At 35.1% G+C, this 72089-nt stretch overlaps 5 protein-coding genes across 22 annotated transcripts; 2 read left to right on the top strand and 3 right to left on the bottom strand.

The window, feature by feature from the left end:
- Nucleotides 1-33324: 33324 nt before the first annotated feature.
- On the top strand, nt 33325-39524 carry LOC111395604 (transcription factor GTE4-like). Of its 7 annotated transcripts, XM_023021678.1 has the most exons (6): nt 33326-34515; nt 34582-36048; nt 36324-36369; nt 36467-36580; nt 37615-37685; nt 38967-39524. In XM_023021678.1, exons 1-5 carry the CDS (start codon nt 33784-33786, stop codon nt 37662-37664), a joined length of 2409 nt encoding a protein of 802 aa, XP_022877446.1. In that variant the 5' UTR covers nt 33326-33783; the 3' UTR covers nt 37665-37685; nt 38967-39524. The 7 variants fall into 7 exon arrangements, with proteins under 7 accessions (XP_022877444.1, XP_022877446.1, XP_022877445.1 ...); XM_023021676.1 differs by having other exon boundaries at nt 33325-36048; nt 36467-36526; XM_023021677.1 differs by having other exon boundaries at nt 33326-36048; nt 36470-36526.
- Nucleotides 39525-43041: 3517 nt separating this feature from the next.
- Nucleotides 43042-47793, bottom strand: LOC111395603. Of its 8 annotated transcripts, none has more exons than XM_023021669.1 (7): nt 47625-47783; nt 46291-46468; nt 44968-46090; nt 44635-44784; nt 44330-44446; nt 43730-43884; nt 43042-43543 (listed from the first exon to the last, which is right to left on the bottom strand). In XM_023021669.1, the coding sequence occupies exons 2-7, from the start codon at nt 46381-46383 to the stop codon at nt 43343-43345; spliced, it is 1839 nt and encodes a 612-aa protein (XP_022877437.1). In that variant the 5' UTR covers nt 46384-46468; nt 47625-47783; the 3' UTR covers nt 43042-43342. The 8 variants fall into 8 exon arrangements, with proteins under 8 accessions (XP_022877437.1, XP_022877432.1, XP_022877438.1 ...); XM_023021664.1 differs by having other exon boundaries at nt 44635-44937; nt 45049-46090; XM_023021670.1 differs by having other exon boundaries at nt 45049-46090; nt 47625-47782.
- A 4318-nt stretch (nt 47794-52111) lies between these two features.
- On the bottom strand, nt 52112-57544 carry LOC111395600 (UBP1-associated protein 2C-like). 3 transcript variants are annotated; one of them, XM_023021656.1, is made up of 2 exons: nt 55940-57544; nt 52112-52500 (listed from the first exon to the last, which is right to left on the bottom strand). In XM_023021656.1, coding segments are annotated over exons 1-2 (1491 nt in total). In that variant the 5' UTR covers nt 57430-57544; the 3' UTR covers nt 52112-52499. The 3 variants fall into 3 exon arrangements, with proteins under 3 accessions (XP_022877424.1, XP_022877423.1, XP_022877426.1); XM_023021655.1 differs by having other exon boundaries at nt 52112-52498; nt 55937-57541; XM_023021658.1 differs by lacking the exon at nt 52112-52500 and adding an exon at nt 54098-54810 and having other exon boundaries at nt 55937-57544.
- A 58-nt stretch (nt 57545-57602) lies between these two features.
- Nucleotides 57603-61944, top strand: LOC111395602. 3 transcript variants are annotated; one of them, XM_023021660.1, is made up of 6 exons: nt 57603-57803; nt 58013-58210; nt 59074-59476; nt 59551-59603; nt 59893-60924; nt 61484-61944. In XM_023021660.1, exons 2-5 carry the CDS (start codon nt 58151-58153, stop codon nt 59986-59988), a joined length of 612 nt encoding a protein of 203 aa, XP_022877428.1. In that variant the 5' UTR covers nt 57603-57803; nt 58013-58150; the 3' UTR covers nt 59989-60924; nt 61484-61944. The 3 variants fall into 3 exon arrangements, with proteins under 3 accessions (XP_022877428.1, XP_022877429.1, XP_022877430.1); XM_023021661.1 differs by having other exon boundaries at nt 57603-57808; XM_023021662.1 differs by having other exon boundaries at nt 57603-58210; nt 59551-59613.
- A 205-nt stretch (nt 61945-62149) lies between these two features.
- On the bottom strand, nt 62150-65325 carry LOC111395601 (multiple organellar RNA editing factor 8, chloroplastic/mitochondrial-like). Its single transcript, XM_023021659.1, has 4 exons — nt 64858-65325; nt 64151-64248; nt 64008-64073; nt 62150-63092 (listed from the first exon to the last, which is right to left on the bottom strand). Exons 1-4 carry the CDS (start codon nt 65259-65261, stop codon nt 62302-62304), a joined length of 1359 nt encoding a protein of 452 aa, XP_022877427.1. The 5' UTR covers nt 65262-65325; the 3' UTR covers nt 62150-62301.
- Nucleotides 65326-72089: the final 6764 nt, after the last annotated feature.

The following is a 72089-nucleotide window of genomic DNA, read 5'->3' as shown; positions in this document are numbered from 1 at the left end:
TCGAAGAATGTTTGCAAAAAACTTGTATATTGAAGCATCTTTGAAAGAAGACCATAATGTGAAGAAGTAGTCCATTATCTCGGCAATAATGAGCCAAGCAGTCCCCTACTCCTTATACCATGGCATGTCCCCTACTCAAACAAGGAAGACGATCCCATGGACCCTATTCTTTGTGTAGTATTCTATCTACAGGTGCCATAGCAAAATTGATTGTAAAAGAGGGGAAATCGGCCGCATTAAAATTACTTTCTGGGGAGATCTTACCTAATTAATCAACAAAATTAAATGAAGGAATATTGAGCTTCAACCAGCACAAGAGCTTTATGACATATATACTTAATAAGTTAGATTGGACATAGTTATCGAATTTATCTAATAGCATATACCAAATATGTTGTAAAGTTGAAGCTCGGTGGTACTGGTGGTGATACAGCCCAATTTACGATTCACTTCTATTGATGCTTTAAAGGTAGTTTTCAATTCACGCTTTATACAATAAATTTTGAGTGTCAATGAGATGAATACATGTGGACAATTATGAGCCCTTGGATCAGGTTTTTGATGTGATATGTGATTTAAAAGAGCTGCTTTCTCTTGTTTAGGGCAAGAGTGAACCCTAGAATGCTCGATGCCATTTCTTTCTCTTTTCTTCATCTTCTTCCTTTTTACTTCATCTTTAAATCTTTTGAACGAATATTGTGTAAAGCGTAAAAGATGAAGGTTTCTACATGTATTGATGAAAAGTAACCTCCTCATAATGAGAGGGATTCGAGTTTTGTAAATTTGAGGGAGATATTTCTTATTTTAGTTCGATGTGTGAAAATTAGATCTGTAAAATAAACTTTTGTCTTCTATTTGAGGTTTTGATAGTGAATTTGAGCATAATCTTTAAAGAATACTTAACAAGGGACTAGGTGTTAGAAGAATCACTATACTCCAACGCTTGGGTAAAAAAAAATTTGTGTCCTTTCATAATTTTGTTTTCAAATCACTTATCTCATGCTAGTAGAAATCCGATCCTTGCACTACACTTTGACTTGTACTTATAAATTATCGTATTTTGACCTTTTAGACTATGATGCATGACTATATACACCACATATCAAAAGATGCATTGGAAGAGTATGATTGTGCAAATTTCTCTTGAGTGAACACGACGAGAAATGCCCAAATGGCTCATTATGAAGAAGATAATGGCTTTGCAATCCAAGTCGGCTATAGAATATATTTGGATCATTCACTTTTGAGGGAATAAAATAGCCTTATGTAGACTCATAATTTTTACTTAGCCAGATTTTACTTTTCTTAGAATTTGATTGCATGACAACACGTGTTCCCACTTGAAAACTAAGTGGAATCCATTTGATTCATACTCTTATTTGCAACCCTCTCAATTAAAAAATTATAAATTTGTGATCATATAGGCCTATATAAATCCATCCCTTCTACTTGTCATTTCTTAATATTTTCAATTTCAAGTTTTTCATACCCTATTAGTAGCTAGACGTATTAGGTCAAGTTACATTAATGGCTACTTTAAATTTCTGGTTCTGCTTAATTTTGTTCGCATTTTCGCTCAACCCTTCTGAAATGCGCACTCTTCCAGTTCGATTAGTTAATCACAAGAGGCATGCATTGATTGAAGCAGCAAGAGAAATGTTCAAGGCGAGCCCAAAAAGATACAATGTTGCTCAAAGTCGAGCATTTGATCGGCTTAGTCCCGGGGGACCTGATCCGAAACATCATTAGAGCCAATAATTTGGAAGAGAGCTTTTCTAGAATAATTTTCCTCTGTTAATGCATTATGCATGCAGTGATGATGATTTGGCTGCTATTAGTATTTAATTAACTCGGTGTTAGTATTTAATATTATAATAATAATTCGGTATGAGGCAAAAGGGAAAAGGAATGACTTTTTAAGTCACAATATTTTATGTTGTATGATGTGGTTTTATTATTTCCTATATTCTCTTCCAACATCATTGTATTGCAATAATATGCCTTGTTTCAACCCCATTTTCTAATTATTTATTTATTTATTTATTTATTTATTTATTTATTTATTATTATTATTATTATTATTATTATTATTATTATTATTATTATTATTATTATTGCTCAAACTCATTTTTAATCATACATTTTATGAAATTTACAAGTTTTTTTAGCTTTTTATAAAGGCTCCTCTTGTTAATTTCATCATGAAAATATTAATTATTTTAGTCTTCATAGATTAATAATAAGATCTATTAATAATACATTTAATTGGACTTTTTATGATGGACAAATTATAACAAACAATTTTGTTATGTTTATACGTTGACATCCCTCACTGGGTTACAAACTATAATCAAAGAGACAAAACTAATATATTGTCTCACTTATAATTGTTTTTACGTTGACAAAAATTATTTGTCAACGATTTCAAAAGAAGTTTTGCAACTCAAAGCATCAATTTCCATGTCATTATTTCTTATGAAATTGGTGATAATTTGACTTTCCATAATAAATTATCCAAAATAATTTGTTCTTATCTTTTATTAAAACTTTAAATCCCTAGTGCATGGTAGTTCGTGGCTTCCATATAAGCATTTTAATTGTTCAAACATTGACAAAGGATCTTTTCTTTTAGAGACATAAATATTGCAATTATCTGATCAAACGCAAGAGGAGTTATAAAATTAAAAAAAATAAAAAATAAACTCTATTTCTTACTTGAATAGAATTACAAAAAGAATTTTACAAACTCTCTCCAACAAATTAAACAAAATGAAATCTAACTGGATTCACCTGGTATATTTTTCCTTGTTCTTTCAATTTTTCTTTCTCAATTCTCTGCACCCTCTCTATATCTTTTCCCTTTCCAGCATCCCTATCATTCATAGGAGATTTTGCTGTCCAATCGACTCAAATCTTCTGCCCACAAACTATGCCTTTGATTGCAAGTATAGAATCTACATGGAAAGAAAATAAATTCTAGGCAATTGAATCTACATGAAAAGAAAATATTTATTTGTATGAAAATTGTCAATTAAATGTATTTGATTGATTTAATTTTCAACCTAAAAAATATTATACTTATCTATTTTTTATTGGTGGTTAGATGAGAGGGAGTGTATAGATAAGAGAGAGAAAGAGAGAGAGAGGAAAATAAAATCATATTCTTTCTAAATAATATTTTTCTTGATTTTGAGGAAAATATGGTCACGTGATCAAAAGTAGGAAAATATTTTTTTTCATGAAGAAAATGGCAATCAAACAGCATAGAAGTAAGAATTTAGATGAAAAAAAACATATTTTTCATGAAAGATATTGACAATCAAACGTACACTTATTTAATTAATTGATGGAAAGTCAAAATAGGTGGCTGCCTTCCTTTTTGGGCTGTTAAGATTTCACTTGGATGTGGAAGACTTGTTCACTAAGAAAGTAGCCAAATTGTGGCCGTAAACAAAGTTTGCTAGGCATTTTACTAAACAAATCACAAAGGCGGCTGAAGGAAAGACAATTTCAATTGGAATTGCGGTTGGGACACATCAATGAAGCGTGTCATCGACCAACATTATTAGAAACCTAAAATTATTTTTACTACTCGTTTAAAATTAAAAATAATTTTAATAACACATTCAAAACTACTACTAATTACCATACACACATTTTGTATTCCCCACCACTATTTTTCTTAAAAAAAATCTTTAAAAAAAAGTTACAAATAATGAATCCTAAAATAGACAAATAACATGTATAGCAGCATAATCCACTATCTATAAAGTTAGTGTGGCAGCAATTAAAGGGAAGTTGGCACAAGTGGTCCCTAAATATGGTCCTCGTGCACAAATGGTCCCTAAACTTCTATTCTTGGCGCTGAGCCCTTCAATCTATTGATTTTGTGTGAAGAGACATATTGAATGGTTTCTATCCATTCTTTCCATTAAACGTATAGTTATTTTAATGAAAAGCACTTATAGCCTTCATTTATACAATTAAAAGACCAGTTATGCAAAATTTCTTAATTCCCATATTTTTTTTTTGCAGTTATAGTCAAAGCCTCCTATTCAAAAGAGATGGAGAGAAAATGTATGTCCACAATGAGAGGGAAAAGAGAAAAAAAACGTAAATGGATGGTTTTCAGCCAGTTTTTGCTGTTATGATTATAATTGTTAGAGTTGGAATATTTTCTCACTTTTATTGTTGGTGTCATTTTAAACCATTTTCAAACGTGACAATTCACTCGCTGTTGTTGTTGCTAGTATCATATCATTATAATTGGACCTGAAGATAGTTAGGACTTATAGCACTACATAACAAGACATCACGATGACTTCCTTTAGACTAACATTATAAAAATGATTTATCCATATTTTGTACTTGTGCACTAGAAAATGGAGAAAATTGTATTCTTTAGAAGAATACTAATTTTAAATTTTTTTGACATTATCAACTTTTTTTTTTTTCAAAATAAAGTAAATTTCACTTTTATCCTTCCAAAGGATGCTTGAACTTAGGTCAATACTCGAGTAAGTCTTCATGTTTACCACCTTAGCAAGGTTTTGGCATCAGAGTTATCTCACTTGTAGTTAGGGATGTCAACGAGTCGAGTCGACTTGCGAGCCGAAATTCTAGGCTCAGGCTTAGGTTCGACGTAGGTAAAATGTCCGAACTTTTTTTCGGGCTCGGACCGACTCGAGTTTTGTTTAGTTTTTTTTTTTATTATTATTAAAAGGGCAGCAAGTTGCTGCCTTAAATGGCAGCAGCACGCTGCCTTTAATTTTTTTTAAATTGTATGCTCGGTTCTCCCGAGTCGGCGAGCCATACAGGCCGGCTCGAGCTTTGCCCAACACCTAAAAATGGGGCTTGGCTCGAGCTTTTTTCGAGCCAAGCAACAGGTGGTGCGAGTCGATTATTCCGATTGTCATCCCAACTTGTAGTTACTCTATTTCATATTTTAAAGATTTTATGTCAATTGAAATTAAAATTTGATTTTACCTTGTGCTTTTACCAATTGGGGCTCTCCCTTCACCATTCCTCTTACTACATGATGCTTACATAGTCAATGCTTAGATCTAGCTCTACCCAAACTTTTCTACTTCGTCCCAACATTCCCCACTTGTCCGATTGTTATTGAGCAGTTTCTAGATATTGTTTGTCCCAAGATACCAAAATTCTTTTATGATTCTCCAATATTAATATAAGTACTACAACAAAACTATATATTTGAGAAAAAGAAACTAAACTAAAGGTGAAAGTTGGTAAATAAATATGTGATCCCAATGATGCAAGATATAACAAATAGAGAAAGGGGGAAACCATATTATTATTAAATGACATTATTTGATTGCGTATGATATTATCTGTCAACATTGAAGAACTATTTGTTAAGAATGTACGTTAATAACCAAAAAGCTAAGAAATGGTATCATTCAAAGAAATATGGGAATTAAAAATTTTGCACAAATCGTTATTTGAGTATATAAATGGATAAATAGTTTTAAGAGTCTTTTCAGTTTGATATATTTTTAACGCAAGAACGGATTAAATAATCCCAATGGACTTTTTGCATACAAAATCAATATGTTGAGGGGTTAGCGTCAAGAATTGCGATATGGACCATTTACGCACAAGTGCCATACATTGTGGACCATTTGCATCAATTTTCTGCCATTATAATAGGGGACGGAAAAAAAGAAGAAAAAAAAATGAATTGATTAATGTGAGGATAAATTGTGCAATAACTTAATGATGATTAAAGTTTACATTTTTATGCATTTTGGACTGACTTGTTTTAGTTAAAAGAAATTGCATACTCACAGTCTTCATTTTTTGACTGATCTCTCTCCTTTATTATTATTATTATTATTATTATTATTATTATTATTATTATTATTATTATTATTAAATACCTTTTCTACTTAGCTTTGCCAGACTCGATTGAATTCTGTAATGGGATTTGTAATCTCGAATTTACAATCTTGAAAAGTTTATTCCTTGATTCTTTAGAAAATTTAGACCTTTCCTTTTGCATTAAATTTTTTTTTTTTTTTTTGATAACTTAGGTGTCCGAGATTCGTCCGATGCAGACACGTGACAAAACAACAACAAAAATAATATCATATACCACTTGTTTGGTTCCATTTTTTAAAATTCATTTCTTTTCTCAAATATATTATCAATTAAATATTTTATGGGAAACACAACATTTCAATCACATATTTCATCAAATTTTATTAGAATATGCTAAAAATTTGATTTTTATCTAGGACATTATTGAGACTGTGACAAAGGAATGGTGTTTTTACACTATTTATTCATGCTCGAATCTTCAACTATAATAATTTAGGGTAAACACACTTCTTTTGATAAAAGGCGTATCTTTATAAGGCTCCTTTCTTTGGCTGAATTGAAGGGGGAGAAAAAATTCTAGTTTGAAAAGCTTATTTCACATTATAGAATTACAAAAGTCATATCTTGAAAGATTGCAGACTCAACTAATACGACCCCATTACTTATCTTGTCGAGTTGTTAGAACTTTATGTATTAGAGCGTTTTGTTGTTATCTATTCTTTATCATATCTTTTGTGTCTATAGGAACTGAAAATCTATTTTTTACCTCAACTTTCTTTCAAATCATCCTTCATAAAGGACTAAAAAGGAATAACAAAGATGAAAAGTTTTCACCTTTTTAAGTCAAAAGCACGTTCACAATATATCAAATGTGAACTAAATAAAGATGTCTTTATATATATATAACTTGGAAAGAATGCACTAAATTTTTCTCTAATCAATATTGCAATAATATTTATTCGTCAAGTAACTATTATTATGTTTATGTATTTGCTGATCAATTTCTCTCGTTGAGTGAAGTTATGCAATGGTACTTAATAAACTATTTTTTTATACTTTTATATGAGTGTTGCGTAATCCATTATTTGCAAATTATTACGGTAATTCCAAATTTACAATCTTGACAAGTTTATTATTCGATCTTTTTTCTATATTTATTGGTCATGATTTCATGTCCTCTCTTTTCATTATATTATAAAAAAAATTTAATTAGCATACAAAGTAAGGATCAACGTCAAACCTTGTATCTAGACATAGATAACTTAAAAGCAACAAAAATGTATCATATAGCTTGGTGAGTCATCTCACAACAAACAAGAAGTTTGTTTTACGTGTATGCATTTGTGCTAAAAAAGATAATGGTGAATTTTTAGAGGGAAAGTTCCTTTAGCAGAAATGAGAATTCTTTTTATTATTTATTTATTTATTTTGTGAAAAGTTCATCTTGTTGAGAATTAGAAATCCTATTTTACAGAGCAATAAAGTTGTAGAAAAAGATAGACACATAAGAACATGCAAGATTTATAGAAGTCTGTTTCAATGTGATACTACGTTCTTTTTTGTCACTACAATAATTCTCCGTAATGAAAAGAAATTTACAAAGAGAAAAATCGCAAACTCTTTAATTTCTCTAGCTAGCTTTTTTTATCCGCACTCGAAATACATACAGCTACAATAACTAGCCTCTACAACTTAACCCATTTAACATCAAAGAAGTACAAAAGTCAATTATACTTGCTAAAAATTGCATACTCAACCACCCCGACCCTTTAATTAAAGAGTTGGATGTTAGGAACTCAACATGTCAACATATTTAATTATCATCTCCCTCTTATAATTTTTTGCGTCTTTTCATACTCTCAATCATACGAAATAGAGATTCGATAATCTATTTCTTAACTTAGACTCTCTATGTCAAATCATCTCAATTTTCAAGTGCAGACAAAAGACGAAAAGTTAACAAATGAAAATTTTTCTTTCAATTCAAAAGTACATTTTCAAGTTAGTAATGCGAACAAATTAAATAACTTGCGACCACACCGACAATGTAAAACGGCGCCTATAATCTGCTCAGATACACATATGAAACAAATGCTTTTTGAGTTTTTGAAGAATATTTCCATTAGGGCGGCCTTAAAAAATGGGCCCCCCATGATTTTTCCACTCATGTTTTGTCCCTAGTTTGTTCTGTTCATGTATAAATATGGGGCTCTACTTCATTTTTAACACAAAGTACTGACGAATATTTGAAATTTCCCCCCTTCTCCTTTCTTCGCTTTTGAATTTTCTATTTAAACCGTGAGCTATGACTACTTCTTTGATGACTATAAGAGTTTTGCTGATGAGTTTGATGATCGCATCGATATTAACAGCAAGTTCAAGCGCTCGACTTTCTCATATACTTTTGGTTGGGAGAGAACCTGTTGCTAAAAGTATGCCTCGTCTTACGCAACGTGAATTTGGGATTGAGGAATTCCAATTAGAGTATTACAGAAGGCGCGAGGCGTTAATGTTGAATGCAGGGACGATGAGAGTGGCACCGGAAGGACCGGATCCTCAACATCATTCTAAATCACCAACATTGTCCTAGGTAGGTAATTAGATACATGAGAACATGTGTGTTCTTATCTAGCTAGGACAATGTTGGCGATTTAAAAAGATGTTGAGGATTGGGTCCTCCACGTACCACTCTCATTGTCCCTGCATTCAATATTAATGCCTCGTCTTACACTACGTGAATTTGGTGGATTGAAAAATTGAAATTAGAGTACTATAGAAGGCGTGGGGCAATAATGTGGAATGTAGGGACAATGAGAGTGGCACCGAGAGGACCGGATCCTCAACATCATTTTAAATCACCAACATTGTCGTAGGTAGATGAATAGATACACAATTGGAACGTGTGTGTTCTTTTGTTGCTGATGTATTATTCATTCGTGCAGCAAATAATGAATTGAACCAAGTTTTTCCTTATTTGAGCTCTGATTTTATACATTAGAATCATTTCTCTTCAGAAGTTTTTAAGCCCTTCTAGGCAACTTCATATTTGAATCACCCCATGCCGATCCTTTGGTATCAACTCATCGAGGAGAGTATAAAGAACATTTGAGATTTTAAGAAAACTAAAACTTTGAACTAACCTACTGAACCTTCTAATACATAATTGAATGAATTCTATGCAACTTGAATTACTTTGTAGAAGCACCATTTCTCATCCGATTTGCATGTGTTTAGCATGTAGTCAACATTTATCAAGAGCTAGGATCGAACTTTTCATGAAATTCACAGTTGCATTACTTGTAGCTTCTTAGCTTATAGATGGATATTTTTCTTCCCTTCAATTATTATCTTAATTGCTCAATATGGTGCTAAACTATTTATTGATATTAGAAAAATCTCCCTGACAAGATTTGCTTCGTGAAGTTCATTGACTTTTGTAGATTGTTCTTACATGGCAAACGGAAAGAGATTTTTACAAACGAAAGTCATGGGTGATCAAGAAATTAGCAATTCGACACTTCAACGTAATGCATGAACACTTAGGTGATCCTACAAAGTGTTAAATGGGTTCCAGCCCATGATGGATGAATAAAAAAAAAAAAAAAAAAAAGGCCCAACTCTCTTTAATTTCTTTTAGGTCAACAATTGTGGACACACATATATATAAATCCTCCCAAGCCGTGGCTGCATGTGGAGAATTGAGAGGGACAAAAACTGTGGCAAACAAATTGTGTGAGAGGAAAAGCAATTTGTTGTCATTGTGAATGGTAAAAAACGGTGGCTTGAAAGTGTGAGAAAACAAAGTGCCGTGGCCGCTAATACATATATTCAAAATAGAAATTTGCTCCGTGAATTGAGAGAGAGACTGCCGGCTGGGATTTTTCTTGGAGAGAAGAAAAGGCTGAAATTGATAAACTAAAAAAACAAAAAAAAAAGTGGTTGCTCAATTTCTTCTTGAGGCGTGGTATCACACAGACTTATTTTTTCTTCTCTACATTATAAAAATTGAGAATTTCTCTAAGATATATTTTTGGATTTGTATTCAAAGTGGGTTCTGACAAGTTTGATCAAAATGTTGATTTGTGGTGAGATAAATTGTTGTCTTAGAGACAAACTATTGTGATATTCCAATTTGTGGAGCATTCAAGTTTTGAGGCATAAACTTGAATATTGTAATCTATATTTTAATTATAGTGGATTTTGGCCGTAGTTGCTCCGTTGATTTTTTTCCCTCTACATTGGAGGGTTTTTTTCACGTAAAAATTTGGTGGTGCATTTTCTTGTTTTTTGTTTGGATTATTTATTTGCATAGTTAATCGTTTTAGTTAATTGCTTGGATTGGAAAATTTATTCTTGCAATAATTGAAATTGTTCAACATAGTGGTATCAAAGCTCAAGTTGTGTGGGTGTGGTTTTATTGCGGAATAAATGAAGAATACTTCGGGCATTATGATTAAATTGTCGGCTTCAAATTATTCTATTTGGAAACCTATGATAGAGGATATCTTGTATTGTAAGGATTTACATGAACCTATTTTGAAGGTGATAGTGCTAAGCCAAGCAGTGTGAGTGACGGTGACTGGAAGAAAATAAACAGAAAAGCCATTGGATATATTAGATAGTGGGTTGACATTAATGTATTCCATCATATATCTCAAGAGACAAATGCACATAGTCTTTGGGAAAAATTGGAGAGTCTCTATGAGAGGAAGACTGCTCAAAATGAAGCTTTTACTGTTAGAAAGCTTGTGAATCTGAAGCTAAAGGAGAGAAAATTAGTTACTGAGCATTTGAGTGAATTCCAAGACTTGATAAATCAGTTGATCACAATGAAAATAGTGCTAGATGATGAGATGCAAGCACTATTACTTCTGAGTTCATTGCCTGATAGTTGGGAGACTTTGCTAGCATCACTTAGTAACTTCGCTCCGAATGGCATGCTAGAACTTACTCTAGTTAAAGATAGTTTGTTTAATGAAGAAATAAGAAGAAAAGACTTGGGTAGGAATGATGTACAGGCTTTTACTACAGAAAACAGAGGTATGAGTAAAATCAGAGGTCCTAAAGGACGTGGTAATTTCAGAAGTCAGTCAAAGACAAGAGGAAATGTCAAATGTTTTTATTGTGATAAAGAGGGTCATATAAAGAAACATTGCATGGTTTGGAAAAATAAATTGAAAGAAGAGAAAAATTCGAAGAAGACTAGTCAAAATACAGCAACTAGTGCTTCAGAAGAAGAAGAAGAAGAAGTAATGGTAGCAGTTTTTTCCGCTAAAAATGAACAGTGTTGTCATGTTGCATATTCATTGGTTGAATGAGTTATTGACTCAGCGGCTTCTTACCATGTTACTCCAAGACGGGAGTTCTTCACTTCATACAAATCAAGTAACTTTGGCAGAGTGAAGATGGGTAATGACAGTTTTGCCAGTATTGCGAGAATTGGTGACATCTGTCTTCAGAAAGATATTGGATGCAGTTTGACATTGAAGAATGTGTGACATATTCCTGACATGCGCATGAGTTTGCTATCTACACATGCATTTGATGAAGTAGGGTATGACAGTTATTTTGAAAGTGGAAGATGAAAACTAACAAAAGGGTCAATGGTATTTGTTAGAGGAAAGATTGTTGTACACTTTACAAGACACAAGTAAAGGTGTGCAGTGAAACGGTAAATGCAACTAAAAGTGATTCTTCACCGGACTTATGGCACAAGCAGTTGGCTCACATGAGGGAGAAAGAATTACAAATTTTGGCAAAGAGGTCTCTCATTCCTTTTACCAAAGGTAAATCATTAAATTCTTGTGATTATTATTTATTTGATAAACAACATAAGAGTATCCTTTCAGAAATCCTCTAGTAGAAAATCTAATATTTTAGATTTGATTTATTTTGATGTTTGTGGTCCCATTGAGGTGAAGTCCTTAGGTAGTAATAAGTATTTTCTTACTTTTATTGATGATGCTTCACGAAAGTTGTGGGTGTTCTTTTTGAGATTAAAAGACCAGGATTTTCAGTACTTCAAAGAGTTTCATGCCATAGTGGAACGGGAAAGTGGAAAGCTTTTGAAGTTTCTCCGAACTGACAACGGAGAGCAATATACATCTAAAGTGTTTAAAAATTACTGCTCAGAACATGGCATTAAACATGAAAAGACAGTTCCTAGTACCCCACAGCACAACGATATTGCAGAGAGAATGAATCATACCATTGTAAAAAAGGTCAGAAGTATGTTAAGGATGGCTGGGTTACCTAAGTCATTCTGGGATAAAGCAGTTCGAACAGCGTGCTACCTAATCAATCGGTCTCCATCAACTCCTTTGGATTTTGAGATTTCAGAAAAATTGTGGACAGGAAAAGATGTTTCTTACTCTCACTTGAAGGTTTTTGGGTACAAAATATTTGCACATGTGGCTAAGGAACGACGGTTGAAGCTAGATAATAAAGCCATACCTTGCATTTTTGTTGGCTATGGAGATGCATAATTTGGCTATAGATTATGGGATTCAGAAAAGAAGAAAATATTTAAAAGCAGAGATGTGATTTTTCATGAAAATCAGAAGTTGACAGTTGTTGAGAAATCTGGGAATCAAAGATGTGTTATTGAGGGTGTCACTAATCTTACACCTATCTCTTTGCCTTCAGACAGTGTTACTCAGGGGGTAGAGACACATGTTGACAATCATGTTGATGAGCTAGTAAGAGTTGATGAGGATGATTTAGCGGATGTTGAGTAGGAGGAGCAAGCTACTACATCAAAACCTCAGATCAAAAGATCTACCAGGGAGCATCGTCCATCAACCAGGTATCAGTATCAGATTATGTGTTGGTAACTAATGAGGGGGAGCCAGAATGTTTTCAGGACGTAAAATCTCATAAGGACAAACAAAGTTGGGTGAAGGCTATGCAGGAAGAGATGAATTCTTTGCAGAAAAATAACACTTATGAGCTAGCAGAGCTTCCTAAAGGTAAAAGGCATTAAAAATAAATGGGTATTCAAGCTAAAGAAAGATGGCGAAAAACTAGGGAAGTATAAAGCTCGATTGGTGGTAAAAGGCTTCGACCAGAAGAAAGGGATTGACTTTGATGAGATATTCTCTCCTGTTGTCAAAATAACTCCTATTCGAGTAATTTTGGGTTTAGTAGCTAGTTTGGATCTTGAGCTTGAGTAGTTAGATGTCAAGACCACCTTTCTCCATGGTGATTTGGAGGAAGAAATCTATATGGTTCAGCCAGAGGATTTGAAGTAAGAGGAAAAGAACATACGGTTTGCAGGTTGAAAAAGAGTTTGTGTGGATTGAAACAAGATCCAACACAGTGGTATAAGAAGTTCAATTCATCAATGGTGGGTCATGGTTATACCAGGACAGATGCAGATCATTGTGTTTATGTCAGAGAATTCTATGGTGGTAACTACATCATCCTTTTGCTATATGTAGATGATATGTTGATAGTGAGACAGGATGTTCAGTTAATACGCAGTTTGAAAGTAGATCTGTTCAAGTCGTTTGACATGAAGGATCTTGGACCAGCAAGACAAATTTTGGGAATGCATATTTGTCGTGATAAGAAAGCTAGAAAGTTATGGTTATCATAAGAAAAATATATAGAGAGAGTGACATGAATAATGCTAAACCTGTTGGGACACCACTTGGTAGTCACTTCAAATTGAGTAAGGTGATTGTCCTTCTAAGGAAGAAGATAAAGAAAGGATGGCAAAAATTCTTTACTCCTCTACGGTTGGGAATTTGATGTATGTCATGGTTTGTACACGGTCAGATATTGCTCATGCAGTTGAGATAGTCAGCAGGTTTCTTGTTAATCTTGGTAAAGATCATTGAGAGGCAGTGAAATGGATCTTTAGATACTTGAGAGGTACTTCTACGATGTGCTTGATATTTGGAGGTTCAAAACCAATTTTGGAGGACTTTACAGATGCAGATATAGCTGGTGATCTTGATGGTAGAAAATCAACTTCAGGATATTTGGTTACTTTTGCAGGGGGAGCTATCTCATGGTAGTCCAAATTACAAAAGTATGTTGCCTTATCTACAACTGAGGCTGAATATATTGTAGCAACTGAAGCAGCGAAAGAGATGCTTTGGATGAAACGGTTTCTCTAAGATTTGGGTTTGAAGCAAGATGTGTATGTACTTAATTGTGACAGTCAGAGTGTACTAGACTTGAGCAAAAATGTTACTTATCATTCTCGGAAGAAGCACATTGATGTGAGATATCATTGGCTACGACAGGTAGTGGCAGAACAATTGATATTGTTAGAAGATATTCATACAGAGAAGAATCAAACTGATATGATGACAAAAGTTGTGACCAGAGAAAAGTTTGAACTTTGTGCCGGACTGGCCGGCATGGACTCTAACTAATCTGTTAGATGATAATTTCTTTTCTCAATGGGTTGGAGGGGGAGATTGTTAAATGGGTTCCAGCCTATGACGAAAAAAAAATAAAAAAATAACCTAACTCTCTTTAATTTCTTTTAGGTCAACAATTGTGGACACACATATATATAAATCCTCCCAAACCATGGCTGCATGTGGAGAATTGAGAGAGACAAAAACTCTGGCAAACAAATTGTGTGAGAGGAAAAACAATTGGTTGTCATTGTGAATGGTCAAAAATGCTGGCTTGAAAGTGTGAGAAAACAAAGTGTCGTGGTTGCCAATATATATATTGAAAACAGAAATTTGCTGCATGAATTGAGAGAGAGACTGCCGATTGGGATTTTTCTTGGAGAGAAGAAAAAGCTGAAATTGATAAATAAATAAATAAAAAAGTGGTTGATCAATTTCTTGTTGACATATGATATCACACATGTTTATTTTTTCTTCTCTACATTATATAAATTGAGAATTTCTCTAAGATATATTTTTGGATTTGTATTCAAAGTGGGCTTTCACAAGATTGATCAAATTATTGATTTGTAGTGAGATAAATTGTTGTCTTAGAGATAAATTATTGTGATATTCCAATTTGTGAAGAATTCAAGTTTTAGGGCATAAATTTGAATATTGTAATCTATATTTTAATTATAGTGAATTTTGGTCAGAATTGCCCTGTGATTTTTTCCCTCTATATTGGAGGGTTTTTTCCACGTAAAAATTTGGTGTTGCATTTTCTGATTTTTTGCTTGGATTATTTATTTGTATAGTTTTAGTTAATTGCTTAGATTAGAAAAATTATTCTTGCAATAATAGAAATTGCCCAACACAAAGATCTCCTTAAACTTAAAACCAAAGAAAACCCATAAAATTTATGGAATTGTGTAAATGGAGGATTGAAATTGAAAGACATCCGAATCTTGCAAAAGGCAAGTAATCTTAATTGGTGGAATCGTTAGCCCGGAAAGAGTAATTGGCATTTTGCTGGGGGTTAATTTCACAAAAAGTCAAAGACGTTTGTGAGAAATTTTAATTTGGTCCTTAAAGTATTTTTTTACCCATTAAGTCGCTAAAGTTAATTTCAATGTTACATCATATGCGATGTGACACCGTTAAACTATGCTCTTGTTTGATAATTATTCTTTCAAAATTCTTTTTTTTTATACTCATTTTCAACTACACGTTCTCGCAATAAAATATTTTTCATGTAAATTCAAAACTGTTTTCTATTTTTTAATTATTATACATTCTTAAAAAATTTATCATTGAAAAACTCACTATTGCCAAAAAATGGTTGTCAAGTAGGGGCTATTATATGCATTAACTGTCGTCAAATATATTGCCAAACAAGCTGAATTTCATTCAATTTCACAAATGCACTAAACTTTGTGTGAAATTTCAATGTGGTCCTTAAAGTATTATTCTGACCCATTTAGTTACTAAAATAGATATTGTTATATTTAATGCCACTAGATGGACAATTCTACTTCGACACCTTTTAAATACACTTTTTTTGGGGGGGGGGGTTGCATTTTTCGTCTTCTACCTTGCCACTTCATGCTAATAAAATCTCAACCTTTTTTTTTTAGTATCAAGCATCTCCAACCTTTCACTTAATTGCGAATTATATTCCTATTGACAAATTTTGTCTAATTCGACTGTTTGTAAAAAAGACAACTTCACCATTCACTTTAAATAAACAAAAAGAAAACAAAAGTAAAAAATGAATTTAAATAATCAAAAGGGCCCGAACTCATTCATTTTCTTCCTTCAACCCCATCCTATCACATATTATGGTATGGAGGAGGAGGCAACAACGATGGAGAAGTCTGATTTCGTTCCACCACAAGCTAAGGGCAAAGAAAGGAGAGGGGAAGACGGAGGAGGAGAAAAAGGTAGTCAAAGCAGCCACGGATGATAAAAAAAAATTTTTAAAAAAATACCACTTTGGAAGAGTTGAAAAAGGATGAAAAACCATCGGAGGCTTCCAAACTAGATACGGCAATGGAAGTAGGAAATTCACCATTGCACTGTTGGAATGCAGAAGCGGAATTAATCAGAAATTAAAATTTATTTTAATTCAATAAGCAAGATCGTCTAGATATTCACGTGTATGTCATAACAACATTAAAGGATTCGAATCTTTTACCTAAGTTCAATGATCAACCTTGAATTAACTCTTATCCACGAACTTCCGTCTTCTTTAATTACAAGAATCTTGGTGCTTCAAACCTTCAAACCTTCTATGGTATTCTCCAACTCAAAGACTACACTGGTGTGTGGGCACCTTCTTTCAATTAATCCAGAAACTAATTCTTGAATTTTGGACTACAAGAAAATAATATATTTTCTCACTCTTTTTCTCTCTACAATTTTGAATCTTATGAAATTATGAATGTTGTAGTATTTTTCTATCCATCTAGTCTCTATTTATAGAGAAAAAGATGCTAGAATTCTAGTACAAATATAATTCCATATTCAAACAAGAGTTCTAATTAAAACTCAAGTACAAGTTCTAATTTAAGTCCAATTCTAATTAGTTTACATATAATTGCATGTGTAGTCCTAGAACTTCAATTACAATTACAATTAAGTTTATAACTTCATAGTAATTACAACCAAGTACAAAACTTTATTGTAATTACAATTAAGCCCACAACTATTATAATTACCGTAATTAAGTTCCAATACTTTATGGAGCTACCACAGGGACCTGATCGGACATATATTTTTCAAGCTCCAATAATTAGATCCTATCTAATCGACCATATACCACCCAATCTAATTATTAGTCTTTGCTTTTTCCACTAAAGGCAAAAGACTGAACTATCGGAATATATAAAATCACAGAAGCCAATAAATCTGTAATACTTTCCTCTGACCTATCATATACGTATTTTATCCACGTTCGAGATCCGATAATTAGGTACGAGCATAAATGACATTTTTGTCCTTCTAATTATTCTCACTAACTTAAGTTTCATTTTTTTCAACGGTCCTGTGAACAAATCACAGAAGTCGAAGTTTAGCTGTCGTTAAACACTGAGCTCAGATTTTAACCGTTCAACAGAAAATACTCAAGTAGTCACTCTACCCATTTTCAGGACGACGGTTCCTGACGCGAATTCATATTCTTTACTCCGCTCATTCTTAAGTTCCCAACTCATTGAGAAATTTGACCAATCAAATTGATCTCACCCATTAATGAATCAAAGAATAATTAAAATCGCGAAAAGATATACATAATTATGTCAAGGGATTTAGATGAAATACACAGTGGTCGAGTAAAATTTAAGTCTCTGCACGATCATGATATAGAATTAAATTCGACACGTGGTCCATTCAATACACTCCAAGTGTACTAGTATCACCTTCAACTATTTCTATGATAACGACAAATCACAAACCTGAATAGTGAATCGGTCAACACTACAACCTTCCAGTACAAGGTGCAACCCTTATACATTGGTTATGAACAAATTATTTATGATCAAAATATAAGTTGTACCTCACTGTACTTCTCAACGCAAGTATCCAACTCATATTATCACAAGTGATCACAGGCACTTTAATTTCGCACGCTCAATAATAAATAAATGCAATAAATAAAGTAAACATAGTTTTATTCAATAAAAAATTATTATTGTTATTTTTACATCAGCAAAAATATACTATATGTGCACACAACCCAATAAATCTCCCACTTGTCCTAGAGTATATATGTCATGTCCTGTAACCCCATGCCTTGCACATGTCCATTAAAAACCTTGGCCGATAGGCTCTTTGTAAATGGATCCACGAGGTTATCCCCAGTAGTAATTTTACTGACAATCACATCTCCTCTATTAACTATCTCTCTCAAGAGATGATATTTTCGTTCAATATGTTTACCCCTTTGATGACTCCTTGGTTCTTCAGCATTTATCACTGCCTCACTATTATCACAGTATAGTGTCAGGGGCGGTGCAAATGCAGGCACCACCTTGATATTCGTTAGGAATTTTTTGAGCCACACCGCTTCCTTAGCGGCTTCACAAGATGCTACATACTCAGCCTCCATGGTGGAATCAGCAATACATGATTGTTTGATACTTCTCCCAATAATGGCCCCATCACCAAGTGTAAACAATGATCCTGATGTAGACTTGCGAGAGTCCTTATTAGCCTGGAAGTCTGAATCTGTATAACCCACTGAAACAAGATTTGATGATGAGTAAACTAGCATGTAATTCCTTATCCTTCGAAAGTACTTCAGGATATGCTTTACAGTCACCCAGTGTTCTAGTCCCGGGTTAGATTGATATCGACTCACCATACCAATAGCATAACAAATGTCAGGTCTAGTGCACAGTATAGCATACATGAGACTACCAACTGTCGATGCATAAGGTATCCTAATCATGCGTTCTACCTCTTCAGGAGTCTCAGGGGACCGATCCTTAGAGAGTTAGATTCCATGTCTGAAAGGTAAATTACCTTTCTTGGAATCTTGCATGGCAAATCTAACAAGTATTTTATCAATGTATGAAGCTTGGGATAGAGCTATCTGTTTGTTCTTTCGATCTCTTAAGATTTGAATGCCTAGAACATAGCTAGTTTCTCCTAAATCCTTCATATGAAACTGTTTGGCCAACCACACTTTTGCAGACAATAATGCTCCAACATCATTTCCAATGAGTAGAATATCATCCACATATAGAACAAGGAAAATTACAATTTTCTCCTGTACCTTTTTATAGACACAGGGTTCGTCAAAGTTATAATCAAAACTATATGTCTTAATCACTTTGTCGAATCTCTTGTTCCAAGATCTTGATGCTTGCTTCAACCCATAAATGGACCGCTGAAGCTTGCAAACTTTATCTTCATGACCAGGTTCTATGAATCCGTCTGGTTGCACCATATAGATACATTCCTCAAGATGGCCATTCAAAAAGGCTGTCTTGACATCCATTTGCCGCACCTCATAATCAAAACGAGCTGCAATGGATAAAAGAATCCGGATAGACTTAAGCATAGCCACAGGTGAAAAGGTCTCCTCGTAATCGATGCCTTCTCTTGGGTGAAACCCTTAGCCACTAGCCTTACTTTGAAAGTTACTACTTTCCCGTATGCTCTTCTCTTTCTCTTATATACCCACTTGCACTAACGGATTTTATCTCTTCTGGTGCATCTACAAGTTTTCAGACCTGATTGGAATGCATAGATTCCATTTCAGTATTCATAGCTTCTTGCCATAAATTTGTATCCACATCATTCATAGCTTCCTTGTATGAAATCTGGTCATCAACTTGTGTTGTGGAAATCGCTTGATTAGACTCTCCAACTAACAAGTGCCTAGAAGGTGGTCTGATAACGCTCTGACTTTGTCTAAGGGATGGGGGATCCTGGACCATGGCATCGTTTGGAATTGTAACGTTTGTATCAATGTTGGTATCAGCAGTAGGTGGTTCCATTACCTCCTCAATACCTTCAACATTTACTTGATCCATGGGATTGGATAACTCATCTCTCTTACTCAAAACACATTGTTTAGGTATATCCGACACCAAGGGTTGTTTGTCATGAGATTGTGTTTCAGGAGTCGATGAGGTGGAATTGCTCCCACTCATTTCTTCCAACACGATATTGCTTTTGGACTGATGTTCATTAATATGCTTGTCCTCTAAGAAAGTGGCATTTGTGCTAACAAAGACTTTCCTATCTAGAGGACTATAAATATAATATCCCTTGGTACCTTTAGAGTATCCCACAAATAGGCATATCTCTGATCTAGATTCCAACTTCTCTGTCTTCCCTTTCAGCACATGAGCCGGACATCCCCAAATTTGAATATGACGTAAGCTAGGATTGCACCCATTCCATAATCCCAGGGGAGTCGTGGGAACCAACTTAGAAGGAACTAAGTTAAGAACATATGCTGTTGTTTCTAGTGCATATCCCCAAAATGAGATAGGTAGAGTTGCAAACCTCATCATTGATCTAACCATGTCTAACAATGTTCTGTTTCTCCTTTCTGAAACGCCATTCTGTTGGGGTATACCCGGTGCACTCAATTGAGAAACAAGACCATTTTCTGTCGAGTAGTCCCTGAGTTTCTCGAGAGAGATATTCGCCACCTCGATCTGATCGAAGTGTCTTAATACTCTTACCCAAATGTTTCTTGACCTCAGCCAAATACTCTTTGAATTTTTCAAAAGCATCTGACTTTCGAGTCATTAGGTAAATGTATCCGAATCTAGAGTAATCATCGGTAAAATGATAAAATACTCATAACCCCCTCTCACAGGTGTATTCATGGGTCCACATACATCAGAATGAACTAGTTCTAATACTTCTTTGGTTCTATGTCCTTTTGCTAGAAAGGATCTCTTGGTCATTTTACGCTCCAAACAAGAATCACAAACTGGCAATGGTTCCATCTTAAGTGTGTTAAGTAGACCATCTCTAGCCAATCTTTGTATCCTGTTAAGGTTAATATGTCCATGTCTAAGATGTCATAAATAAGTATCACTAGTATGGTTAGACATTCGTTCATGGTTTGCAGAAGTAACATTTATTTTGTTTGTGGCACAATTTAAAATATAAAGACCATTCACCAAATATCCAGCACAAATAGGAGCTTTATTCTTTAAAATATAAAGCGCATCATCCGCAGAGTTTACAGAATAACCCTGTCCTATTAAACAAGAAACAGAAATCAAATTCCACTTCATCCGTGGCACATAATAACAGTCTTTAAGAATTAAATGCCTACCACTATTGAAATAAAAGTAAACTACTCCTACTGCTCTTTTTGAAACTATAGCTCCTGTGCCAACAATAATTTTAAACTGGCCTTCACTGAGTCTTCTGCTCTCCTGAAGCACCTGCATAGACATGCATATATGATTAGTGGCTCTAGAGTCTACAACCCAGGGATTTGTAAAATCAACCACCAAACATGACTCAGCAATAAAAAACTCGCCAAGACCCAGCTTTTTAGCTAGTGCATCAGGGCAGTCTTTCCTCTAGTGTCCTTTGTAACCACAGTGGAAACACTTACCTTTCGATGTTCCATCTGATTTGGGCTTTTTATTGCTTCCTGGCTTCTTGTTAGATCTCTTCCTCTTCTTTCCAATTCCACCTTTCAGCTTGGAGCCATAGGAGCTAGCGATTGTCGCATGAGCATGGCCACCCTTACCCTTAAGACCACTTTCCAAATTTTGCAACTCATTTATCAACTCAGTTAATGGTATATTCATCTTGTGCAAGTGATAGTCTACAGTAAACTGTGAAAAACATATCAGATAAAGAATTCAATACCATATCAACTCAAGTTTCCGATCAATAGTTGTACCCAGATTCTCCGCCATGTTGAAGTGTGCAATCATAGTCAACATATGATCCTTCACGGGCGTTCCGGGTTTCATGCAGATGTTATGTAAGGTACGAATGGCCTCATAGCGAGCCCTCCTACTTTGATGTCCAAACATGCTCTTCAGGCTTTCTAGTATGTCATAAGACGTTTCCTGACTTTCAAGCTTTTGCTGTAACACGTTTGACATGGATGCAAAAAATGTAACAGCGAGCCATCTTGTTAGTAGCGATCCACTTATGATACGCAGCCCTCTTGCACTTGCCTATAGTCTTAGTAGGTTCCTCGGAACATTCTTCTTCGAGCACAAAATCAAGTTTTTGGCAATAAGCACAAACATCAAATTACGTTTCCAATCTACAAAATTATCCCCGACAAGTTGGTTTTGTTTTAGAATAAAGGAAAAAGAGCTGAGAGACATTTTACTGAAAAATAACAATTTATTACATATTAAAATTAAGCAGCGAATGACAATTTAACATATGATGCATGAATGCATGTGTAGATCCATTTAACTACAATAATGCTACGATGACTTGATCCCTGTGAACCAACATGTCTCTCTATAGGAAAGGTCAATGTGTCCATTAATCAAGCTGAGACCCTCTCACTTAAACAAAATATATCTGACAACAAATGTCTATATTAAGTCTAGCATCGTTTTATTTGGTCACCAAATTATAGATGAGAGCCTCTATAGGAGGTTCATAGATAATTTCAATTTGAGTGTACAACCTTTGTCTCAATCTCTAAACACTTGAAAATAGTTTCCCCATCTATAGGACGATCATAAATTATACTCTATTTAGACGATTTTATCATAAAGAAATACAATCAAGCAACTTGAACCACGCGGCCCTCCTATAAGGAGTCCGTTGCATTACCGGCACGAGACAAGCACATTACCTTGCTTATGGATTGACCAAAGGAGACCGTGGGTTTTTATTTAAATAAACACCATCTCTCACTCAATATTTTAAAATAATGAATTTTAATTGAAACAATTACCAACTGTTCATATTAATTAAATTAATAAACAATTTAATTATTACGATTTTTCTATTCAGAAAATTTAAATTAAATTAATCAAAGAAAAATTCGAAATAAATGATATGCATCCTATTCATAGTATCACGAGCGGTGTCATAAATAAATCTATATGTCATGATATCAAAAATGACAATATTTCAAACAATAATTTAAAGCTTTCATAAAGCGATAAAAATAAAAATTATTTGTGGCCCTAAAAGACTCAATAAATAAATAAATTGGACCAAAGCTCAAAACTTAATCTAATTCTCTAGTCCAAAATCTCCAAGCATCCAACAATAGCTGCTCCAAAAATAGCAAGGAAGTCTCTGTCATTGCACCTATAATTAATTTTAAAAAAAAATCTTTTTTTTGTTTGAAAAAATCAAATTACAAATGAATCTGTCTGCACGTGTAGACAGAAAACTGTCAGAAAAAAATATTTTTTTTTTAAAATACAAATCTTTGAACTTTTTTGTCTTCCATCTTTAAGCCTTATTCTTCAATTTTCAATCAACTTACAAGATCCAAAATTTACAAGAATTACATAAATTCCTGTCCTGTAGGCTCACAAATTTTGAATCTAATTGTACAGAAAATTAAATCAAGATGATGGAGTCGTAATCCACATATCTTGTTACAGACTCGAAATAACAAATTACATCAAAGACTGACTTCAAATAATTGGTTCACAATTTAAAATAATCCAATCATTCAATCAACATGTAAAATTTTCCTAGACATCGCTCGACTAGGACATGTAATCAAGATTAAAAAATAACAAGCACGCGAACGATATATATTGCTCTGATACCAGTTGTTGGAATGTGGAAGCGGAATTAATCAGAAATTAAATTTTTCTTTAATTCAATAAGTAAAATCGTCTAGATGTTCACGTGTATGTTATAACAAAATTAAAGGATTCGAATCTTTTACCTAAATTCAATGATCAACCTTGAATTAACTCTGATCCATGAACTTCCACCTTCTTTAATTGCAAGAATGTTGGTGCTTCAAACTTTCAAGCCTTCTATGGTATTCTCCAACGCAAAGACTACACCAGTGTATGGGCACCTTCTTTCAATTAATCCAAAAACTAATTCTTGAATTTTGGACTACAAGAAAATAATATATTTTCTCTCTACAATTTTGAATCTTATGGAATTATGAATATTGTAGCATTTTTCTATCAATCTAGTCTTTATTTATAGAGAAAAAGATGATAGAATTCTAGTACAAATATAATTCCATATTCAATCAAGAATTCTAATTAAAACTCAAGTAGGAGTTCTAATTTAAGTCCAATTCTAATTAGTTTACATATAATTGCATGTGTAGTCCTAAAACTTCAATTACAATTACAATTAAGTTTATAACTTTCATAGTAATTACAACCAAGTACAAAATTTTATTGTAATTACAATTAAGCCCACAACTATTATAATTACCGTAATTAAGTTCCAATACTTTATGAAGCTACCACAAGGGCCTGATCGGACATTTATTTTCCAAGCTTCAATAATTAGATCTCGTCTAGTCGACCCTAGACCACCCAATCTAATTATTAGTCTTTATTTTTTCCATTAAAAGTAAAAGACTGAACCCTCGAAATATATAAAATCACAGAAACCAATAAATTTGTAATACTTTCTCTAACCTGTCGTATATGTATTTTATCCCTGTCCGAGATCCGACAATGAAGTACGAGCATAAATGACCATTTTGTCCCTCCAGTTATTCTCACTCACTTAAGTTTCATTTTCTTCAACGGTCCTGTGAACAAATCACAGAGATCTAAGTTTAGTTGTCGCTAAATACTGAGTTCAGATTTTAACCATTCAACAGAAAATACTCAAGTAGTCACTCTACCCATTTTCAGGACGATGGTTCCCGACACGAATTCATGTTCTCTACTTCGCTCATTCTCAAGTTCCCAACTCATCAAGAAATTTGACCAATCAAATTGATCTCACTCATTGATGAATCAAAGAACAATTAAAATCATGAAAAGATATACATAATTCTGTCAAGGGATTCAGATGAAATACATAGCGGTCGAGTGAAATTTAATTCTCCTCACAGTCATTCTATAGAATTAAATTCGACACGTGATCCGTTCAATACATTCCAAGTGTACTAGTGTCACCTTCAACTATTTCTGTGATAATGACAAATCACAAACCTGAATAGTGAATCGGTCAACACTACAATCTTCTAATACAAGATGCCAACCCTTATACATTGGTTGTAAACAAATTATTTATGATCAAAATATAAATTGTGTCTCACTGTACTTCTTAACGCAAGTACCCAACTCATATTATCACAAGTGATCACATGCACTTTAATTTCCCACGCTCAATAATAAATAAATGCAATAAATAAATTAAACATAATTTTATTCAATAAAAAATTATTATTGTTATTTTTACATCAGCAAAATTATACTATATATGCACACAATCCAACAGGCACAACAGAAAGATCTCTTATAAATTATTTGTTTTATGTAGTTCCTTAAAGTTTTTAGATTGTTTTGCATGGCAACACAGTAAAGATTTTTCAGACACTAAATAAGTGGGTGATCAATAATTAGCAATTCGACATTTTAGCATAGAATATAGAATACTTAGTCGACCCCTACGAGATTCCTGGAAAAAAAATTATTGCAATTCGCTAAAATGACAAATTGTTATACGGGGATTAAGACTAAAGACTTGCAATTACAAAACACGAGGGTTGCGCTCATTACCAGACTAAAATTTACTCCTCATGGCATGAGCTCATGGTAATTATGCACTATCTATGCTTGCATTTCTAAAGAAGCTTCCTCTTTTGAAGTGGATTAAGAGATATGTTAAACCCTAGTAAGATTCTTCTTTTGCAAATAATTAAATTGCATGGTTCACTTCTTGTAACGGCACTTGTAATGTTGTATAACCTCCTATCAATTCCTTCATTGATATTCACTGACATTTATGCAAAGTTTGTGCAAAATTTCATTTGGTCCTTAAAATACTTTTTTGACTAGTTGCGAAAATATCTTTCGAATGAAAACCACTGTAAGTGTACAGTTCATTGACGAGTAATAAAGTGAATTTGAATTTAAGTATCGTCCTACAGAGATTGATTTTAGTTCAATTTTAATTATCACGGCCTTAACCGAAACAAGAATAATAAGAGCTGTTTGTTTGTGACAAAATTATAATTAAAATAAGCTACTTACGCAATTATGAGTGAAATTAAGTAACTAAACACAAATTATGCAAAATAAAAATTGATGTGTTCTAATGAATGACAAACACACTAGGATCACAAATTCCCATATAGTTTTACACTTTGACAATACGATTGAATTTTGACAAATCAATGTTTCTATTTTATTCACTAACTCTCTGAAGTAATGTCAAATCTATTCTCATATATAACCAGACTATATTTCTTCGACGGATACAAACATACAAGAATGCATGAATTTTTATGAACACCTAAAAATTCACATAAGGTATAGCAGTATATTTATATCTCTTATCAAACCCTATGATGATTTCTATCATGTCAAGCCTGTTTTCCTTTCTTTCGAATATATAAAATAAGCCACCACATTTACACAACTACCATGCACAATAATTGTGGAGAAAAGAAAATTATATAAATTATTCAATATCCAAAAACATATTTTTGACGTCATATATATAAAACTAAAGATTAAAAACTCATATTACACAGTTCAACATTCTCCTACTACAAAGAAATCTAGCCTAGTACGCTATGAAAAAAGAAAACAAAAGAAATATTGAAGAAATGACATCACCCAATTAAATCTTGAATTGAATCTTCGAGTCTTGGAACCGATTTTCATGTTTTTTGTCTCCTTCTATACTCTAAAATCACTTAGAATGTGTTATAATGCCTGGCAAACTACTTATGAACGGCTCTAGGTTCTTTAAAAGGCCTCTTAAATCTTGTTTTTATAAGAGTTGGAGTCATATAAGGAAACCAAAATTTTTTTATCGAAAATGTACTATGCTAGTTAGCATAGTTCAATAAAATTTAGCCTTAGAATTCTCTAAATCTGACCATGTAGTGTGTAATATGCGACTGCATAGTGTAGATGAAAATTCAAAAGTTGCATTTCAATTACCAAAATCCGTTTTTCTCGTTTCGTGATCTTTTTTTCGCTTCTTCTTCCAACACTTCATTCCTTCACTCAATTGGTTTTTGACTCTTTCACTAACTTCGTTTCTTCCTTCGGGTCATTTTTCGACTATTTGCATTTTGGTTCTTAAACTTTGATTTTCTTTCATTTTAATCCTTTTTCACTTGTTTTTCCTAAATTCCATTATATGCATCAATGTTGTTCTTTAATACATGATTTCTATACAATTAAGCCATATTAAAACATATTTTTAACAATTATTCATATTTTGTGGCCTAAAAAAGAGCTTGTTTGTCTCCTATTATGGGAGAAATTAAAGAGTTTTGAATAAAATTTTTTTTTGGAGAATGTGTGGATAAAATTTAAAGAAACTTTATTGGTTTGTGTGTAGAATATTTTATTATGTGAATGTGGTGTGAGAAATATTACTGTAGCAAATAATTTAATTTGTTAAAGGATGACAAACATGGACTAAGTGTGTAAAAATCACTTATCACTTACCAATTAAGTTACTAAAATTAATTATTATTATGGTGTTGATAACTTTGTTAGTAGCATACACTTCGGATATAACTTGACTCCATCAATAGCAAGACTATTTGTTTTGCAATGAATTAAGCCCTTGTTTGACAATCATACTTTTGGAAAAAATGAGTTTGAATAGTAATTTTTAGAAAAATGTATGGTTAAAAAATAATAAAAATTTTTGGTTCACGTGCAGAATATTTTATTGTGTGAATATATGGCTATTAAAAAAAAAGAATTTGAAAAATATGGTTGTCAAACATAGGCTAAACTACACGCGTCACCACTCGCACTGACACTCTTAAACTTGTGTGACCCCCTATTAATAACTTTGAGTTTCATTCTGGCGTACACGCTCCCTTCGAAATATGCAACATAGGCATTCATTGCTTAAAGATAGGGTTTCCAACCCCATTCATTCCACTAGCTTTTGTATTTTTGTGTTGAATCATATTTGTTGTACAATGATTTTTACAACAAGTTTGACAACATGCTACGTGGCAGATTATCATTGAACAGTTTGAAAAATACTTTATCTTTCCTATCAACACTTTTTTTACATCTACACCATTGTCAAGCATGTTGTACAAATCCATTGTATAAATGGCTTATTCCTTTTGTGTTGGTGTGGGTCCAATAGAGTGATTTTGAAGTTGGTCTTTAAAAAATAATAATAATAATAATAATGGTGCAGTGCACAGGCAACTCCCACCATATTCCAACTTAGTATACATGTTCAAAGTTCCTTGTAGGCACAGTGTACAGACAGCTCTTGTTCTCTGGCCTATTAGGACACATCCTGCAATTTACCTCTCTCACAAAACTCTAGGAGTGGAGTGATAGGGCCTTCAAGATTGAGATTCAACCTTTTTATTTATTCATTTATTTATACATGTTCAAAGTTGGCCTTGAGATATGACATGATTTAGATTCTCCCATTTCTAGGGGTAAAGTCCCTTTATCAGCTGGTCTCCCCCCACCTATGACAGGGGGCTAGCTGCAATTACCAGGGCCTATGTGGCCTTTGGTAATGTAGCAAGGTCCCATTAATAGGGTGATGACATCATTTATCATCTTGAACAATATTTGTTAATCTACCTAATAAATATCAAATCTTTTCGTGAAGGAGAGATTTTATTCCCAAAATAATATAAACACGAGAGAAATAAATAGATCGCAAGTGAATTGAAACAACAAAAAATATCTAAGATGGTGAACCATAAAGAAACACAATAAAATGCCATTCATACACACAACATGTGATAATCATTCACAAAAAGTTAACAACATGACGCTTTAACAAAATGTATGAGACACTTAGGTGATCCCAAGAGAATTTAAACAAAATCATAAAATTTATTGCAGGTTGTTGAAAAGACAAATAGTTAAATGGGAGAGTAAAATTGAAAGGCGTACATGCCAACTAAGCAAAAGGAGAACAATATTAATTCATGGAATCTTTAGCAACACTCAATTTGTGGAAGATGTAAGATTTTTTTATGTCCGTGCGAAGTTCTTGCTAAATTTCACTTGTTCTTAAATATTACGTCACTAAAATCAATTAACATTATAACATTGGTTACTAGTTTAGTAGCGTACACTCACAGATGACGTGAACTATCTATCTTTAAACACATTGTGCAACAAGCTAAATTGCCAGTCTAATTGATAAATAGTTACCAAATCTGCGTAAAATTTCAAATTGATGCTTGGTATGCTTTTTAAACTCAATTACCTTCTTATCAAAGTAATAATTATATAAAATGATATGGATTTAGTTAAAAAAAAAAAAGGAAAAAAAAAAAAAAAAAAAAGGGATTACTTTTGACGTGAACTATCTATCTTTAAACACATTGTGCAACAAGCTAAATTGCCAGTCTAATTGATAAATAGTTACCAAATCTGCGTAAAATTTCAAATTGATGCTTGGTATGCTTTTTAAACTCAATTACCTTCTTATCAAAATAATAATTATATAAAATGATATGGATTTAGTTAAAAAAAAAAAAGGAAAAAAAAAAAAGAAAGAAAAGGGTATCACTGGATTTGTACCTAATTCTTATACAATGCCAACTTTTGTATTTTCTAAAATATTTGCAAATATAAACTCTGAGTTGATCTTAAATTGTCATTTTGAAATCGTAATAGTGACATCCATCAAAGGAAGTGGACATTATAATTTTTAGGATTAAACTAATTGTACATTTCTAGTGTACATAAATTTGACATTGTGTGATATATTGAAAATTGTGTCATTGATTTGAATAAGCGTGGTTAAAATCAATGACCATAATTACTGTCATATCAAGTAATGTCAAACTTATCAATCACAATGTACATATAGAAGAACTGTAATTTTTATCATTCGGCTCAAGCAAGAAGCAAAAGAACCAAAATAATTAATAAGAAAAAAAATCAAATATTTTGCATATTTCTACACATATATGGATGATTCAATGTAAGAATATTACTCTTTTATTTGATTGCAAATCATGGACAATATCTTAAGAGTTTTAAACTCAATAACAACTAAATATGAGATTTTTACTTGTTACCAAACTTAACACCTTATGGCACGAACTCATGCAACCACGTACTATGCCTGCGTTCCTCAGAGACCTCTACCTTTCATGAAAATTCAAGAATATGAGAGTTTCAAACTCAACAACAACTAAATATGAGAGTTTTACTTGTTACCAAACTTAACACCTTATGGCACGAACTCATGCAGCCACGTACTATCTATGCCTGTGTTCCTTAAGAGACCTCTACCTTTCATGAAAATTCAAGAATACGAGAGTTTCAAACTCAACAACGACTAAATATGAGAGTTTTACTTGTTACCAAACTTAACACCTTATAGCACAAACTCATGCAACCACGTACTATCTATGCCTGCATTCCTCAAGAGACCTCCAACTTTCATGAAAATTCAAGAATATGTCAAATCCTAGGAATGTTTCGTGTTTTGTATTAAATTTAAATTACACACTTCACCCCCTCACACATGCGGTTGTTAACTTGTACAATCCCTATAATTTTTTTTAAGATCATTATTGCAAACATACTCCGCATGCAAAATGTGTAACTGGTGCATCACAAAGAAACACAATAAAACCCATCCATAGACAACGAGTGATAATTAGCTAAGAAAATAGCTATGTGACACTTTAATTCGTGTACGGAATTGACTCCAAGAGAATTCAAAGAAAACTCGTAAAATTTATTGCAGATCATTGAAAAGACAAATTGTTAAATAAGACATTGAAATTGAAATATTGATTCACAGAATCTTTAGTCGAGAAGACTAACATACAATTTTTGAAAGAGGTAAAATCTTCGTTAATAATCACCGACGTTTGTGCGAAATTTCACTTGGTTCTTAAAATACTTTTCTAATCAATAATGTCACTAAAATTTATTAACATTTCAACATTGGTCACTTGGTTAGTAGCATATATAAGCTCCATATACGATATGAGTTTATGACACGGTTGAATTATTACGTGGACTAAGTAGCGCTAAACATATTACAAAATAAGCTAATCACGACACTGAAGTGTTTTTTTCAAATTCACTTACCTTTAGAATAACATTTATATATAATATTATAGATTATTTTCAACTTGATGCTTGAAGTGATTTTCAAACTCATTTACCTTTAGAATAACATTCATATATTTTATTCTAGATTTAGGGCCCGTTTGGGATGGCTTTTGAAAAGCCAAAAGGAGCTTTTGAGAGCCAAAAAGCTTTTGGACCGTTTGGCTATTTTTGTTTAAAGTGCTTTTGGAGGTTAGAAGAACTTTTAGAGGAAGCTGGTTTTTTTGGCTTCCTCCAAAAGCACTTCCGGAATGGGAAGTGGTTTTAAATATTAATTTTCAAAAAAAATTAAAATAGCTTTCTCCAAAAGCTCTTCTACAAGAAGCAAAAGCCAAAGTAAAAGCCGTGTCAAACGGGCCCTTAGTAAAATACTAATGTAGGTATCACCAGATTTCTATGTAATTCTTCTACAACCCTAATTCTAATGTATTTTTTAAAATACTTAAAAGTAAACTCTGAGTTGAACTTAATTTTTCATTTGGTACTCTTAATAGAGACATCCACCAAAGGAAGTGGACATAATAATTTTTTATCATTCGTGTCAAGTAAGATTCAAAAGAACCAAGTATGAAAATCAAATATTTTATATGGTTGGTTCAATTCAAGAAAATTGACTCATCTTGGATTGCGAATCACGGGCAGTTTCTTAAAGTTCTTGTACTCAATGACAACAACTAAACATGAGGGTTGTGTTCATTAAAGACTTAGCTCATCACCTTATGGGGCGAACTCGTGACATCCATGCATTATATATTCCCAAGTTCTTGAAGATAACTCTATTTTCGATTCTCGAACTATGCAACTTAGTGTGGTTTATGTATTCATGACAATCCATAATCCATTTTTATCTATTTCTTTCGATGTAAGTTAAACATATTCTGGCCACGAAATGATCATACTTCCATTCTAAATTTATATGCAAAGTAATGCATTAACGTACACGATAATCTATATGATTGCACACGTCATACACATTATTTCTAACATTTATTGTCCTTGCATTAATCTTGTTGTGTTTTAAATTTATTGTGAATCTTACTGCACTATAACAAACAACTAATTATCTAATCAGTGATCAAGCAATAAAATAATGAAATATTCAAGTAATATTAATCAAAAACATAAAAATACACTAACTACTCGATCTTTGAATAAAAAATAAGTAAATAATGATTTTATCGTCATCCAATACAATAAAGAGTTTAGTCTAGCATGATTTCTTGATATTACAAAAAAGAATAACAAGAAACCATCGCCCAAAACTTATAGGATTACAAAAAATTTGATTGAGAATCAATTTCTTTTCACTTTCGAGCTTTGAATTTTCAATTTTTGATGTAAATTGTCATGTTTCTCAATGCTAGACCTCTTCCCTCCAATACAGAATGTGTTTGGTCGTTTTTTGCTCTCCAATTAGGTTAAATTGTGGCCACTAATTCAATAAAAGAGTTCCATCAAAACAATGAAACTGACTTGTTTGCATAGTTTGTAGCCTTGCGATTACATGGCTTGACCCATTGCGATCAGATAATTAAGCTTGTTGTTGTGCTCTTGGTTCAGCCAAATTTTGGGGTTGTGTTCACGAGCAATTGCAATTTGGTCCTTGACTTTCTGCCCGAGGTATGATTTAGTCTCTCTCTTTTTGTTTTTTAGTCATTTTGCCTTCTAATTACATTCAATTGAGTCGTGTTTTCTTCAATCATCAATATTTATCCAAATCCTTTCTCACTCGATTTGCATTTCTTTCCTTCAATTTCACCTACAAGCGTTGAATTTCATCTAACAAACAATATATACATGAGATTAAGTTATAATTAATTAAGAGTATTGCAAAATATCATCACGTAAATCATTCTTGAAAACATACTCCCTAAGCAAAATGCGCAATTGTTGCATCCATTGTTTAAGGTTAGAGTTTCTTTCCGCGTTCACTCCACTAGTTTTTGTACTTTATTGTCAGTGTCTGTCCAACAAAATGTCTTTGAAGTCGTCGGTGTTCTTCTTTATTTTAATGCATTTAAGTAGTCTACCGAAAATTCTCTTTGCTCCCAATGTATTCCAAATCAACAAGCGAGTCCAAAGTTGAGCTCGGAGATTTGACATGTTTCATATTCGAATGACGACAACATTTATAGTGTTAAAACAAAGTCTATGAGATGGGCAAAAATGTCAAATTGACAAATAAATGTAGAATCTTTTCATGTGAGAGAGATTTTATACCTAAAACAATAAATTTAAAAAAAAAAAAAATCGCAAGGAAACTGAAACAACAAAAATATCTAAAATCACAAAGAAACACAAACAATAAGAAGACCCTAACACGTCAATTCTATCTGCCCACTCGCAAATGACGTGGCAGTCCATCACCGCCTTTATCTCATTTATACACAAGCGCGTGTGATTAAAACCTAGGAGGCGACAGATCTTTTAGAGAGAGAAACAATGACTTTTTTAGAGAGAGAAACCGAATAGACTTCGGATCAAAGAACAGAACGGCCCCTTCTTCTCTCCGCCACCCAAACCCTAAAAATTCATAGACTTTTTCTTTTCTTTTCTTATTTTTATTTTTGTTTTTATTTTTGTTTTTGTTTTCGCAATCTTTAGATCTTTCGCTTCTGTTTCTGTTTCTGTTTCTGTTTCTGTTTTTTATTATTATTCATTTAATTTTGATAAAGTAGATCTGCATATATCGAGCCTCTTTTGATTTAATTGCTGAGTATTTTCTTTTCGTAAATTGAGGTTATTGAAGCCCTAGGTTTGGATTTTTTGTTTCGTGACTATAGGGTTTTGAAGCCCTAGCTTTGGAACATGGGTTATTTTAGGGTTCTTGAGGGTTGATTTCGTGAAGTTAGGGTTTATATATTACATGAATGGAGTCGGGGGCTTTAGGGGATTCGGATAAAGATCTGGATTCGAGACCGAGGGTTCGATGGAACGAGAATAGCAAAGTTTATACCCGAAGGGTCGCCAAGAAAGCCCAAATAACCAGCATCACTTGCGATTCTGCCACTACCACCGGTACCAAGAATCCCACAGCCTCAAACACTTCCACCACCGAGGATCCTGCCGCCGCCGAAGTTCCATTCTCAACCGTTACCACCGCTGCGGCTGAGAACCCCACAAGAGACGCCTCTACCTCCACTCCGACGGCTATCGCAGACTTCCCTACTGCGACAATAACTGACCACCGTAAGAGCAGCGACAATGTTGTGACAGAATTTTCGAAAACCCCTGAGGTTGATGATGTAGATTCTTCTCCGCAGAGGCAGCAAGAGCAGTACCCTCATCAAGAACGGACGTCCTCGAAAACCCTAGTGCCCAAAGTTGCAGATGCTTCTCAGCAGCAGCAAGGACAACAACCGCATCAAGAAGATGGTTCAAGACAGAATCAAGTGCGAGTAGGGAATAAGATCAACAACTTGAAAGAATCATCACCCCTGGGCAGTGCAGATGAAGTGCCACAAAAAATTGGGCATGGGCCAGAGAGTTCGAGAGAATCATCACCACAGCCCAGCGCGAATGAGCTGCCAAATTGTAGGGAATCTTCTATGGCACAGTTGCCCCGTGGGTATGAGCTTCAGAATGGTAGAGAAGAAACCCTAGTTCCCTCTATCCTGCCCAGTGGGGAGGAGCCAGTAACTGTGAACGGAAACAGGAAACCCCTGGTGGTGACCAGGATTGATGATAGGATTAGATTTAATTTATCTGAAGCAACGCCAAGGGATGAGATTAGAGAGCTTAAGAAGAAGCTAGAGGGGGAGCTTGAGCAGGTTAGGATGTTATTTAAACAGTTAGAAGCCAAGGATGCTAATATTAACAGTAGTATTATTAGCAGTAATAATATTTTGACCGGCAGTGTTGGTGCTAATTTGGGTGGGTATATTCAACCTCAACCTCAGTATGTGAGAAATGATGCAGTAGAGACGAGGGTGCTATTGAGACTGAATTCAGAGGCAACCAGGCCGATGGGGTTAGCAAGAGTGAATTCTGATGTGGGTGCGACACGGTATATGAAACCAAGGCCTTACAGTAGGCAACTAAGTGTTGCAGTAATGGAAAACAATCCCGGGGTTGGTGAATATGTGGAAAAGGAGAAAAGGACTCCCAAGGCAAATCAGTATTACAGGAATTCAGAGTTTCTTTTGGGTAAGGATAGACTGCCTCCTGAAAGCAATAAGAGATTAAAGGCAAATAATAAGAGGAAGTTTGGTGGACATGGATTTGGCTTTGGTTTCGCAATGGATAAGAACATGAATCAGGTGTTCAGGAGTTGCAGCAACTTGCTTCAGAGGTTGATGAAGCACAAACATGGATGGGTGTTTAATGAACCTGTGAATGCCAAGGCACTGGGATTGCGTGATTACCATGATATCATTAAGCATCCTATGGATTTGGGTACAATTAAGAATAGACTGTCACAAAATTGGTACAAGTCTCCAAGGGAGTTTGCAGAGGATGTGAGACTTGTGTTTCGGAATGCAATGATCTACAATCCAAAAGGGCAGGATGTCCACATTATGGCTGAACAGTTGTTGGAGATTTTTGAAGAGCGATGGGCAGTTATAGAAGAGGAGTATAATCATTATTGGAAGTACCAAATGTATCATGATGTGGGGTTGCCCACTCCCACTTCAAGAAAGGCTCCACCTCAGCCTCATTTTGCTCCCCCTGCCTTTTCCTCGGCTCCTGTTTCCGCCTCTTTTCCTGCCCATGCTCCATCTGCCCCACAGATGATGACTTTGGATAGGTCGGAGTCGGTGGCTACACCTATATCTCTTGATCCCAAAGTTCAGCGTACTCATGTTGGTAGGATGCCTGTTCCAAAGAAACCTAAGGCGAAGGATCCCCATAAGAGGGACATGACTTATGAGGAGAAGCAAAGACTTAGCAAAAATCTTCAGAGCTTACCTTCTGAGAAGCTCGATGCACTTATTCAAATCATTAAGAAGAGGAACACTGCTCTTTCTCAAAATGATAACGAGATTGAGGTGGACATTGACACTGTTGATACGGAAACCTTGTGGGAACTTGATAGGTTTGTGACTAATTTCAAGAAGAGCTTGAGCAAGTACAAAAGAAAAGCGGAACTTGCTCTTCAAGCTAGAGCAGGAGCTAATCTGACTGTTCCCGTGATGGTAAGAGTTTGATTTATAATTTCTCTAGTCTGATTTGGAATTCAAAGTCAATACACATAATGAGCCCGTTTGATTCTCATTTTTTTAAGAATGAGAATGAAAAATATAGTCGTTGTGGGACCCACACAAGAGATAGAAAGCCAAATAATGTGACTTGATGTGGTGAATAACGGTCATATTTTTCATTTTTGTGGCCAAAAAATGTGAATCAAACAGGGGCAATGTAATTTTCTTAGAAAATAAATAATTGATCATATCTTTTCATCATATTGCAGGGTACAACCCCGGCAATGGCAGAGGTTCCTATAGAAAGTGGACCAGGTGGCATTTTTTTCTATGATATTGATATTCTAGCGGTTACTTTGCACACACATATTACCATAACTGACCTTCGAATTTCTTGTTTTTTTTTTTGAAGTAGTTGGAAAGATTTCTGCTGCTGCTCCTGTTCAAGTTGAAAAGCTGGGGTATAATCCGAGTAAGTCCAGTAGTTCAAGCAGTTCTAGCAGTGATTCTGGATCATCTTCGAGCGGTAAATGATTTTTCTCTCATTCATATATTAAACGAAGCAACAAAAATGAGAATCAAAATAGAGCATAATATGAAAAAATTCCCTAAAAAGTATAGAAAGGGGTCCAGATTCTTGAAAACCTAAACCCAGGGAAAATAAATTAAACAAATTAAATTGGAGAACTGAAAAACCTTAGCATTCCCTGCCTATAGTTTAGACCAAAGCTCTTCTATCCCAACCTTAAAATCAATAAGGTATGTGTTTATATGGCAAGATATATAAACAGAGAAGGAGAAGTTACCGAGAAAAGAGAGAATTTTATAAAACCCTGTTTCCCTTCATATATCAGTTTCTGCTTGCTGCTAAACCCTAATAGGTGAATATTTATGCGTATATGGGGGGTGGATCTTCTTCTTCGGAGTAGTGGATGCAGATTTTGGGGGATGGGAGCCACCCTGAGAGAAGTGAAACTGGGATCTCCGATGAAATTGAAAATCGGTATGTCAACATGAGAGAAGGAACCCCAGATCTTAAAGGATGGCCTGAATTTGGGGAGAGAACAGAGAGAAGGTCCTGGAGAAAAATGATGAGGATGACAGTGAAAATCTGAATGAAGAGAGAAAATCGGGGAGAGAGAGAGTGTTGCAGAGGGAGAAGGAAAATTAATGTGGTGTGTAGTTTTGGGAGAAAATGGATGGAAAGGATCGTGATGTGTATACCCTTTCAAATAAGGGAGGTCAAAATAATATAGAAGATGTCATAATGACGTCAGCAAAACTTTGTTATTTTCGACGACGATGTGAACAGTAACTCTTACGGCTCTTTTTTTACTAGGATACCACGCAACCCTTTATATACACTTTTACTGATATGATTCATTATATGGTGCACGTTTGGGTGGGCTTATAAGCAGGTAGGCTCGTAAGATTGTACATCTCTCCTTAAAAATAAGCTTATAAGCCCACGCAAGCATGCTAGATAATGTTGATATCTTTGCTTTAATCATTACTCTGTCGTCTTCTGACTGATTCTCTTATTATTTAACATCGTTGCAGATTCCGATAGTGATAGCTCCTCTGCTGATGGGTCTGATGAAGAGCATTGATCTTGTATGGATTTTCTTGAGGTAAATGAGAGTATTTGCATTATCGTTAAATTTTTTCTGCTTCGGTCATCCATGCATTGAGCATTAATCTATTATTAATTTTTTTTTTTGTTGTTGTTTTCCATGGCTTCGTTTCTCCTCCTCTTTTTGATATATTGTCAGCAGTGGTGTTAACGTTGCTATTTAAAGTGCCAAAGATATATCGTGCTCTTTAATCATTCCCCTTCTCCAAACAACCTAGTGGACGTCATTAAAGAATTTTTTCCATGTTCACATCTGGGTCAATAGGTGGAATATGACATGCCACTATATCTCAATTGAATCTGGTTCTTATTCTATCCTTAATAAGTTTTCTCTAATTGTCGAGAAATGGTGTTCTGATCTGTAAGTTTATCTGATTGATGCACAAGTGGATTTACATTTTTTATGTTCAAGTCTAAAAGAAAGTGGTTTCAGAGTCAAGGATTGTGATGATTGACAGGTGTTTCCATGCTCTGCAAACTAGCCATTCATGTCTTTCTCCATTTGATCATTAACCTCCCAACTAAAAGCAGGGGAAAGCGAAACTAAAAAAGGAATAAAATCAATTGAAATATGCTCATAGAGATCTATTTTTAAATTAATACCGTCTTAAAGTTGATTTTTCAATGGTGTGCGTGGTTTGTGGAGAAAAGTTGTCATATATTTTATTTCCTTGGTTTTTACTTTAATCCTATCTTTTGATCTACATATTTTAAATGGTGGTTTTGGGCGGGTGGGGGGTCGTAGGAAATGTTGAGATACTATCCGAAACTTAAGAACCTAATGATACGGTTTGAGGGTTAAAAACACCGCTAATCACTCTCCATCCATCTCCTTTGTTGAATTAACGAAAAATTTGACATGGCTAACAGAAAATATGATGTGGCATGGAAAATCTGTCCATGCATCGTTTTATGGTGCAGTTGGGCAAAAAAATGTCTTGTTGGACTTGCTGTGCTTTCGTGATTTCCACAGAGAAATTTTGCCTAGCTAATGATAATATTGTTTATGCTGCATCATAATTTCTTGTAGCCATGGTGTTTACATTAATTCAGTGTAGAGAGTGATTGACAAGAAATGGATGTCTCAGTTAATAATTATAACTATAAAAAATACTCTGGATTTTGTTCAATTTATCTTTCCATGTTTTGTTAAATATAAACCGAGACCAAATATTGAGTTTTCTTGCATATTGTAATGTTGCTGGACATCTCAATAGGATGAACTTTATCTGTTCTGAAAAATTATTTTTGTTATGTCTCTGCAAATGATGGTTTACAGACCCTTCTGAGGGAGCAGGTGGGGAGTGCTGGTGGATGCATTGTGTTTGACGGGTTAGGTGTATGACTTGGAGCTTGCTCTCATTCGTAACTTATTTGGAACTTGTAGGTCCTATTTTTAAGGCGGTTTCTTTTGTTGAGACGAATGTGTATTTTTGAATGGTTATAAAGAACTTAGCAAATGTAAATTGCTGTGATATGTACCAATTCTAGGTTTTTTATTTTTATTTTTATTTTTTCTAGTTGTACAAGGCTTGTGGTAGGATTTTCATGGGGTAACATCTGATGGTGACAAACTTTTTGAGGTTGGTAGAATATGAAAATCATGTAAGTATGGTAGGAGTAGCTGAATTGTAATGTTTTTTTTATTTCCCCACAAAGTAATGTTGCTCATTGTATCAGTTCCTGGTGTCGAAAAGGGGAAAAATAGTGTATTGTGTACAGAGCTTTTGGACCTCTTAAGTGTAGTGTTTGATTTTTGTTTCGAGTTAAAATTTGGGTATAGAGGCTTTGTAGATTTTGGCCAAGGCATTGTTTTGGATGTCAATTCCCTTGTACAGTTCCCCTTGTTTTACTTGGAATTGCTAAATGCTTCAACTGCTAGTGACTAGTGTACATATTAGAGCATCTCAAATGTACGTCTATTAGTTAGGTGGCATGGACTTTCGGTGACATTAATGTCTAATAAATAGGCATTAAAGTCCAAAATTGATTTCCATTGCATTAGTTGAATTGCTATGTAGGTGTCATTTATATTCTTTAACACTTTGTTTGACAATCATTAAAATGAATTTTCGGAGAATGTGGTTAAAAAAGTAAGAAAAGTTTTGGGCTTACGTGTAAAATATTTTATTGTGAGAATGTGATTGAAGATAAGTTCGAGAAAAAAAGAGTTTTGTTTAATGAGTCAAACCAGGGCTAAAAATGAAAAACAAAACAATATTAAATCTGGAAAGGGGATGTATGATTTGTTAAGTAACCATGAAATATTGTTCATTTTGTTATTTGCCAAGTCAGTTTGACAGGAGTCCCTGTCAGCTTTCTTTATTTTACTTGTAAAATAGCAAAATTTTAAGCAATTGATCGTTGCATCAGAGATGCTCTTAGCTGCTATGTTACAAGTCTCTTTAAGAAGAATCGAGATTAAAAGTAGCAGTTAGAATTGATTTGAAGTGATCATTGCTTACAAAGACTTCGAGGTTCCTGCTCTAAAGGGAATTTAGGATTTTGAATAATGGCAAGTCAATTCAGAGCTTGTTTGATATTGGGTAATTGGCACAAAACTTCCTTACCTTTTAAGTCTATTGTGAAAAACGTCCCTACCTCTCATTTTTTGGCATTTTTGCCCTCATTTCAACTTTTCTTTGCGCTGGACGTCCTTCCGTCCATATTCCGTAGTTTTTCCGTTAATTAAAGAGTAATTGGCACAAAACGTCCCTACCTTTCAAGTCTATTGTGAAAAACGTCCATCCCTTTCATTTTTTGGCATTTTTGCCCTCATTTCAATCTTTCTTTGCGCTGGACGTCCTTCCGTCCATATTTCGTCAGTTTTTCCGTTAATTAAATAGAAAAATACCTTTTTCTTTCTATAAAAAAGGATAAAATTGTCCTCATCCACTTCACCCCTTTTTCTCGCAATCAACTTAGTCCATAAGTAACAGTAGCAACGGCATGAATCTGAAAATACTTTAAATGATTAAGTTAAATAAAGAAAAAATATCGTGAACACATTATATTTCACAATTCCACAACCAATGTTACTGTCATCTTATGTCACTGGAAAATTTTAGAAAGACATATTAAATGGGTAGTCAATTTATAATGAGCCAAAATGGTGAATGGCTCTTTTTGGCTCAATGGAGAAGATGAATGGCTCATTTTAAATTGACTCGTTATAAATTGACTACCCATTTAATATGTCTTTCTAAATTTTTCCAGTGACACAAGATGACAGCAACAATAGTTGTGGAATTGTGAAATATAATGTGTTCACGATATTTTTTCTTTATTTAACTTAATCATTTAAAGAATTTTCAGATTCATGTCGCTGCTACTGTTACTTATGGACTAAGTTGATGGCGGGAAAAAGGGGGGAAATGGGTGAGGACAATTTTACCCTTGTTTATGGAACGAAAAAGGTATTTTTGTATTTAATTAACGGAAAAACTGACGAAATATGGACGGAAGGACGTCCAGCGCAAAGAAAGATTGAAATGAGGGCAAAAATGCCAAAAAATGAAAGGTAGGGACGTTTTCCACAATAGACTTGAAAGGTAGGGACGTTTTGTGCCAATTACCCGAATGTTTAACGGAATATGGACGGAAGGACGTCCAGCGCAAAGAAAGATTGAAATGAGGGCAAAAATGCCAAAAAATGAAAGGTAGGGACGTTTTCCACAATAGACTTGAAAGGTAGGGACGTTTTGTGCCAATTACCCGAAAGTTTAACGGAAAAACTGACGGAATATGGACGGAAGGACGTCCAGCGCAAAGAAAGGTTGAAATGAGGGCAAAAATGCCAAAAAATGAAAGGTAGGGACGTTTTCCATAATAGATTTGAAAGGTAGGGACGTTTTGTGCCAATTACCCGAAAGTTTAACGGAAAAACTGACGGAATATGGACGTCCAGCGCAAAGAAAGGTTGAAATGAGGGCAAAAATGCCAAAAAATGAAAGGTATGGACGTTTTCCACAATAAACTTAAAAGGTACGGACGTTTTGTGCCAATTACCCTTTTATATTTAGAGAAATAATTTCACAATGTATGATTAAAAATAATAATTTTACACGTACAGAATTATTCCAACAGAAAAAAAAAACAAAATATTCATATGGGGTGAGGTTCATGTGAGTTTTTTTATTGGGAAAAAAACATCACCCACCTTGTGTGTGTGTTTTTTGAAGTTCTGTATAGATTCTGCTCAATAATCTCTGTATATGAAAATTATTTTATTCAAAGATTATGGTTGAAAATGTGCAATGAAGAAAAGTAGCATCATAATTTTTTTACAATCTCATAGAATCTAGTATCTTAAATTGTTGCTGCCCAAAAAAAATTGTTGTAAGCCATATTTATGCAACGAATCATTAACCGTCACATGCATGTCACGTAAAACGACTACGGTAGTGAACAAGTACAAATGATATTATTTCATAAAAGTAATGCAATTTCACCACTTTTATCAGCCTAATTCGGAGGAGAAAAAGAAAAAAAAATGCAAATCCAAGGACGGATAGAAAAATTGTTTTCACCGAAATTTGGTCGTTTGAAGAGAAATTTCCATTGCAAGTGCCCGAAGGGACTGATTGCAATATTAGTAAAGGATCGAGGACTAATTAAATTCCTTCATCAGGCAATTAACTGTACAGACGAATATTCTATTTGACCCAGTTTTTGATGGGAGAAAATACTGGAAAAGTAGAAGGTACAGTGGAAAAAAAGGAGAATATGCAACTTGATGTCTTTTGCATCCTATCCAACACCAAAGGAATAAACTATGAAGATGCTATAAAATTGATCAACCACTCAAGATGTTGGGATATCTCGTGTTTCTGTCTTTTCATTTGTATAAAAGAGCTCGAGGATGAAGTCATCTTAGATCAACTTCATCTAAAAGCTCTCGTAATCAAACAAAATATTTCCACAAAATTATCTCAAAAGCAACTTTGGCTTTTCAAATGATCTACCAAATGGGCATTTAATGCACTAACAATTTAACACATCTTTATATTACAAAATATAAATCCGTCAAAACTCATATATATTGAAGTATTTACTTCTACATATCAAACTTCTCATTAAAACTAGCACAATGAACACACAATAGTGCATGAAAATATAGATATTCGTTTTCTTTCTAGTTTTTTTTTATTGAAAATAATTTTTCTTCTGCAAGAATGGCTGAATATAATTAAAAGGTACAATCTTGAATAACATGAAGAGAATGAAGTACCAATTAGCATAGAACCAGAGCCTAACACCATCTAGTTGACCACAAGCAACAAGGCCGCAAACTTTACAGAGACGTGTCACCCACAAAACGACGAACATAAATATGAAGTGTGTAACAAGCAAGCTCGATAAAATGGATCAATTTGAACAAAAGATGTAAATGTACTTCTACTGTACAAGTTTTGGTTTCTTTTTACATAACTCACCGTGGTAAACTAGAATGTCAGAAAATAAGGAAGTTTAGAAATGCATCAAGCAGTAGCAGAATAGAGAGTATCCAGAATTTCCCGTGGAAACGACATTATTCAATGGAGATAAAATTTGAACTACTGAATTGGAAGTGTAGACAGAATTTATTTACTCTAAGAAATGAGATGAAAAGGCTCATAATTTACTCACTCTCTGCAAATCGACCATTGGATTTATTTACAGAAGCTCCCAATCAGGCTCAGGTGTCTCTTGTGATGGTGATCTCGGCAAGAGAGAATATGCAGTAGGTGTAGAGGGCAAAGAACTTGATCCAGAATGTTGCCATAATTCTTTATCAACATCTCCATACAGTATTGCCAAGTGTTCATATTCCTTGATTAATCTCTTGTGTGATCCAAAAGCATTCTTAATCAATTTCTACAAATAAAACAAACAAGGTGTTCGATGAAATTGGTTTGCTTGATCACGATTATTCAAATAAAGCTCATGACTGGACGACCAATCATTTAGTAGTGCAGAGAATGTGAGCAAGTCAATATAAATGAACAGGAATGAATTATTGGTGATTGCGGATAATACAGACAGAGTACAATGAAATGGTACCTTATAATATCTGAAATTTCTCCCTCTGTAAGCAGCACTGTAGACAGAGTTAGCATTCACAATAGCACAACTTCCATCACGCTCTACCTTATCAGAGAGATCGACTGTTGCCATGTCACGGTCAGAAATACCACCACTAACTTCGCAAAAGTTACCTGTTCAATGCGTTCAACAGTAAAACCAGACGAGTTACTTTAGGAATGACATATATAAAGAATAGCAAGGACAACTCAATAAATACACTAGAGCACGAAATTGATTAATTACCATTATCCAACTGTTAATGTAAATATGATTGACTAGGGAATTTATTTATTTATTTATTATTATTTTTTTTTTTTGAAGGATTATATCATACGCCATATAACAGAGTACACGGTACCAGATATCAATGACTATTTTCATAGAGCAAAGAAGCACCATTAAAGAAGTACTAAATTCATTTTTTTTCAATTTTTACATGTACATAACCATCCAGCAGAAACAAGCATGCAAAACTGAACCTTAATCATCTTCATAAACCACAAGCCAGCATAAAATTAGTAAACATTAAGTAGAAATATATAAAATATTAGGTATCCACAAAAATACAAAACATACCAATTTCTGCAGGAGACATGAGCAAATTGGATTGATGACTGTCACAGCATAGTTCTTTCCTACTTCCAGATGGTTCAAACACAGAAACTGATCCATGAGTTGTGGAAGTATTAACATCTGCAAAGTAGAAAAAGGTTAGAGGTTAAGAAACTTTCTATTAGGAAAGAAAGAGTTACAAGGAGCGGACATAGAAAAAGGGGAGAAAACTATAATGTAAGACACACAAAACGGAAAATATTATACGGTACAAAGGAAGGAGGTAGAACGTTGGAAATACCAACATTTGATTTAAAGAGAGACACTACCAGAAAATGCAGGAATAAAATCCGGAGTCTTTGTTTCACATGCTGCAGTAGTGAAAGATGCAGAACATTTATGGTCGTTCGATTTATCATAAATGCAATCAATAGAATCAACACGAGGACCAAATATATCTTCAGCCTTCTGAACCAACTCTGCAAGTGTTAACTCCGAAAAATTAGAAGACTCAGGAGATGCAGAACAACCGGAACAGAAAACACCATTATCCGCTTCTTCGTTCTCACAAGAAAAATTTGAAACCACAATTTCAGGTGACTGGATGGTGCTTGACGCATTGAAACACTCATCTACAGTTGAAAAATTATCAGAAAGAGTACCATCTTTATCTGAGGTTCTGCAGTCTGCATCATCAGCTGAAGAAGTTGATAAATTTTTTGTAGGAACATTATATATTTCACCTTTGTCAACTGAAACTGCTTGTGGTACAGATAAACTCCCATCTTCATCAAAATTTGAAGATTCAACTTCTGGCAAGTCATGTTGCTGGATGGTGCTTGACTCATTGAAACACACTACTTCAGTTGAAAGGTTATCATCAGGAGGTCTATCTTTTTCTGACGTTCTGCAATCTGCATCATCAGCTGAAGATGATGATGATGAATTCATTATCTTAACATTACCCTTTTGACCATTATCAATTGAAACTGGTTTTGGTACAGATAACTTCGCATCTTCATCAAAATTTGAATCTTCAACTTCTGGCAACTCAAGTGCAGTTGGCAGGACGGGGCTTGAAGCATTGAAACACACAACTTCAGTTGAAAGGTTATCCGAAGTAAGCTTCTCTTTTTCTGGGGTTCTGCAATCTGCATCATCAGCTGAAGATGATGATGAATCCATTACTGGAACATTATCCTCTTGACCTTTATCAACTGAAACATCTTGTGGTGCAGATAAACTTCTATCGTCATCAGAATTGGAATCTTCAATTTCTGGCAAGTCAAGTTCAAGATTAAATTCCCAGCCAGTGCTTGATACATCAGAACTGCACTCTACGGCATCTGAAAAGCTTTTACCAGAGATCCCTCCTTTTGGGAGAGTTACAAGCCTTGCCTCATGAACTGGTGGTGCTAGTGAAGAAACCATGGACAGTGAGGTATTGTTACGAACTCCACTTGTATCCCTTGTCTCACGAACCACATTATCTGAGTCCTTGGAGATTATACCATCACCAGATTGTTCCAAAGGCAAATCAGTTTCTGCTTCTTCACAAGGATCTGCAACAGGTGCAGTAAAACATTGCACTGAACAGTTTAGTTTGCTTGGCATCAATGTATTGTTGTTTCTCTGAGTGTCAACAGAACCCTGTTGCATAGACCACTCTTCAGAATTCACGATATCCTCTAATGGTGGAAGCATTTCTTGGACCACATTGGTGTAAAATCTTTTCACACCTGAACCAACACTTTGCACTTGATTCTCAACATATTTAACTGTTTCCTGTACAATTAACCAATTTAGACTGCGAGAATAATATTCTACACCAGGGATGATAAATTTCTACCAACAGGTCTAAAAATAACTCTACTTAAGCGAGCTCAAGCTGCCATTTTCTAGAGACAAGATTGTTTGTCCAACCTTGTCCGTGCAAATATACTATGTCAGTATGACTTAAGAGTAAAAGAAATAGAAAACAATACCTTGTTTATAAAACCATCAACCTCATTACACATGGACTCGAACCTGTTACATATGTTCCCAACCCACGTTTTACCTTTGTTTTTTAAATCCATTGGAACATATATTATGTGGCCAAATGATCAAGACAACTCGTCACTAAAATTAAACACAATTCCTGATGATCTCAGATGATCGAACCTGCATACATGCACATAGGATTTCATAAGAATAGCTCATACAGAAACTCTATTTTTCAGTAAAAGGAAAATGAGTTTGTTTTTAGCATTAACTTCCTAAGAAGTGGCAAGCTGATTTTTTTATTTTTTTTTTTGGGTAACTTCTCACTTGTTGTCTAGGGTAATAAGAATAAATTCCAAGACATCACATAGGGAACTTATAATTCCATGAAATTCCACGGATGTATTGAAGAACAGAAAAACATTATAACATATATAGACGCACACAAAAAACTTTGCCAATTATTTTTAACAAGGGGAAAAAACTATTTTTTATCAAAAATTGCGGAAGAATGAAGGCATAGCAAGATCAGCAGGGTCCATGTAATGAGATCCTTAAGAGCATGTTTCACTAAGCTTTAGGAAAAATAGAAGTACTTTTTCAGAAAATAAGTAAAGACTTCACTCTTAGAAAACGTTTCTGAAATCTTAATACGAAGTATAACTTCAGAAAAAAATCAAAGTATATCTGAGAGAAAGGATGACTTCTAAGCTTAACCAATAATGATTTAAGTCATTAACATACAAGCAAAAAATGTTACCTAAAATGATGGACATGCAAGAAATACAATTATAACATCAAATAGAACAAATATTTTTCAATGAACCCTTGACAAAAACTAAAAAACACTATTATAGGTCCCATAATTAGAGTTCAAGGTCAAAACCGGCACATAGCCGAATTAAATTGTCAAATTCAATAGCCATCATTGAAGTGAAGCAGACTAAATAATGAAAATTAAGGCTACACAGAAGCGTACGAAAACTAAATCAGAATTCAGGAAATTCTGAGCTTCCGACGATGTATAAACATGAAAGGCCCGTTTTTTAATCATCCAGCTCCAGAAGAAAAGAGTGTGTTAATCAAACTCCAAATCACCTACTTAATTTTCTAACAGCTTTTTTTCCTCCTTCTAAGCCAAAAATCCTTCTTTTACAACGACCAAAAGATTCCACTTCCTCCGACCACAAATATATAGATGATCACAAGCAAAAAACGTAGAATTTGATTAAAAAGTAAGAAACTTCAAAGAAAACTGCAAAAAATTAAAGCTTTTGACTTCTAAAAAAAGGAAGAGAAACTCTGATCGGGAAACATAAAGAGAAAGACGACTTACTGGGTAAACGTCGGAAGAAAGGGTTCAGGCGGGGCGAGAGCGAAAAGGTGTTTTAATCTGCGCCAGGAGCAGAGAATACACGCTATAATACGCAGTGCGTGCATTATATACACACGTGCAAGGTTTTATGTAGGGTTTATGCAGTGTGCATTTTGGTGAAAAAGAGGCATTAGGACTATTTTGGGAATAGGAGTCCGTATCAAATGTAGTACATAACCATTTATAATTCAAAAATCTCATAAATAATTGGATATTTCATCAACAAGATTCCATAAATCGAAGGGAAAAATTCCACCCCCAACCATCAGACATTCGAAATGCTCAAATTACCTAAAATATTTTCAAAATTTAGAAATGTGACATTATATATCCCAACTAACGAAAAAGTTTGTTTGAACGTTAAATAATCCCATGATACTCTCATAATGTCATGGATCAGTTGAAGTAAAACGATAATTTTTTTGAATACGGTTAAATTTCCAAATGAAAATTGAATTCACCATTTAGTAAGTTCAAAATAAATGATCTTTTTAGATGATTTTAAAATTTTAAAACTCAGGCATTAAATCTCCCAATGACCACCAAAAAAATAAAAAAAAAATATTTTGTCTAAATATTAAATGACCTGATGATACTCTCATCTTGTCAAGGATCGATTTACATGAAATAATATTTTCCTTGAATATGAACGAAATTTTTTTAGACGATATACCCTTTACCTTAATATCACACTTCACGTTGAAATAAATCAAACCATTTTGGACGATTTTACCTTTCACCTTAATTTATCATTTCGCAGAGTCATTTGACTCTCTTCTTTTAGTTAAGGACATAGGTGTGAAGGATGAAAATATAAGCACAATGTCGATTGAAGACACGAGTACATCACTCATCGAATAGTGAGATCCCTTGATAATTTTATCTTTAATGATTTTATGTCTCGACACAACTCAGAATATTGAGATGGGTCGAACTCGTAACATTTTTTGGCATCATAATTAAGTGAGACTAATAATTTAACAAATTCATCAGTAATTATTGAAATATTTATATTTCCTTATAAGCCTTAAATATAAGTCAATTTCAGTGATTTTTATCAACCAATAATAGGATGGACACAACAAAAATCTTTATTGAATATTCAATGCTATAGAACCTTCAGTCACCACAACATTGTTTTATTTTCACAATCATAAGTAGTTAATGCATAACTCGATATCAAATGAATAATGCCATCTATTACCATTTATATTATAAATTCAACGAAATGTAAAATTAAATGACTCATGTAATTGTACGACTTGAAACCTCACTTAAACTAGTGTTATAGTATAACATTACTTTTATCAAATTGGTATTTGATCGACTCAAAAGAGTTTGGATTAACACATTAAGCATCAATATTTAGTTCGTAAATCAATTTCAATTCTCTTTCCTTTTTTAATACTACATACATGTGAATTTGCACAACGTAAGATACAATTAATTGTCCTATCAAGAATTCCTACAACCTTTCCTTCGACAGAGCTAAGACTCTTATCAAATGGGGATTCCACCATGGCTCAAAAGTTTGGATTAAGTAACACATTGAACATCAAACTAAACACTATCATAGTTACTTCATAAATCAGTATAATAAACAAAATTTCATCTTTCCTTTTTCAATACTATAAAATACAAGACATCATTAATTGTTAAGTACATTGAGCTGAATCGATACAAAAATACAATTTGTGCATCACTTTTTTTTACATCAATTTTCCCACTCCCTCACAAAGGTGGGGTCCACAATTAAACTTGCATGTGTGTGCTCTATGAAAAAAAGTGTGAAAAAAAGTGTACTCGTAGAATGGTTGGAATCAATATATGTTTGGTAGGACAGATTGAATAGTACCAACAGTATGCATTCATTATGACATTTGAGAAATTTCATATTCCATCCATCCTATAAAAAGTCCTATATTTTTTTTCACACAGATTAAGAAAATTTAATTAATATAGTTGAAATAATAAGTTTTACTATCATTTTTCTAATATGCCCCTACATTAATGCAATCAATATTCAAGGAATTAAATTATATTTATGATAACAAAGCACGTTAAATAGAGGCATATTAGAAAACTAATATATTAACTATACTTTCAAATAAGAAACAAGACTATATTTTCGGCCAAACGCCAAAAAAAAAAAAAAAAAAAAAAAGACTATCTTTATAGGACAGAGGGAGTAATAGCTGTTCAAATTGTTAAAAGACAACAATGAACAAATTTTTTGTTCTAAAAAATTTGTACAAAGCAAAAGTTTCATACATGAAGACACACAAGACTCGGACAAATTCAACTTTCGTAGCAGTTGTCAAAACACAGAGAAGAAATTCATACATTTAGAGCACAAAACCCACTTGCGTAAGCATTAACTGCACTTACATAGAGCAATGCCAAGAGTTCAGGCAAACTACGGAGTAACTCAACTAACACAGACTATATTTCAATGACCACATGAGCATAAAACCAACCAAACTAGATGAAAATTAACCACACACTGGAGCAAGCTACCAAGAGATAAAATATCTTCTTTAAAAATAGATTCGATTCGAAACTCTTATATAGTCAATATGGAAATAATTTAGGAGGTTTTCTGTGACTTAGTCCATGTCAACAAGCAATTCGAAAAATCATTTTTTTCTTTTTTCTTTTTTTTTTAAAAAAAAAAAAGGTCCGAGTCAAATAGCAGTGATTCGAATCACTTCTTTTTACACTATTTTGGAAACCTAAGAACTCAATCGTATGGTATACAGGACTTTCAACCCTAACAAGGATGCAAAAACAGAAACTAGCATATAACTCAACAAACAATACAACTTGCTCCCACCACCCTAGCTTAGATATAAAAGAATATAGCCAATGCCAGTACGCAGATATAGGAGTAATTCCAAACTTATACAGTAGTTAAATCAGCAATTTTAGCAAATGTATCTAACAACAACGGCCTATTTAACTTTAATTGAGCACGTAAAGAGAAAAAAGATCCCAAGGAAGCTAGCACACAGTAAGGGGAAGGAATGGGGAAAATATTTTATGAACAAACCTTAACGGGACGGAAGATTTTGTTATTTTCAAACAGTATTAGTGGAAAAACATACAGCATTTTGAAATTTTAGTGGGGTATAAACCAACCTGAATGAAACATCTTCAGGTTAAGCTATGAAGATATGCAAGTGAGAGGGCATTGGCACAAGTCACAACTAATTACAATCCAAAAGAACATCACAACAACTCAAGCCCAGTTTATTCACAAGTAGCTCCATGCAAAGTGACAATAGATTTAATCTCAACAATAGAAGCCCACAAACATGACAATAATAAGAACTGGGAACGTTGTTCATAGGGGCCAGCTTAGAAAAGCATTTTCAGCCTATAACTGATAGTAATTATAAAGTTTATCAATAACCAATCTCATTCCACTTGGTACAAAATCAATTCTAATAGGCAATAATCAGACCTTTCAGCCTCTAGAATAAAGGATTTTGAATACTTCTAATAAAATTTTCTACACATTTATCAGTCATTAATGGAATTAGATAGATGGAATTGTACTACTATAAGAGGGATGCAAGAAAATCTGCAAAGGGAATTGTCTAGATTCTTAGAGAAAACTCTAGTGTCAAACTGCTATGCTTCTCGAGAGAAGTTATAAAATGAAAATTGATTCATAAAAAATCAAAAGCTCATTAGTCAGGGATTGTGTAGGACCTTGAAGATGAACAAGACAACGATGCTGATAATAAATCACCGAGATTCTCACAAGGACGAGCTTCCGACAACAAAATATGTTTCTCTCTGATGAATGAGAAGTTTCAAAATTTGAAGTTCCATTCATTTCAAAAACTCACATACATCTAAGAGTAATCTTTTCAATGAGGTAATTGCAAATGAAGAAACGCTTTAGGCCATGGAAGTATGTCATACATAATTAGCTCCTGTTTGGAGTAGATTAAAATCTCAAGTCAAAGTCAACAATTAATTTTAACCATATTTCATCAACTTTTATCAAATTTTCTAAATATCTGATTTTAATCTACACCAAAAAGGGGCTTAATAAATTTTCCAGCTCTCAGAGTGAGCAAACACCGTTATTTCATGGCCCAAGTGTATTATCAAATCTAAATCTTACCCGTAATATTACAATTGTATGTTGGTTTACTAGTAGACTGCTCTAAAAGACTTGTCTCTCTACCATAACAATGTATAGGACTTCAAACAGTTGGGGAGCTAACAACAAAATGTTACACGTCTTTTTCTTTTCTTAATCTCTTCAATTTAATTTCTGAAAACCCAGGACACACTTTCCCAAGGAAAGACCTGTCAAGGAAGCTGGCTATGCAACCCAAGAGGCAACGGTTCCTAACTGAACATAAATTTACAGAGAAACAACCAAACATAATGCAAGCATAATTATACTATCACTTTATAAAAGCAAAATTTTAGACTCACCAACAAAGAGATGTAAATAATTAACCCAAACGAAAGGTTCAAGCAGCAGAAGCAACCAGAAAGATACATAAAAATAAAAAGCATACCACTGTCAAAGGCAGAAGAAGCTATGATACTACCTTCATACATAAAATCCAGGAAAAATATCGGTTCCTCATTAAAGGAAAATACCAATAGTACTCCTTTTCTTTAGCTTTTCTTGCTAGATAATCTAACACACTTTAACTACCAGCAATTAGAGGATGACATCTCAAGGCACATATGAAGTGAAGAAGAGGCCAAAGTACACAGCAAATCAAAACCATCAGGTCAGAGTTCATATTGTCTGCATGAGATCACCAGAACCACTTAAGGCAGCTCGCCAACAAGCTGTTATAAACCTGAATCAAACATCCATTCACAACTCAATACAACATTCCACATACAACAGACAAACAGAGTTCAGACTAAAAAAAAAAAAAATTCGAGAAGATGCTAAAATTTGAGGTAAATTCTTCACCAATCATAAGAGTTAGATTTCATAAAATTATTTAAAAAATATGTTCATAAATTTAGAAAGCATATGAAAAGACCAGACAAGAAAATAACAGAATCACTTGACTAATTAATATTCATTGGCACAAAGATAAAATGCTTTAGACAACTTAAAATGTTTAATGAAAAACATCTGATATTTTATAAATTTGCAAATACGACCAATAAAGTCTTAACATTCTATACAGCAGCTCCCAGACAATGATGGAGGTGGGTTATTGTAAGTTGAGCACATACATCACATGAATTCTTCAAAAAATCTCATTAGGGGTGTCGTCTACTAGCTGAATTGAACATCAAGTGTAAGGAGAAGTTGGCAAGACTTAGCTTAAGGCATATAACATAAGCAAACCAGCACATCAGCAGCTGGTTGGATGAGCTGAGAAGTAAGCAAAAGTTCCACAATAATACTCACATGTGGACAAAGAAATTTGAAGGATCCTCCAGAAAAGAGAGGTTGAAGGTTGAGGAGCTGATTTGGACGAGAACAGGCCAACACTCTTCACCCACTCCCATCTCATCACGACCTCCCACCTCAACCCCATGCGTGTTTAGCAAAATAGTTTATTTTATCAGACATTTCAGAAGAGGTAGTCCAGAATTGAACAAAACGAAATAAATAAATAAAATATCGTTTTGGCTGACCCCAAGTTTAACAAATTAAGAATTGGCTTCTTATGTCATTGTTTATTTTAAGGTTGAAATGATTTCTGAAAAGGCTGCACAATGAATAACATTGACTCATGAATGGTACTTAACTCTTAAAAACATATGCACATATAATGAGCTATAATATAACACCCTTTATGCATATTGTAAGCATAAACATGTTATTAGTATCTAGAAGTATTGCCATGTAGCCATGTGTCTGTGTGCATTTATTTATGAATGTTATTTGTATCTAGAGGTACAGTCACAGAGGTAAGTGATTGTGTGAGAATGTGCATACATGTACATGTTCAAAAATGTGCAATGAGAAATTCTAATATTTCACATGTATGAATCCACATAAAAATATCTACCAAACCTGCATGGACAATGCACCACACATCCAAAGCAGTTCTCAAAAATTAATGACAACTTCTGCAAAATATTAACATCAAAAGTGCCTTATTCCCAACCAATTTCATTAAAATGCTGCGTAACATTCCAAAATACACACCATCTCAATCAAATGAAGCATCAGAGTTATGAATATAAGGAGGCAATCTAACAAGTCAAATGTGTAAGAGTGTATACAAGGACAATCAATCAAACTGCGCAAAAAATTAACAAAAGCACATGTCATAGAATTAAGCCCCCGTTTGGCCCCCATTAAATTACATTTCATTACATTCTATTTTTCTCTCTCCTATTTTCAACCACACAATCTTCCATAAAATAATATTACACGTGAATCGAAAACTTTTTATTTTTTTTCAACCCCTCATTTTTCAAAAAAAAAAAATGCTATTCCTCCCATTTTCATTACAAAAAATGGGGATCAAACAGGGGCTAAGTTTTTAAAACTTGAAATCCTAAACTAGAAATGTTTTCCCATGATGCAATTCTACCATAAATTTAGAACTTAAGCAGATCAATCAGTAGTAATTCCAAATGACAGTCATATTCGTATGTAGTATACTATAATGTATTACTCCCATAGGCACTACACAAACTAAAGAGACGACCATATCACGAGCTCAAGCACGACAGCAAGATCATTGGCACATACTTCCCACTTTGATACCAAATGAAATAATGAGTTACTATAAAGGCACAAACATAAAAGATAAGAACTGCTATCAAAAGGGCCCTTATATAACATACGCATTTATCAATTCTCTCACTTTGACACATCATTGCCCATAAGACTAGATGATAACAAGTTAATAGATCATGCATTTAGCATGCGAAAATTCTCAATGCAATTTAAAGCCATAACACAAGAAACGTATCGTCCAACACTTTCCTATCGACATCCACCTTTGGTTAGATGGCACAAAATAATACTTGGCAAACTCCAGTACTTAGTCTCATTTAAACGCGTCCAAACTCGTCAAATCTACCACCATTCCACTTTCCTTTACATATTCCTGGTTTTCTCACATATACATCATCAGGAGGCAGACTAGCAGGGTCTCAACAAGATAGACTGCACTGGTTCTCTAAACAATGCCTGGTAGTTCATCAGCAAATATATTTTCCATCTAAGAAGCCAAAACAACCGAACAAATAACCTATCTAGAGAAGAAGGCTTTGTACAAACCTTGGCCTCCCACTCCACCAGAAAGAAATGGGAGAGGTGAAAGTAGTTGGCATCATAATAATCAAAATTGAAGGGTTCTGGCTTGGACTACTCCATCTTAGCTCATAATTTTGTGTCAAGAGATATAAATAATGTCTTATGTCTAATCCCAGTTGATATTTTGTAATAACATAAATATTTTCTTGAGGGAGAAAACTGACTTCTCTTGTTTCAAATGTGTTTTGCTACCAAAAAATTTAACACATGAAGAACTTTTCTTGACAGAGAATGCAATGATTAAGCCTCGAAGCAACTTGTACCGCATTAGGGAAAAAAAAAGGAATTTCATTTGATTTCTACAACTGTTAACATGCAGATGTTCTACAAATACATTATTAAGATCAAGGGAATTAAGAAGAAACAATAAATTTATCCTTCCTGATTATCAAGGCAGACAACTAAGTATGCAACAGCAAACAACCAACATTTTTAGATCGATTTCAAATAGATCATTAACTAATATAGCCATTTCAAGCTGGCACCAAAAAGCATATCACAACTTTTACCAGAGCCCCAGATAACAGAGATAACACACAGGCAACAACAAATCATAATTAATAACAATTATTTTGACTCCTCCAGATTACTTTGTGTGCATCATCTACATGTATGAATCCTGTATCCCAAGCACATAACGAGGCTTTGAACTCAAAAGTTGCAAATTACACTTCCCATATGAAACCACACAAAATTAATTAAGTGTTTCAAAAAAGCATAACACATAGTTGTGACAGGAAACCATGTTTGTTGATAAAAGCCGGAGGCACAAATCATCAGCACATTGATGAAATCATAAAAGACAGAGATGTTATTTTTAATAGAACCTATAACCTCGAAAGTCCAAGAGTAGAATGCACATCATGCAGAATCCAAAGTCATGTCCACAAAACAACAGTAGATGAGCATATTGAAATAAAAGATTAAGTTAATCAGACACGGAGCATAACCTACAAACAACAATGATACAAATGGAGTACAATAGAGGTACGGAAGCTACCTTTAATAGTAAGGATGCATCCCCTGGTACATTCCTCCGGGCGGAACTCTAGGTGCTGGTGATGTTCCTGCTGGCTGATTATGTTGGCTTTGATACCCACCAGATGACAAGCTGTACTGCGCACTCCGTGGATAATCTCCCGAACCTGCCCCAGCTGAGCTTGGTGGCAAACCATACAAGGATGACCCACGACCTGCACCACCCGATCCACTGCCAACACCACCCAGTACACCTCCAACTCCACCCTGTCCACCACCCAGTCCACTTCCAACTCCAACTTGTCCACCACCCAGTCCACCTCCAACTCCACCTGTACCACCACCCATTCCACCTCCAATTCCACCCGGTCCACCACCAGAACCCCCCAATCCAGCTCTAACCCCACCATATCCATCACCAGCACCACCTAAACCAGAACCAGCAATGCCCAGTCCATTATACCCAGTTGCACCAGGCCCAACAGAATTGGTCCCACCAGCATAAGGCCCACCCAGTCCAGACCCAAACCCACCACCACCCCCCAAATTCATCCCAGCAGCCTGGCTTCCAACCGCTGGGATCGCCTGACCACCTACACCACCACCAGCACCTAAAGGCCCTGAAAACCCAGTATACTGCCCACCAATCCCACCATACTGCCCACCCGGCATTGTTGCCCCCATCCCATCCGCACTGCCCACCTGCTGAGCTCCAACAGGCCCGGCAACCCCAATCCCCGGAACCTTCCCTCTTTTCCCATCTATTGCCAGCTTACAGTTTAGCTGATGCCCGTCAATATTCTTAATGGGATCCACAAGTGAAGCTCTAGCAGCCTCGGCTGTCTTATACACAAACAAAGCAAACCCCTTGGACTTCCCCGTCGCCTTATCAAACCCCAAAGGCCCCTCCTCTATCTCCCCATACATGGAAAAGTGCTGCAATAATCTCTCAGCAGGCATATCATACGGCACATTTGCCACATAAATCTTCCTTGCCGACACATCCACATGATTATTCCCTCCTCCAATACCACCCACCCCGGGCCCACTTCCTCCAGACATACCAGCCGCTGCAAGCTGAGTAACAGTCATCCTACCATCAATTTTCTTACTCGGTTCCTTCAAAGCCAACATAGCACCATCAACATGCTTAAAAGTAATAAACCCATAACCCTTAGACTTACCCGTAGCCTTGTCGAGAATAACCACCGCCTCATCTAACTCCCCATATCCTGAGAAGAGAGCGCGTAGCTTATCAGTGGTGGTCTCCCATCCAAGTCCACGAATGAACAGCTTCCGCTGGGTCATATCCCGGTCGGCGATTGACCGAACGGCATCAAGCACATCTGGGTGACGAAGAACGGCGTTTTGAACAATTTCCAACAACTGTTCATGGGGAAAGGGCTCAATAATTTTGCGTGCATCATCGAGGGTGAGTTTGTAAGGGATGAAGGCATCTGTATCCACCGTTATAACACCGTTATCGTCCATCTTGCGTTTCTTAATCGGATCCATTGGAAGAGAAAACCCTAGGAATCCTGTGAGTGTCAGTGAAAGGAAAGAGTGGTGTGTCCAAAAATTAACGAATTTGTTTGTGGCTTTTAAATATTTCGGAGATTCGATAAATTATGAAATTTAAATTATGGAAATAATGTTTTTTATATATAACCAAAGCACCTTTTTAAATATTTAAAAAATCCTTCTTCTTTTTTCAGTAAAAATATTTTCGCAGTATAAACAAACTGTAAAAATAAAATAAATAAAAACGAAACTCTATAGCCACGAAGCTCATGTCCGAGTACTGGAAATGCCGAAGTCTTCCATTTTTGTAGTGATTAATCTTCAATGCCCGCTCGACGTGTATACTCTGCAATGCTCTCCTCTTCCCGGTGAGGTATCTCTATCTATTTGTTTGTATATTCTTCTTTCCTTGGCATAATGATTCGAACTGATTTGAATCTGCAATTGTGGCAAATTTGTGATGATATGATGCTGAAAATGTTATCTACGAGCTCGCCCTTGTGGATCTGGGAATTGAGGCGTGGAAATTAAACTCTCGTGTCCAATTTTCACTGACATTTCTCTGTTGTTTGTTTAGATAAGCTTTATTCTGCATTTGATGTGATCCAAAGGAGGCCACAAATTGCCAAGAATTTGATGATCAAGAGAAAAAGCCTAAAGTTAAGTTCAAGATCTCGAAAGGTTAATAAAGCCATGCAAATTACTTGTTCAAGTTATGGAGTTCAAAAAGATGAAGCGTGCAAGCCAAATAACAACTTACATATTGGTCATGAAGGTAAAATTATGTTTGGCGCATTCGATTCAAGTTTTGGACAATATATTGAAAAATTAGTAGCGTGAATTAAAACGGGCACAATTTTCAACTCGGTTGTCGGATTTTCGCCCATGACTACAATCCGGAATCGTCACAAAATTCTACACATAAAAAAAGAGAGTTGAAATTTAAACTATGCGATTGCATGGCTTAAAGGACGTGAGACCACATAGCATATTCCCGAGATAAAATTGAAGGCTAGAAGTTGTTCTACACGACCGCATAGTTCATTACTGGGACAAGATTTTCCTTTTTCTGAGAGTTACCTACTTGAGCTAGAATTTTATTTCCATTGATATTTTTGTAATCTTTAAACATGATTTCCATTTTGAACTAGTTTTTAGGGTTTAGTATAAATAGGTTTATTCACCTTTCATTGTAACAACATTGATATTAGAGAGAATTTATACAAAGGGCTGTTTGCTTCCCCTTTTCTTGTTTTTCATTGAGCAATCCGAACTTATTAAGAAATTACTTTTCTTGTGGAGTTAACAAATCCGGGTGAGATTCACTAATTGTGTGATCAAAAGGTCGGCAAATTCTTGTTTGTTAGTTGTTTGGTTCATTGTTTTTGGGTGAAATCCAAAACTTGGGTTCTATTGGCTTTCTAGGGTTTGGTTTCAATCTAGTTGTGGATTTCGTAGTCATCGCTGCTACGCAGGTTCACATCTACATTTTGGCTATTTTTCTGCTACTTCAATTTTTTCCCCTGCTGTAAATTTTATGCTTATAAGGAAAATGACATAGATGTAGAAATTTTTTGTTGGTTAGAGATAATCTAAATAGTTTATTTCGATTCCAATATCAATTCGGTTTCTTGCCAGGAAAGGACTCGTTCATATCATGTGATTGAATGTGCACGTATTAAGCCAAGTACCTTGTGTAAAATTTTCGATGCATCTCTTGTGAAGAGTATGTCTCCATCCATTGGACTAGGTCTTGCCATTGTTAGTTCCTCAAAGGGACCATTCTCCTGTAAAACAGTGCAAACAGGTACTTTCCAGGGGGAGACGCCTTACATAGAGCCAGATGGATCTTGTAAAGAGCAAGGCATGTTTGATTTTCCCATGGAGCAAGTTTCAAGTAAAGAGATTAGAGTAGACAGTAATGCCAATTCAGTAGAAATTTCTGAATTCGACAATGATTATGAAATCCAGAGGAGGAGGAAAATTGGTCTAGCAAACAAAGGAAAAGTGCCATGGAACAAAGGAAGGAAACACAGTGAAGGTAGGTTTTTCTGCAGTCTACTCTTATAATAGGAAACTTGCTCGGTCTAAATGGCATTGTATCTACATGTGCAGAGACTCGTGAGAGAATCAAACGGAGAACAAAAGAACCCTTGAAAGATCCTAAGGTGAAGTCATGTAAGAATCAGATAATTTACATACATTTACTTTATGGATTTCAAAGTTGGTTAAGAACTAATAATGCTTTCTTTATTGCCTTGTTAAATTATTCACTACTAAGGAGAATAATTTGTTGGACTGGTTACGTTACTATTATACATTATTCTTATGGACATAGTAGGTAACTTAGAAGAAGCCACTTCACAATTCTTATTTCTTTGATTGATACTAAACTTAGTTACATGATTAAATTGCCTTACCGCTGTTTTTTTTCTTGTCGACTTCTAATTTTTGAAGGTTAGAAAGAAGATGTCAGAATGTCCTCGTTCTCTCAGGTATTCTTTGTTTCTCCTATTCCACTGGATCATGAATGAAACCAACCTCTCACAATGATAATGGTATTGTTCTTTTGGCTCAACACGGCATTCTGTCCCAATGAAGTTTGAAGCGGATAAGGGTTCTGATGTTCTCTCGAAGAATAATCATTTAAGTACTAACATGTGTCCTATATAAGGTCACTGTATGAAAGACAAAAGCTCTTAGCTGCAGTATAGTTTAGAGACTTTTAAACAGCTCCAACTTATCAAAAGTCGAGAGAAAATCTTAATTTTGCCACATACAAGCTACTGTATATAATTTCATGCCAAATTGAAATATAGTACTTAAAAAAAACAAAAACACAGAGATAATTGAGGTTTTATATACTAATACATCTTCCCTAAATGGTTTCTCTTCTAGCATTTAGTTCATTTCCTCTTGCTCGTGACAAACTTTCACGGTGTTGATTTCTAAACCAAAGGTCTTTTCTTAGATGTGCGAAGGCATAAAACTAATGACTTAGTGGCTCACCCAATAGAACGAATATAACCAGTAAAATCAACTTTTAAGCTTAATGGTGGCAAGAAAACTAGGTCTCTTTTCTGCAGCAATCGAACCAAATCAAGAATACGCTCATCGCTCACAAAACTATGGGGGAAATGGCTACAATGGAAAAGATCAAGGGAGAAATTTTTGCAAGCATGGGCTGAATGTATTGCAAATGCTGCTAAAATTGGTGGAATTGAACAAGAAGAACTAGATTGGGATAGCTATGACAAGATTAAAAGAGAGATGGCCCTTGAACAGCTTCAGCAGGCTGCAGAAAAAGCGAAGGCAAAAGAAATGGCATGCATTCGAGCAGAGAGAGCATTACAAGCAAAAGTCGAAAAAGAGCGGGAAGAGAATGCAAAACACAGAGCAGAATTGAATAAGAAAAAAGAAAAAATCGAAGGAAGAAAAGAACAGCTGGTTGTTTCTCACAAGCTAAAACTCAGGGAGAAACTAATCAAGGTAAAACCCAATAAAAGTTTCATGTGAAACTGTGACGCTATTGAAGCGAATTATCTATATCATATCTGATCTTATTAATGTTCTTGTTTTCAATATGGATTGAAGTATTATTTTGGTTGCGTGGGTATAAGAAGACAAAATGGCTAAACAAGATAAGTGTAGAAAGTAAATATTGCAGGGTTCAGGTGACATTTAAAACAATGGGAACAATCTAATATTCATTGATGAAGATAAGTTGATTTCTTGTTTTAAGGTAAACAATTAGTGATGCTTACACATTTGGAAAGGGTAGAGAACCCTGGAATATCTGTCAGCTATTTGTTTAGTTTTCCGCAATGTGTACTTTATAGACGTGATGTTGCTTTAGTTTTTTCTGGGCATGGACTGTCACATAGGGAAGAAGGCTTTCTTGTTGTATAGTGTTCTAGGAATCCTTCAGTATGGAATTGCTTAAAATTGCATCTCACTAGTGTAGACCATTTCCTATCCTCTGTATTTTGTTTAGTTTGCCCAATCTCTACTCTCGTTTTCATGATAATTCTTATCTTTCGCTGTAAAGAGATTCACAGAAAGAAATCCGCGGTTAGTCACATAAGCAGTCAACAGAAACGACCTTGGGAGAAATTTGACATGGAAATCGTGAAAAGAGAACAACTGCAGAATGAAATTTCACTGGCACATCAGATTCAATTTGCTAAGAATACAAGAGCACAATGTTAAACTCAAAGAATCTTTCGATACTCTGTCTTCTGGACTTGAGTTCAGTTAGAGTACATCAAATTAGAGCTAATGTGGCTGCAAAAGGAACTTCAGATTACTCCAACACAAACGAAATTTTGTATTAACATCGTTTGTCCAATCTTGTGATCATTGCTTCAATAATTGAAACTTGCTTGTAATATTAACCCCAGTAAATTTTTGAACTAGCTTATTTGTTATTCGTCATCAAACAGTTGACTTCATATATTCGTATGTACCTTTGACAAAAAATACTTGGATCTAAAGGTTTTATACTGTCAATATGATCCCAGAGAAAATATTCAACTTCATCCATTGCATCCGTGCATAAAATCCACTTTGATTTTCAGTTATTGTGATTTCTGCTATCAAGAAGCCAAGAACAAGATTTTAAAGATGGAAAAATTCTCGTAATGTCATCCACAATCCAGTGGTGATAAACAAGAGTTCAAGCACGTAGAGTGAAAGTTAAAAAAAATTTAACAGATATTAGAAACATGAGCTCAGCCATTGCACATTCAAAAAAATTAAAAGCAACAATGTCAAACCCAAATTAGCATACATGATTACCATAGGAAATTTGATCTATAACATAGTTCATGGCAGTTCTTAGTACCCATAATATCTACATCATGTCTATCAATTATCTTGATGTTGGGGCACGTCTCTTCCAGGTATATTCTGGTTTTGGTGAGGGTTGCCAGCACCAAAATTTGGATCATAGTTCTGGTTCTGTCCTGGACCTGAACCCGTACTTGGACCATAGCTGTTCTGGTTTTGTCCAGGAACCGATCCCATGTTAGGACCATAGCTATTACGGTTTTGTCCAGGAACCGATCCCATGTTAGGACCATAGCCGCTCTGATTGTGTCCGGGAGCAGACCCCACATTTGGACCATAGCCGCCTTGGTTTTGCACTGGACCTGACTGATAAGGCATTCCTCCAGTGTTTGGTCCATTCCTGTACTGGTACTGGTAATTTGTTGCATTGTTGGGCACTCCTCCCATGTTATTCGGGGGGTAACTACCCATATTATTTGGGGGTCCTCCCATGTTGGGATGCTGCTGCTGCATACCTCCCGGGTGGTTCGGCAGCTGCTGCATACCTCCTGGGTTGTTGGGCGGCTGCTGCATTCCACCCATATTAGGTGGTGCAACCGTGTTGGGCGGCTGCTGCATTCCTCCCATATTAGGTGGTGCACCCATGTTTGGTGGGCTTCCCATGCGACCAGCTGGACCGCCCATATTGGCTCCAGAGTTCTGATTAGCCATCTGCATGTCCCTTCTTCTCTCAAAGTTTCTTGATCTATCGAAGTTACGAGGTCTATCATTGCGCCTGTTTCTCTCATTTGCCCGAGCATTGTTTCTCACCCACTCCTCATGGTATTTAGGGTCATATGGAACAGCCTGCCCATTTATAAACGGTTCCCCTGCAATGTACATATGAAGATGCATATTTGGAGATCATCAGAGATTTTAGTAGGAAGAAATCTGTACGTCTGAAATTTCACAAAGGCAAAAAAGTTCATAGAACATGACGCAAAGCACAAAGAACCAAATTCAACTAGAGAGAGTTTCCCACACAGATTAACAGCACAAGTGGTCCATGATAAAGGGGCGAGAGACAACAGAAATAAGAACTACATGTTAAGTAATAACATAAATATCATGGCTTGCATGACTTCTCTAGTGAAAATTTCAGAACCCCCAAAAAGAGTTGGTTTTCCTATCTTTCTGGAGGCCAGCACTGTATAATAACATTTTGCATCAGTTAACATCAACATTCAAGTCATTCAATTGAATCCAAAAATTAAAAAATTAACTATGTATTATCAATTGTATGAACCTTTTTGTAGGCAACCTGTCCAGTCCATCACTACATCTACTCTAAGACCATACAGCTGACCCGAAAACTAATAATTGCTAGCAACCATTTGTCAAGATTTTATAGAACTCAGTATGAACACAATCCTAGGATTCAGTAACAGTAACACCCGTTACCCTTGCACAATATAAAATGCAGCAAACACGAACCCAAAAGTTCACTGGCACAGTGTAGAAAGTAATAAATCCTGCCCAATCAAAAATGCATACGTATCTTTTAAGTACACGATAACACCTCTCAGTAACCATAAACAAATTGAATGAACCAGTTGGAGACTGAAGTCTTGGTAAAACTCGATGGTTTTAGGTATGTTAGGTGTAAGGGAAATTTCTAGTACAAAATAGGAAATACAAAGCATCCTACACATGTTGTGATAAGTAATAAAGTTTCTCCCAACCACTACAAAGAAAAATAAACAATAACGACCAAACACAAGCACAAACAGAATGGAGGTTCATACCTCCATAATCCTTGTTCTTGACATCCAAGTAGGAATCAGGAAGCACCCATCTAACTCTGGGCAATTCTGCATCATAAGTTGTTAAATAATCAATAAGTAAATCTCAGAAACTCCAAATGACCGAACAGGAAAAGAACAATTACCCTTCAACTTGCAGGACAACTCCTCACTCACAAGGGCTCCAAATGCAAAGTAATGACGAGTAGAGACCGAATAAATTTTCATTCTTGCTTCTTCCTCACTGGAGAAAGTTCAAAAGTTCACTCAACATAATGCAATGCTACAAACTTTAGTACAATATAGTCATGAAAAGAGAAAAAAATTAAATCAAAGTGTGTATCAACAAAGTATACTCCACCCAAATCATACAAGCTCTACTGATAACACCAAATGATAATCAAAAGGCCATCATGGGCACCAAATTCAAACATTTGACTAGAAACATATGTGTCGTATCAATTCTCAATGGACAGTGCAACAGCAAAATAAACCAAAAATATGGCAATCTTGGTCAGAGCTCAACCCCGAATTTTTGCATCTCTAAAATACAACGCAAAGTACCTAATTCACCCAACTCGAGCAGCAGATCGTCCAAACTATAAATCCCTTAACTTTTATCAAAAACCAATAAATTTAACTCCATATCATAAAATACAAAATCTTTACTAGTAATTCCTTTCGTTCCACAATTTTCAACTTCCTATGAGCAGTAAAACAAACAGATTTTACGACAGTCAAACTTAGCATGAATGAACGTTACTTTCCCATCAAACAGTACAATTTTAAATCCGTTTCGCACAAAATAATAAAACTACAAACATAAAATGTAAGCACAAAGCCAATCATCAACCTTCCAACGACCATGGCTAGGGTTTTGATGTAGCTGTCAATGATTTCATCTCGAGTGGGTTCTCCCTCGGGCTTTTCCATGACGATGAGCCAGTGCTCAAAGTCACACCCATCGAGCAGAATTGTCTCTTTCGGGGGTCGGTTCGACCAATTGGGATTTGGATCACTGAGTGAAGACGAGGTAGAACGGGTTGCGAATCCTCTAGAGGAGAACACTGGAGACAGTAAGCGGAAAGGGGAAGTGGACGCCGCCGCAAAGAGAGGGCGAAGCCGGAGAGCAAAGGAGTGCGGCGGTGCAGCAGATGAGACGGCGGCGTAGGAGCGATAGAAGCTGGCTGTTATGGTTTGTCTGGTTGTGGTGAATAGAGACCGAGTCAGATACCAAGATGCCATTTTAGACGCCATTTTAGGGTTCGATAAAGCGATAAACCCCAGAGAGAGTCGTATTGAGAAGATAGGAAGGGTTTAGGGTTCTGGATATTTTATACATATTGACTCGGAAGTTCCAAATGCCCCTGGAGTTGTGAGAAATTGCATAAATTATCTTCTCTCCTTATCGGGTTATATTTGCGGGATGGGCGCATCCGAATATATGTCGGTTTCTATGGCCCGTTTTGGGAGAGTACTATGAGAAAATTGTTGGAAATGACCAGATAATCCAGGTGTATTTGTAAAGTGACATTTGACGGTCTTTTTAATTAAAAAAATGAAAATTGAATTTAAAACTCAAATTCCCAAAATACCCCTCTTCCTTTATCTTTCCATTTGCTCAACAGTCGACCAAAAATAAGGAAAATACACGATCGATTCCTAATCGGTAATCAGTCGGGAGAACTTGCTAGTCCATTGCCGACAAACTACTTCTTGTTAAGGTAATCGTTACTATATTGAATATTTACTTGGATTAATGCTTAGATTTTGATAAAATGTGTGAATGATTCATTTGTGGGAGATTTTTTCAATATATTATTGGTTTTATAGGTAATATAGGGTTTAGATATGTGTTTTAATGGATGGATTTTTACATTTGTATTTCTCGTCGAAAATGGAGATTTTTCGACTAGAAAAGCTAGAGGATGCCGGCTACAGAGGCTGCCTGCATTTTGGGTGAATCCTGGCTATTAACAGTCGGTATGGCCCAGCTTAGTGGGCCGACTGTCGGCCCACTTTTTTTAGAATTTTTCAACCTAATTTTTTTTTACATATATTTAATAATTTAATTTTAAAAAAATTTTATTATTAGTTTTTAATAAATAATAATTTATTTAGTCGTCGAATTTAAATAAATTTTTTACATTTAATTTTTGTTTTATTATTTATTTTTATTTCCTCATTTTTTATAGATAATAATTTTTTTTGTTCATCGAATTGAAATAATTTTTTAATTGTAATTTTAAATTTAATATTTATTTTTATTATTAGTTTTTGATACATAATAATAATTCATTTACTCGTCGAATGTAAATAAATTTTTTACTCTTATTTTTTTTATATTATTTCCTCATTTTCTATAAAATAATTTTTTCGTTCTTCGAATTGAAATAATTTTTTTAATTGTGAATTTAAAATTAATAATTATTTTTATATATTAGTTTTTGATAAATACTAATTTATTTAGTCATCGAATTTAAATAATTTTTTAAGTTTTAAATTTTAATTTTATTAATAGTTTTGGATGATATTCTTTTTGTTCATCAAATTTAATTAATTTTTTAATTGTAATTTTAAATAATTGTTAGAAATTTAATTTGAAATTTAATATTTATTTTTATTAATAGTTTTTGATAAATAATATTCTTTTCGTTCATCGAATTTAAATATTTTTTTAACTTGAATTGATTAAAAAAATATTGATAATAGGAAAAAATTGACATTATTGATAATAGGATAAAAAAATTCACATTATTTATGATTTTAATTATTATGAATCTGTGTCTTGCGTATTGTAGTTACAATTTCGTTCGCTAAATTTTATGTCATTATGCTTTATTTTATTATTACTTGTACAATGTTATAACATTTTAAATTTTTACAAGATGAATTATCATCTCGACGTAGAGTTGAGACAGATGCCAGGCAAAACTACGTGGATAGTAGTTTTGACAGTTTCACTGTTGTATTAGAGCTGCCCGATGATCAGCATGCTGATATGCTACACCAATCCTTCCTATGGCCCTTGTACCCGTTGAGAAATCTACAATACTTGGGTCAGATTATTGATACACTTCTATGTCGATTGTTGAGTCCAGTCGATGGCGATACCCTCCACTTCGCAGTCGAGGGCAAAGTCGCCAATTTTCCGATGTTCGAGTTTGCTCTGATCACAGGATTAAAGATTACAAGCGATGAAGCAGTTGGTAATGAGACTCAAAGAAGAAATAGACTTCATGACGCTTATTTCGAGGGACAGGGAACTGTACTTCTTAAACAGTTGTTCGACGCAATTAGGAGGTGTGATCAGATGTTAGACAGACTGAAGTTAGGTCTGGTCTACATCCTTGAGAGCGTGGTGCGGTGTCACCATAAGAAGACTGCGATCGACCTCTTCCATCTGGAAATCGTTGACAACATCGATCGTTTCAACTACTATCTGTGGGGTCAAAGATGCTTCGAGGACACTGTACATGTCTTCACCAGATCGCACTCGAAGCCGAAGAGGGCCATGCGTAAGTACGACACCTATGGATTGTCCCTGACGGTGCAAGTAAATGGTTAACATAATAAATGTTAAAAAAATTTGCCTATTGAATTTGTATATAATAATTGTATGTGTTGTAAATCTGGGCATATGAGACCGTCCTCCTATTGGGTGTCCACTTTGCGAGACGAGGGGAGACACATTGCCCTCGAATGCACCATTGGAGAGCATCTCGATCGGAGGGATGTTCCACTGGAAAACAGTTATTGGCTATCATCGACGATCCTCAGGTGAGTATTATGCATTTGTAATTTATATTGTGCGTAATTTAACATCTGATTACATGATCATTAACTAGTTCAAATGTCAATATGTCAGTTTAAAGTCATAATTGAGTTGACGCCGTCGATGGAGGAGGAGGCTCAGGGTCTTGTGCGTGAATTAAGCGTTTCACACACCTAGGACAACCAGATGTCGGATCCATTCCACGACCGAGATTAGGTAAGCGAATTGAATAAAATCTATTAATTATCGTTTTGTATGAGTTAGCAATTACAAATTAAGTTAATAATTTGCAATGCTACTGTTTGTATAGGAGCGTGATCCAATTGATCGACGATCACCTCCGTCGAGGGCATCTCCTCCGCCTTCCCCAACCAGAGACCTTCCCCGTTAGGGGTACTCTTTTGATGATCTGTATTCCCGTCTAAGCAGATTTATAGCGGAGCAAATCGACGGGCTGCATCGAGAAATGATAGAGAGAATTGACGATCTGGGACGACAGTTGGTAGGAAGGGTCGAAGATTTGTCGAATGATGTTAGAGGGCTGTGTAGCCATTGTGCGGACCTTGAGAATGAGATTGCAGCACTTCAAGGTGATATAGCCGGCAGGCAATGGGTTGATGGAGATGGTGATCGGGGGGTGATCAAAAGATGAGGGTCATCGACAGTCGTACATGCATGATAATGATGCATGGGAATCATTTATTTTATCCATGGAGTGCTATGGGACGAGAGTGGTGGCAGAGGAGAAGAGCCCGTCGGGGACGGAGACTGTGGCAGATGAGGGAGTGGCCCCGTCGAGGACAGAAATGGTGGCAGATGAGAGAGTGGCCCCGTCAGGGACAAAGACGGTGGTAGTTGAAGGGATGAAGGAGGTGGCGAGTCTTGAGGTGGAGGAGGTGGCAGTGTATAAGGCAAAAAAGCGTGTAGTTGACATGCCAGAGGCAGTGGTCGGCAAGAGGCTGAAAGCGTCGTCACAGTACGTCGTCTCTCCCTTCACGGTTGAGACGAAGAGGAGGTACATTGACGGGACGTACCCCAATCTGTTCCAGGAGATCAACCATGCCAAGTGGAAAGTATTCGAGGCTGAGCGGCAAAGAATGTTGCTCGGGTAAGTATTGTATGATTTAGTAGAATACCAGAACTCGTATATGCTGCGTTTAACATTTTCTTTATTTTATTTCCAGACCCACGCACATGATAGTCGGAAGGATGATATCGGACGCATACAAGTGGTTCCATAATATCACCACTCAGGGAGCTTGGCTCGTCGACGATATAAGTGAAGTGTTATTGTTACTTTTTGTATACATTATGTTTAATTTGTTAAATGAAATAAGTATTTATTTCTTTATTTTTCTTGATATAACATATCGATTTGACATGGACTTGTTGCACGATCGAGTTGAGAGATATCCACAATCATTCTACAAGCCTGGCTGAATAATACTGAACGCCGAGTTCTTCCGTGCCATTACCATTGAGAATCAGTCGTTCCAGCTTCTGGGTAACGAGTATGTGCTTTCCGCGTATATACTCGAGTGGGTCATCGAGTTGTTACCGAGTGTTGGGGGAAGGTCATGGGAGGTTGTACACATTTGTACATTCTAGTGATCATGAATCAGCACTACGTTGCACTGAAGATCGTGTTCCCTAATTCGACGATATATGTGTACGACCCCGATCATTCATGTCTGACACAGGGGCAGTTCGAGTGGAACTTAGAGCAGGTGATTGTGATCATTCCTCTGATGGCTAGACATGCGGGCTTGACTGTAGAGGACAAACTAGCTATCGTGCGGGACACGACGACGACGAGATAGTCTATATCGTAAGTCTTTGTAATCTTTTTTTTTAATTAATAATCAGTTCGTACGTAATTGGAACCGATCTAACGCATATTTGTTCATTTTGCAGGAGCGATTGTGGGATTTTCACAATCAAATACATATAATTTTTTAGTATAGCACATAAGATTGATGGAATCAATCAGTCATGGATACAGAATTGGCAAAATAAGTTAGCGTGCGATTTATACGAATTTAATTGTGATCCATAAATTATTTGTAAATATTTTTTGTAATTAATATTTGTAATTATTTTTTGTGATTATTTGTAACTATTTTTCGCAATTATTTATTCATATAAATACTATTTATTTCAATGTAAATACGAGCTGAAATCTGAATATTGCTTATGCCGATGTAAATACTGTTTATTTCAGATCGACAACAATATCCAATGCTTTAATTGTCATTTAGGAGAACCTGACTTGGACAAAATTGGCGAATATGTCTTACTGATTTGCACCTACTATACCTACGCGGTCGGGGAAACTCTCCAGTAGATGGTATTCTAGACGTACTTGAACGTCCAGGACCACGTGGTTCAATGAGAGGTGGCGACAATGTATTGAACGCTCGAATATGATCGGGAACTTTCCACTCGACTTCGTTTAGAAGAGGAAATATAGTTTCAACATAAGCAGCTCTCCAATTTTCAGCAATATAATAAGGAGAGCACAATGTTCTCGCTGCAAATCCTCGATACATAGCCACCGTAACAGCACGCTCACATGAAAAACTCTCTAACTGAAATTGTTTACAAGTACATGTTCCATCAGTCAATTCTACCATGTATGCCGTATTACGTGCACATTCCACAGAGAAGTACGACTCGTCTAGTGGCTCGATATTTAACTTTCTCGCAACCTCTGCAACCTTGAAGAGCTTTTCCTCTTACGCTGGGGCTAGCACGCTCTTGCAATTATATGATTCCGCACGTCGATCGTGAAACCACTGCTGCAGTTCGTACGGATATTCTCAATCAGTGCGAGAATGGGTAACTCTCAATCCCTCTTAAATAATGCATTAAGAGACTCTGCGTTGTTTGACGTCATAATATTGTATCAACGTCCTAGAAAATATGAGCGCGTCCAATGTTTAATCCTCATTTTCGTTAAATAGTCCCATGCCGAGAATGATTTGCTTCCTATTTCAACTATGTACCTATTACTCTCTTCAATACTTTAAGTTTCGGCCGCTCTCCTGAATAGTGAAACAATGTTTTTGCCCCGATACCTGGTCTTAAGTTGCTTTGTATATGGTACGTGCAATATCCATGATGTGCATCGAAAAAAACTTTAGCAATACCATTTATAATAGATTATCTCCGATCGGTTACAAATGCAAGTCATCCACTTCCCCGATTACTTCCCTGAGCTTTGTGAAGAACCAACGCATCGACAAATCATTCTCGTTATCAACTATTCCGAATGCAAGAGGATAATTTTGGATGTTGGCATCTTGACATGTAGCAATAATCAACTTGCCTTGGTATTTAGATTTTAGAGTTGTACCGTCGACTAGAATTAGGGGTCGCATAGCATTTCAAAATCCTCGAATGCATTGTCCAAGAGCCATAAAGAAGAATTTGAAGCAGTTTTCAGCCTCCGTCTCAATAAAAAATGCTGAGTCAGGATTAGTTTTCTCCATGTTATGGTAATACCTAGCCAATTTAGCATAACTTTTCTCTGTCAAGCCCATTAAATCCTCCAATGCGCATTCTTTGGCCTTCCAGACCTTCTGGTAGCTCATGACTGCTCCGTACTCTCGACGAACATCGTTAATGATGTCCGATGGTCTGTAGATTATCTGTGGATCCTGATACTTGTGCATTATTTGTCGACCAATAAACTAAACTCGGGCTTGCCTGTGATCATTGCGACAATTCCCACTTCACAAGTATATTCCCGTGTACATTTGCGAATTATGAAGCACTTATTTGTGTCCATCTTCGTCATTCGCAAACACCAACTGCAACTATCATCTACCCAAGATAGCGTCAACAACGACCTATTAGATTTTTCACTCTAAACTCGAAATTGTATTTCAGTGCAATTAGGTGTACGGTTTCTTGCAAATCTTTTTTCGTTTCAAACAGTTACTCGACATACAAATCCTCTTTATTGGGAACAACACGTGAAGAGTTAGAGGATGGTCCACTAGATCTAGCCCCCGAGGTCCCACCCCACTCATGTCTCTGCCAGGATAAAGTAATCAACTCCTCATTTTTAAAAGTATTTGCATTTTCATTCACGTTATCACAAGCTGTGGAGGGGATTCTGTGTGCAACTATCTCTGAAATAATTACATCATCTTCACGAGCTATCTCCACCGTATCCCAAAAATCATTAGTATTGTGATCCCCACCTCCCGAGTCTACTTGTTCATCTTCAACGACATCCTTCCTTACTAAAGTCACGCAAAGAGGAGTCGTGTGCTTATTGTTCAATTCAATCAGATAATTCACTT

This window comes from Olea europaea, chromosome 6, assembly GCF_002742605.1.
Source record: "Olea europaea var. sylvestris chromosome 6, O_europaea_v1, whole genome shotgun sequence".
In the NCBI taxonomy this organism is placed as follows: Eukaryota; Viridiplantae; Streptophyta; class Magnoliopsida; order Lamiales; family Oleaceae; genus Olea; species Olea europaea.
The sequence above is the reverse complement of the archived record's forward strand: the minus strand, read 5'-3'. Positions and strand labels throughout refer to the sequence as shown.

What these genes read in the sequence shown, in the direction of transcription:
- LOC111395600 (XM_023021656.1), bottom strand. Translation starts at nt 57,429, where the DNA reads ATGGATCCGATTAAGAAACGCAAGATGGACGATAACGGTGTTATAACG.
- LOC111395602 (XM_023021660.1), top strand. Translation starts at nt 58,151, where the DNA reads ATGGAGTTCAAAAAGATGAAGCGTGCAAGCCAAATAACAACTTACATA. An exon ending in CTTACATATTGGTCATGAAG is followed by an intron (nt 58,211 to 59,073) that starts GTAAAATTATGT and finishes GTTTCTTGCCAG; the next exon opens with GAAAGGACTCGTTCATATCA. An exon ending in AGGAAGGAAACACAGTGAAG is followed by an intron (nt 59,477 to 59,550) that starts GTAGGTTTTTCT and finishes CTACATGTGCAG; the next exon opens with AGACTCGTGAGAGAATCAAA.
- LOC111395604 (XM_023021672.1), top strand. Translation starts at nt 33,784, where the DNA reads ATGGAGTCGGGGGCTTTAGGGGATTCGGATAAAGATCTGGATTCGAGA. An exon ending in ATCTGACTGTTCCCGTGATG is followed by an intron (nt 36,049 to 36,323) that starts GTAAGAGTTTGA and finishes ATCATATTGCAG; the next exon opens with GGTACAACCCCGGCAATGGC. An exon ending in TTCTGGATCATCTTCGAGCG is followed by an intron (nt 36,581 to 37,614) that starts GTAAATGATTTT and finishes ACATCGTTGCAG; the next exon opens with ATTCCGATAGTGATAGCTCC.
- LOC111395601 (XM_023021659.1), bottom strand. Translation starts at nt 65,261, where the DNA reads ATGGCGTCTAAAATGGCATCTTGGTATCTGACTCGGTCTCTATTCACC. An exon ending in CTAGCCATGGTCGTTGGAAG is followed by an intron (nt 64,249 to 64,857) that starts GTTGATGATTGG and finishes AACTTTCTCCAG; the next exon opens with TGAGGAAGAAGCAAGAATGA. An exon ending in GTTGTCCTGCAAGTTGAAGG is followed by an intron (nt 64,074 to 64,150) that starts GTAATTGTTCTT and finishes CTTATGATGCAG; the next exon opens with AATTGCCCAGAGTTAGATGG.
- LOC111395603 (XM_023021663.1), bottom strand. Translation starts at nt 46,383, where the DNA reads ATGGATTTAAAAAACAAAGGTAAAACGTGGGTTGGGAACATATGTAAC. An exon ending in TTTTATTCCTGCATTTTCTG is followed by an intron (nt 44,447 to 44,634) that starts GTAGTGTCTCTC and finishes TCTACTTTGCAG; the next exon opens with ATGTTAATACTTCCACAACT. An exon ending in GAAATTTCAGATATTATAAG is followed by an intron (nt 43,544 to 43,729) that starts GTACCATTTCAT and finishes TTTTATTTGTAG; the next exon opens with AAATTGATTAAGAATGCTTT.